The 59,587-nt window shown below is 43.8% G+C and overlaps 2 protein-coding genes across 10 annotated transcripts; both read left to right on the forward strand.

The window, feature by feature from the left end:
* Positions 1-1,771: 1,771 nt before the first annotated feature.
* LOC115120234 (membrane progestin receptor gamma-B-like) lies at positions 1,772-12,026 on the forward strand. Its single transcript, XM_065012341.1, has 8 exons — positions 1,772-1,890; positions 2,232-2,359; positions 5,498-5,703; positions 7,068-7,194; positions 8,019-8,063; positions 9,711-9,807; positions 10,509-10,653; positions 10,990-12,026. Exons 1-8 carry the CDS (start codon positions 1,837-1,839, stop codon positions 11,265-11,267), a joined length of 1,080 nt encoding a protein of 359 aa, XP_064868413.1. The 5' UTR covers positions 1,772-1,836; the 3' UTR covers positions 11,268-12,026.
* Positions 12,027-18,009: 5,983 nt separating this feature from the next.
* On the forward strand, positions 18,010-39,025 carry LOC115126389 (kinesin-like protein KIF23). 9 transcript variants are annotated; one of them, XM_065012342.1, is made up of 23 exons: positions 18,010-18,114; positions 21,519-21,585; positions 21,712-21,840; positions 22,394-22,499; positions 22,609-22,745; positions 23,038-23,156; positions 23,384-23,554; positions 26,405-26,517; positions 26,598-26,719; positions 27,280-27,382; positions 27,671-27,750; positions 27,860-27,979; positions 28,385-28,547; positions 28,735-28,896; positions 29,277-29,443; positions 29,631-29,804; positions 30,775-30,990; positions 31,432-31,707; positions 36,195-36,370; positions 37,681-37,769; positions 38,087-38,165; positions 38,278-38,330; positions 38,448-39,025. In XM_065012342.1, exons 1-23 carry the CDS (start codon positions 18,101-18,103, stop codon positions 38,570-38,572), a joined length of 2,961 nt encoding a protein of 986 aa, XP_064868414.1. In that variant the 5' UTR covers positions 18,010-18,100; the 3' UTR covers positions 38,573-39,025. The 9 variants fall into 9 exon arrangements, with proteins under 9 accessions (XP_064868414.1, XP_064868415.1, XP_064868416.1 ...); XM_065012343.1 differs by having other exon boundaries at positions 31,456-31,707; XM_065012344.1 differs by having other exon boundaries at positions 36,195-36,431; positions 38,448-38,550.
* The last annotated feature ends 20,562 nt before the right edge of the window (positions 39,026-59,587 follow it).

Genomic DNA, 59,587 nt, shown 5'->3' on the forward strand with positions numbered 1-59,587 from the left:
ACACTTAATGTTCAGACACTGTTTCCACTTACTACGTCTGTAGCAAAAGTGAAATATGTTTTCATCCTTTGTGTTCAGATTTTGAACAACATAACACGGAAGAATGTTGATTTAAGCTTTCAGTCATCTCTGGGTGTGATACTCGTTCTGTGGGCAGATGACATGTGTACATGCCTCTTTCTAACATGTAAGAAATGAGTGAAAGAGATGTTTCTTTCTACCACTTACACCCTTCATTCATTGGCAGCCTTTATCTGGTGTGACTGAAACTCAGTTTGCATATTTGGCAGAGTTCAGTATAGCCTGGTCCCAGATTTGTTTGTGCTGTTACCCAATGACCATACAGATCTTAATTTGATCTTTTTGTTGCTGAGAATTTTCCTGTCGAGCAGGAAATGCAAACTTGAAGTGTATTTAAGGTTTTAAAAGTATTCTAAAGTTTATAATTTCCACTTTAAAATGTCACTTGATTTGCTCTAACGAAAAACGTATCAACCCTTACAAAAATGTCCATTAATTATAATCCACATAATAATTCACATTTCCTGTTGCTACAGGACTATTTTCCTCCTTGTAGCAAACTGGCTCAAATTAAGATCCTACATCTGTGGGAGTTGGAAAGACAGCACAAACAGATCTGGGACCAGGCTAAATTCACTGCTAATCTCCAGACTTCTTCACTTAGGTGTCTCTTAATGGAAAATGGCCACCCATTCTAAAGTGATTCTTAAGACAATGAATGTCAGTAACTGCTGGTTCCTTGGAGACTGAGGTAGTGCTTGTTTTTGTCACTGTTACCTTGTCGTTGAACCAAGATTCCTCACTGCGAAACCTTGTTTATAAATGTATTGTCCAGGTAAAAAAAGATACAATTTTATTACAATGAATAGCTTAAATAATACCTGTTTTTATTTAGTATTTCTCCCCCATGACTTGCATACACTCGTGTACAGTATCAGAACAGGTACAACCATGTATACAATCAGACAAACAAAAACGACTTGTCTTGTGTCTTATTTCTTATTGACATGAATCTGATGTGGGACTGCCAGATATTTTGGAAATCATTTGGTCTGCCTTTGATGTTACAGTAGGACCTAAATCTTGTCCTCAAGGATGAAGCTAGATATTTCATTTAGCCACTGTGTTCAAGTAGGAGGATTGTAGATTTACAGAATAATGTTGTGCATTTCTTTGCTGCATACATAGACAGATCAATATATATTTTTCTGATACTTATTCCATGGATCTAGTTCACGAGTACCAAGCAGACACAAGCGAGGCGAGGCAGGGGTTAAAATCTCTAAACATCACTGTGAAAGCTGCTAAACTCGCTGTACTGCTGTGCTCTTTCCCCTTTGTGATTGTTAGGCTACCGTAATCAGTCATTAACTCATTGTTTTTACTTCAGAGAACAATAGGCCAACTGCTCTCAAAGACAAACTCTGTAACTCATAAACCATTTTTTTTTTTAAATATGAAAGCTTTTGGTAAGACTCCTGTTGCCCTTTTCAAAAGTGTTCTTCCTTGGCAGCTTTTTCGAAGAATGTGAATATTTTTGTGTGTCTGTGTGTGAACATGAACTCAGCTGCTCAACACCTTTTTGTCTTAGGGTGAAACTAGATGGGGTGTGCAGAGCCTGACGAGAGGGAGGGAGAGAGAGAGAGAGAGAGAGAGGAGGAGTGGAACAGGTGTACTGAATGTTCTGGATGGGTGGGGAGTGGGAGGGAGGGAGGAACCGACAGAACAACATAGCAACAACCTTATAAAGGAAAAGATGCTCTGGCTTCAGTTCAAACAGCAAGTGAAGTCAACACCACAGTCCTCTCAGACAACATGCTCAGCCTTATTAAACTGCCCAGAGTCTTCACCATCAACCAAGTCCCAAAAGTAAGTTACTTACTTCACTACGTTTTAGAATTATTTTCAGAGTCGAGGTTATATTTTATATTTAAGTCCAGTTAATTCAGAAGTTGAACATGTGGACATGGAATTTGAGTGGAACACTATTCTGAGTCTTGTGTTTATTCTTGACACTTAGAATGTCAAGAATGTATCATTGTGACTCCCCTCAAGAATCCCCTACTTTCACTGGGAAATATGTCAACATCATAACCATTGGGTTTATAGTAAACAGGTTCCTCTCCATATGTATCTAGATATAGCCTACTACTGTGTGGTGAATGAGTGTTGGCCAACTGTGCAGTAACCCTGGGTTTTGTTTTGTTTAGGTGTTCCATGAGGACAGCATCATCTCAGGCTACCGACACCCTCGCAGCTCGGCCACTGACTGCATCCTCAGCCTCTTCCAGCTGACCAATGAAACACTCAATATCTGGACACACTTCCTGCCCACATGGTATAGCCGAGCGACACCTGTTACACTTACGGGGTTCCTTGTGAACGCCACATAGGGGCACATGTTTTGGTCGCACTTTATTTGGATCGTCCCACACAAGATGCTCTGTAGATGGTCATACTATCAACAAACTATCTGTTTAGCAATTGCTTGCTAAATTTGGCTTAGGGTTAGGTTTATTATCATGGTTAGGGTTAGGGTTAGTGGATAGTTATTTCAATCAAACATATTTCTAAAGCCCTTCTTACATCAGCTGATGTCACAAAGTGCTGAACAGAAACATTGACATTTGTTTACAGTTCTTGAACATCTACAAACCATCTACTTGGGACTTTCTAAATAAAGTGTTACCCAGCACTAACACACCTAATTCAGGGTTGAATGGTTATTAGTTCATTAGTGGAATCAGATGTATACGTGCTGGGTAAGAACTAAAATGTCCTGTCACAGCAGTGTTATGTGTCCTTAAGACAGAGTTGTACTACATTCAAAACCTTAACATCCTTCGTAGATTAAAACAAATTGAGCTCTTTTCCTTAGATTCTTTATTCAAAAAATCTTCATCCCCCAAAAAGCAATGATCCGTATAGTTAAATGTGTGTCAGATAATCCTGTGAGTTTGAGTTAATAGGAGACTTCTCAAACTATTTAATAACCTATATAACATCTCTTTCTTAAATGTGTGTCAGATAATCCTGTGAGTTTGAGTTAATAGGAGACTTCTCAAACTATTTAATAACCTATATAACATCTCTTTGAGGATCATTGTAGTATTCAATGCAGACCGAGACGAGAGTAAACAGTTGACCTTTTCTCTCATGTTTAGTGTTATCTTTATCATTTGGATACGAACAATGAACATAACGTCTTTTAATGACAGAAAAGAAGCAACTGCATATTGAAACATGCTCTCACTCTCAATTCCCTGGAACAATGTTGCTTTGGATTTGGACTAAAGCAGAAAACATGATTAACAGGTTTTATTGAATAGCAGCTGAAGCATATTCCACAGGCTTGAGGCCTTCCACAGGAAGTAGTAGTTGATTAGCAGTGTAGCATATTCCACAGGCTTGAGGCCTTCCACAGGAAGTAGTAGTTGATTAGTAGTGTAGCATATTCCACAGGCTTGAGGCCTTCCACAGGAAGTAGTAGTTGATTAGTAGTGTAGCATATTCCACAGGCTTGAGGCCTTCCACAGGAAGTAGTAGTTGATTAGTAGTGTAGCATATTCCACAGGCTTGAGGCCTTCCACAGGAAGTAGTAGTTGATTAGTAGTGTAGCATATTCCACAGGCTTGAGGCCTTCCACAGGAAGTAGTAGTTGATTAGTAGTGTAGCATATTCCACAGGCTTGAGGCCTTCCACAGGAAGTAGTAGTTGATTAGTAGTGTAGCATATTCCACAGGCTTGAGGCCTTCCACAGGAAGTAGTAGTTGATTAGCAGTGTAGCATATTCCCAGGCTTGAGGCCTTCCACAGGAAGTAGTAGTTGATTAGTAGTGTAGCATATTCCACAGGCTTGAGGCCTTCCACAGGAAGTAGTAGTTGATTAGCAGCTGAAGCATATTCCACAGGCTTGAGGCCTTCCACAGGAAGTAGTAGTTGATTAGTAGTGTAGCATATTCCACAGGCTTGAGGCCTTCCACAGGAAGTAGTAGTTGATTAGTAGTGTAGCATATTCCACAGGCTTGAGGCCTTCCACAGGAAGTAGTAGTTGATTAGTAGTGTAGCATATTCCAGGCTTGAGGCCTTCCACAGGAAGTGATTGAGTAGTGTAGCATATTCCACAGGCTTGAGGCCTTCCACAGGAAGTAGTAGTTGTTGCATATTTAGGCTTGCTCCACAGGAAGTAGTAGTTGATTAGCAGCTGAAGCATATTCCACAGGCTTGAGGCCTTCCACAGGAAGTAGTAGTTGATTAGTAGTGTAGCATATTCCACAGGCTTGAGGCCTTCCACAGGAAGTAGTAGTTGATTAGCAGTGTAGCATGGTGTATGTGACTGTCTACCTGATGACAGTCGTTAAGACACTTGCCTCTGCACTGCAAGGATCAAGAACTCCCCTTTCTATTTCTCTCTCCCTCTCTCTGTCTCCCTCTTCTCTCTCCTCTCACAGCTCTCAAATGATTTGCCACAATTAGTGAGCAGCTCAGTGTAGCGATGGGGAAAACCACAAATAAGGTTTATTTGTTAATGAGGTGTGCAGAGACATGGAAACACAGCCCGCTGCCTCTGTAACTACTGTGTACAGGCCAGGGAAAACCTTGTGGTAGATACAGTAACTCACTGTGGTTGACTGAACTGGAGAATACAGTCATCTTACAAAAGACCAGGCTGGTTAAAAGGTATTTTTTTGTATTTTTTTAAAGCTATCATTGTGCTGTTTAGGCGAACAATCCAAAATAATGATTTCATTTTGAAGAATGATAATTAACTTGCATTCTGATTGAATGCTGAAACAAGTACCACAAAATTGGTAAAGGATTGCTCCCCCGATAAACAATTGGTCCTGAAGGAACGCGTCCTCCAGGGCCAAACTAACCCTCTGTGTGTCCTGACAGGTACTTCTTATGGAAGCTGCTGACGGTGGTCCTGAAGGAACGTGTCCTCCAGGGCCAAACTAACCCTCTGTGTGTCCTGACAGGTACTTCTTATGGAAGCTGCTGACGGTGGTCCTGAAGGAACGTGTCCTCCAGGGCCAAACTAACCCTCTGTGTGTCCTGACAGGTACTTCTTATGGAAGCTGCTGACGGTGGTCCTGAAGGAACGTGTCCTCCAGGGCCAAACTAACCCTCTGTGTGTCCTGACAGGTACTTCTTATGGAAGCTGCTGACGGTGGTCCTGAAGGAACGTGTCCTCCAGGGCCAAACTAACCCTCTGTGTGTCCTGACAGGTACTTCTTATGGAAGCTGCTGACGGTGGTCCTGAAGGACCGTGTCCTCCAGGGCCAAACTAACCCTCTGTGTGTCCTGACAGGTACTTCTTATGGAAGCTGCTGACGGTGGTCCTGAAGGAATGTGTCCTCCAGGGCCAAACTAACCCTCTGTGTGTCCTGACAGGTACTTCTTATGGAAGCTGCTGACGGTGGTCCTGAAGGAACGCGTCCTCCAGGGCCAAACTAACCCTCTGTGTGTCCTGACAGGTACTTCTTATGGAAGCTGCTGACGGTGGTCCTGATGGGGGACGTGTGGAGCGACTCGTTCACATGGCCCCTCCTGGTGTTCCTGATGTCGTGCTGTGTGTACCCGCTGGCCTCTAGCTGTGCCCACACCTTCAGCACCATGTCAACACGCGCACGACACATCTGCTTCTTCTTCGACTACGGCGCTCTGAGTCTCTACAGCCTGGGTGAGTAGACATGTCATAGAAATGGAATTCTATTCAAAAGAACATTGTTGCCCCTAGCGACATGACTACTATGTTATGCAGGTGTATTCCTAGAGGGAACGGCATTGTATGGATTCTATCTAGTCAATGTATAAAGTTTTGAACCTGCAGGTCTTTTAACTGAGAGTCCTTGTATGATACCCCGATGGAGTTAGAATGGGTAGGAAGCACAGGAGGTTGGTGGCACCTTTATAGGGGAGGATGGGCTCATGGTAATGGCTGGAACGGAATCCGTGGAATGGTAAACATCGTTTGATGCCATTCCATTTGCTCCATTCCAGACATTATTATGAGCTGTCCTCCCCTCAGCAGCCTCCACTGGTAGGAAGGGAATGTAGTCCCATTCAAATGGATGTTCTGTGGTGGGTACACTGGCCAGTCATACTTTTAATGTACAATTTGGAGTGTTGGATTGATCACATTAAACATCTATGCCTGTTTCATTTAATCTAATTCTGTGGTTTCCCCCAATCCCAAATTAACCCCTAGTCGCTTGTTAATGCCTCCTTACAGATCTGATGGAAGTGCATGTGTGTAAGATAAATGGCACCAACTGCCTGGCCTACCACAGGCTCTATGACCACATTTGGTCATCCAAATTTGCTCATCCATTCAATCCTTTTGGATTTAGGAGGGGCTTACAAAAGGTGTCTAGAGGTGGCAGTAGGGGATGATGTGGAAAAACTACTGCATAACATAGTAGTCATGTTCAATCCTTTTGGATTTAGGAGGGGCTTACAAAAGGTGTCTAGGGGTGGCAGTAGGGGATGATGTGGAAAAACGCATAATGGTTTGCATATATATAGCTCTGCACCCAGTTTTAAAAATCCCTTTGTGTGTAGCAGGTCTTGAACAGGACATCATGTACAGTCAGAGTAACTATACCCTCAAACCAACTCATGTGTAGCACCAACCTGTCATACAAAGGGCGTTATTAGTTATGGAAATGCATCCAGGAATGTGCTTAAGCACATGTACCATGGATACTGAGACCTGGACCAGCCAGTCCTCAGATTGGAACCTACACTTCTTCCAGCATGCTGAAGGGTGACAGTGTGTGTTTTGTATACACACGTATGAATGCCTTTCCCACATGAGTTCCCACATGGAGGATCTTCATTTGAGCCAGTTTGCAACAGTAGGAAAGATCTCCTGGAACAGGGTGATCAAATGAAGATCCTCCATCTGTATGTGTGTATATTATACACATCGATATAGTCTATGGTATATACACATAGTTTGCAGTACCTGTGTATGCACACACATGTTTATGTATTTGTGTCTATTCCTGCATATATGGTTATGAATATTTCATTCCCCTCCAGGCTCTGCCATAACATATTCTGCCTACGTGATTCCTGATAAGTGGGTGAACAGTTCGTTCCACCAGTACTATATCCCCATCGCTGTGGTAAACACTGTCATCTGTACCGCCTTAGCCTGCTACTCCAGGTAAGAGAGCTTTCTACTGGAAGGCCACTGTTGTTTTCAGGTTAGTGTTTTTTCTTGTTCTGGAGGCAGCTCTGCAGAGTGGTCACTAGTTGGCACAGCCACAAAGTCATCAAATCTGATTTTAAACCTTAACCCCAACCTTAACCACACTGCTAAACCTAACCTTAAATGAAAACCAAAAAGCAAATGTTTGTTTTCATGAATGTTTACAATATGGCCTATCTAAGGGGAAAATGCTCAGTTCTGGACAAGGACAAGACTCGTGACAATAAATGTCAACCTGCCTGTTGTTTAGCAACCACTCAATCGCAGGCATCTCATAGTGCTAATGAGGATATTGTATAATTAGCTCTGGGTTTTAGAGGAATGTGATTGTACAACTTGACCCCTAGCTTTGAATGTTGTGAATTAATAAGATTTACAAAATGACAATATTCCTCCAACCAGAAACAATCACATTTAGTCTAAATCCTACTGTGTGGACTCATATTTGACATGAAACATTTTAACGTACATTTCATGTAGATTTGATACACGCACTGCTGTTATGAATTAATTTGGGGGAATGAAACTGCTCCTTTCAGTTCCTTTCTGTCAAAATATCATGCATGATAGGAGGCAAATTGGACCTGTCTTTTACCTCAGCTTAGCTTCACTGTGTAGCAGCTATTGTGACTTCGCTTGTCATCCATCGTACACTAAGCCTACACATTGTTGTTAAAACGCACACTGACTGGTTTGCCTACATTTCTTCATAATTATTACTGAGTATTCTCTGCTTGATGGCAGTCTCACAATGCTTCTCCCTCCTCTTTTCTGCTAAGGCTTGGTTTACCATATATCCAATATAACCATCACATCATAAAAAGGTAAACATCATGTCGTCTCCGTTAGTCATGCGTTTTCTTTTGCTATCTGTCAACTGCTGTGCTACCGCTTTCATAACTCAGTGTGCTACTGCTAACCTAACTCAGTGTGCTACTGCTAACCTAACTCACTGTGCTACTGCTAAGATAACTCACTGTGCTACTGCTAACATAACTCACTGTGCTACTGCTAACATAACTCACTGTGCTACTGCTAAGATAACTCACTGTGCTACTGCTAAGATAACTCACTGTGCTACTGCTAACATAACTCACTGTGCTACTGCTAACAACTCACTGTGCTACTGCTAACTCACTGTCTATCACAGGAGGTTGGTGGCACCATAATTGGGGAGGATGGGCTCATGGTAGTGGCTGGAGCAGAATAGGTGGAATGGTATCAAATACATCAAACGCATGATTTCCATTTTCACATATGTAGACACTGGTTTGGTGCTGGAGATAATGAATATGAGGTTGAAAAGTGGCGGAGTTGCCCTTGAAATATTAGTGGCACTATGCACCTCCCTTTTCAATTATGTGGGTGTGAGCTAACAAAGAAACATGTAGGCCTCGTCACTCCATAGATAGACTATCAAGTGTGGTTTTATTTGGAAGAGGTAGTAAGGAGAGGGAAGACATGTACAGTAGTTAGCAACAGATTGTGTGTTCTTTATGTGAAGAGGGAGTTGGCTTCATTTACACTGGAATGTGTTTCAAAGCTACAAAAACAGAATCAATTTTGCTAATCTGATCTGACAATGACTCTGCAGTTATGATTGTGTGAAAGGTAAGGAGAGCAAGTGAGTGAATTTAATTAAAGCCGTGCATTCGGAAAGCATTCAGACCCCTTGACTTTTCCCACATTTGTTACATTACAGCCTTTTAAAAAAAAAACGTTTTTGCTATTAGACTAGAAATTGAGCTCATGTGCATCCTGTTTCCATTGATCCTCCTTGAGATGTTTCTACAACTTGATTGAAGACCGCCTGTGGCAAATTCAATTGATTGGATAAGATGTGGAAAAGCACATGTCTATTTAAGGTCCCACAGTTGACAGTGCAGGTCAGAGCAAAAATCGAGCCATGAGGTTGAAGGAGTAGAGCTCCGAGACAGGATGGTGTCGAGGCACAGATCTGGGGAAGGGTACCAAAACATATCTGCAGCATTGAAGGTCCCCAAGAACACAGTGGCCTCCATCATTCTTAAACGGAAGAAGTCCAGTGGTCTCAATACTCTCCAAATGCACTGTAAGTGATTTGTGACAGGAATATAAAACCAGGAAAATGTCCGGTGTAATATTTAAACAAGATGAGTTCATGCTAGATACAAAAATGCACTGAAAAAGTGTCTATTTGGGAGCAAGTTCATAAAGGCTACAGTTTATTCCCAAATTCAATAATGGGAATAATGGGAAATGGGTTTCTAATCATTTTAATAACCATGCAACAGTAATGCAATATGTTGATCCCTAGATGCTGTTAAGAGCATCTTCTATTCATCTATCCTTAATGCACAGAGATGGGGAACAAAGAGATGGCATACGTTGATGAATTAAAATCCATAATTATTTGCAGTGTATAACGAATGTGCATGGATTTGGCTCATTGTGATGGCTGATAAAACAACCATAACTTTTTTTTCCTTCAGATTCTCAGAGTGTAAGAGCCCAAAGTTTGGCAAATTTCTCCGCATTCTAGCTTTCGCATTACCCTACCTGTTCGACAACATTCCTCTCTTCTACAGGGTGAGTCATTACATTTCTCACCCCTCTGTGTGACAGACTCTCTTCTGTGCCTGAGGAAAAGTTAAAGTATAGAACAGTGTTTGTATTATTGAAGTGTACTGTGTCAATGTTTGATTCATGTGATGTTTTTATCGTTTTTTTGCCAGATCGTGGGAATAGGGATGAAAATGAGCTGAAGCTAGTATTGTCTGATTATTGTACGACTATATATTTTGAAACGTAGCAAGCTCTGTACACTTTGTTGTCTGGTTAATGGTATAATTATGGTCAAGTCAGTGGAATGCAGGTGTACATTTAAGTATTTATGAACAGTTCTGAAATTCTGTATGCACAGCTATTGGATCTTAATTTGACCAGTTTCTCACAGCAGTAAAATAATCCTGCAGCAACAGAAATGTTGATTATAATTATAGATTATAATTCATGGACATTTTTGTATGGGTTGATACGTTTTAAGTTGGGGCAAATCAAGTCTGAAATTATGAACTGTAAATTACCAATGTTAAAATATTTTTTAAAGATCAAATACACTACAAGTTGGTGTTTCCTGCTGTATAGGAAATGTCCTGCAACAACCGGGTGATCAAATGAATATCCTACACCTGTACCATGCTATCTTGGTTCAACAGCCATGTGGAGTATGACTGTGATGAAGCCTGTCACGTGACGTGAGGATAATACATTCTACGGTGTTTTGACAGCTCTTCCTCTGTGTGGGTGAGGGCTGCACTGACAACAACACCAACCCCCTCCACCACACCCACATCGCCCTGGCCTTCCTGACCGCATTCCTCTTCGCCACACACCTACCAGAGCGCCTGGCCCCCGGCAGCTTCGACTACATAGGTCAAAGTGCATGGTCTATCTGGAAAGGCTGCTTGTTTGATTCATTTCAGAATGATTTGTCACTGTATTGTGCAAGACTTGTGGTAATACAGTGGAGACTGATCAACACTGGCTTGACATTAGTGGTATGACATATGTAGCATTAAAACAACATAGTAGTCTTTATATCACTGCCTCTGGGTCTCACTGTGCCTTCATGTTTCCCCCTTATGCTGTGGAGGCCAGTTCCTCTGTTGCTGGCCAGTTACAGTTCTCCTCGTTGAGTTCTGCTTCGTACCTCTCCTGTACCACTACTACTGTAGGTATTTAACCACAGTCCTTTTGCACCCTCTGCAGGTCACAGCCACCAACTGTTCCACGTGTTCGGCATAATCGGCACTCATTTCCAGATGGAGGCCATTGAGCAGGACATGGTGACGCGACGCCCGTGGCTCCTCACGTACTCTCTGCCCATCACCTTCACCAACACACTGGGGGCGGCACTGCTGAGTGTCACCCTCAGCCTTGGCATCATCTTCCTCTTTAGTCTGCCTCTGCTCTGGTCAGCCACCCGGGAAGAACACACTGAGAAGACACTGTCACATCCAATAGCCAAGGGCTGCCAGTACCACTAGCACTAGCCATTAGCCACATGCTAATGACAATGTATACGGGATGTAGGAACTGGATGGTTCAGTTGGTGGAGCATGGTGCCTGTAATGCCAGGATTGTGGATTTGATTCACAGGGCCACCCACACGTAAAATGTATACAAGCATGAATGTAAGTCACTTTGGATAAGAGCGTCTGCTAAATGGCATATATTTGTATTATATTACTATGATTAAACTGGACACTGTGGTGGGGGTGGGCTTGGGAGAAGAGGTGAACAACTGAAGTGAACCACTATGGCTTCTTGGTGTTGGATAGAGGTGAAGTCCTGACAAGATACAATGCTGAAGGAGCAATGAACTGTTCTTCACATTGTCAACACGGATGAATAAACTGGTAGCTAAACAAGAGCTCCATATATACTACAATGAGGGACAGACAGAGTTAGTGGTACCTCTGGTAGTATTACATTGACTATAGGACAAGTACACAGTACTAAACACATAGGCCTTGCTTTTGTTTGCTTATTTACCAACGCTACTGAGGAGCAGGAAGAGACTGGAGCAGTTGGAAGTCACAAACTGTATATGAAGAATCAATCTACTGAGGATACAGGAAGAGACTGGAGCAGTTGGAAGTCACAAACTGTATATGAAGAATCAATCCACTGAGGATACAGGAAGAGACTGGAGGAGTTGGAAGTCAAACTGTATATGAAGAATCAATCCACTGAGGATACAGGAAGAGACTGAAGCAGTTGGAAGTCAAACTGTATATGAAGAATCAATCCACTGAGGATACAGGAAGAGACTGAAGCAGTTGGAAGTCACAAACTGTATATGAAGAATCAATCCACTGAGGATACAGGAAGAGACTGAAGCAGTTGGAAGTCTGAGGATACAGGAAAGACTGAAGCAGTTGGAAGTCACAAACTGTAAGAAGAATCAATCCACTGAGGATACAGGAAGAGACTGGAGCAGTTGGAAGTCACAAACTGTATATGAAGAATCAATCCACTGAGGATACAGGAAGAGACTGAAGCAGTTGGAAGTCAAACTGTATATGAAGAATCAATCCACTGAGGATACAGGAAGAGACTGAAGCAGTTGGAAGTCAACCTGTATATGAAGAATCAATCCCCTGAATGTTACATGAAGACGAATTTTCAATATTCCTTCAATTTAGTTTTTCTTTTTAAACACTTTATTTTTATACTAAATATATTTATCACTTGATCATTTTTATACACAAACAATGGATATGTACCACAAACACATCAACAATTTTAGGACTACAGTCTGTAGACTAAGGGCTGTTAAGTAGAGGGTTTTGGTAGTATATTGTAAACTAAAATCAGCACTGAAGGATACAATAACTTATTAATGAAGTGTACAGTATGTATGATGGGCAGCTACTAAAGTGAAGCTGCCTTTTAGAGATACAAGTGATACATGTCAGATCGCTTTCCTGTAAACTGTTAAGTACAGTATTATTTAAAGCATCACCAAGACATTATAGTTCTCCGTTACACATTAAACGTTTTCTTTGGCTCCTGTAAATCTTGTCTCATTTTAGTTAATATTTTAGTTAATATATTTTGAATTGTTATTTATTGTGAATTCTCATAAATAAAAGGTGTCTGTGTATTGCCTTGAAATAAACTAGGGAGCAAAAACATCCTGTGAATGCAACACATGAACTAGGCCTACAGCAAACTCCAAACACTGTTTTCTCATTGTAGTACATTTGAAGAAGAGCTCACTTTGTTTTTCTTATTTCATTAATCACATGTAGGCTAGAGGATCACTAGAGGATGTTTTGCCCGAGATGGCATAGCAGTTCAGACGTCTTTTGTCCTCGTCGTGTCGTGTATATATATATATTTACAACTTTTTTCACATACATTTTATTTTTATTTTCCATCAACTCATCTTCAATACACTCTCCTGCAACCTGCCTCACCAATTGATATGTATAAATACGTATTATTTACCTCAAATCTGCAATCCTCCAAGAAGCTAGCCAGAAACTCCAAGAAGCTAGCCAGAAGCTAGCCAGGAGCTAGCCAGAAGCTAATCAGAAGCTAGTTAGCTTCTTTACTGGCAACTCGTTAGTATTCAGCTAACCACGGTTTGTGGTCATCAGCTATCCTTTAACTCGAAAATCTATCGCCAGTTTGTACGGCGCAGCGCGGCTCGGAACGGAACATACCGGACCGATTTTTCTCTCCATGTCCCTGGATTTCAACTGCTCTCTGGACATTCACTCCCGGATCTCACAGCTAGCTGGCTGCTATCCGTGTGTCTATCTGCTTTCGTCGATTCCGGAGCAAACATCAATTACTCCGGAGCTAGCCAGCTCCGTCAATCACTCCTGGGCTGCAGTCACCTATCCGGACCCGTTTTACTGCCTACGCGGAGCCCCACCGGGCCTTCACAACTGGACTGCCGACGTTATCTACCCGAAGGAGATCCGGCTGGCTCCTCCGTCGCGACGTTACCTGAACGCCCATCTGCGGCCTCCTAACCGTTAGCTGTCTTACCGGCTGCTCTCAGAATAGACAATCGGACAATTTATTTATTTTATTATTATTATGTTTCTTCTTGGGCCTCTATAACTATATCTATTGTTTTTATTTTTTTGTTGTTGTGTGATTTGGACTAATCCCCTCTACAACACGGAACTCCACTAATCTACTGACGGAACGCAAGAGGTGGCTAACAACAGACCTCCATCCTATGCTAGCTTGCTACCGATGTCCTGGCTAGCTGTCTAAATCGCCGTGACCCCCAAACCAACCTCTCCACTCCCTGGACCCTTTTGATCACTCGACTAAGGATGCCTCTCCTTAATGTCAATATTGCTGTTCTGGTTAGTGTTTATTGGCTTATTTCACTGTAGAGCCTCTAGTCCTGCTCACTATACCTTATCCAACTTATTAGTTCCACCACCCACACATGCAATGACATCTCCTGGTTTCAATTATGTTTCTAGAGACAATATCTCTCCATCACTCAATACCTAGGTTTACCTCCACTGTATTCACATCCTACCATACCTTTGTCTGTACATTATACCTTGATGCTATTTTATCGCCCCCAGAAACCTCCTTTTACTCTCTGTTCCAGACGTTCTAGACGACCAATTCTTATTGCTTTTAGCCGTACCCTTATTCTTCTCCTCCAATGTTCCTCTGGCGATGTAGAGGTGAATCCAGGCCCTGCAGTGCCTAGCTCCACTCCTATTCCCCAGGCGCTCTCTTTTGATGACTTCTGTAACCGTAATAGCCTTGGTTTCATGCATGTTAACATTAGAAGCCTCCTCCCTAAGTTTGTTCTTTTCACTGCTTTAGCACACTCTGCCAACCCGGATGTTCTAGCTGTGTCTGAATCCTGGCTTAGGAAGACCACCAAAAATTCAGAAATGTTAATTCCAAACTACAACATTTTCAGACAAGATAGAACTGCCAAAGGGGGCGGTGTTGCAATCTACTGCAAAGATAGCCTGCAGAGTTCTGTCCTACTATCCAGGTCTGTACCCAAACAATTTGAACTACTTTTAAAAATCCACCTCTCTAAAAACAAGTCTCTCACCGTTGCCGCCTGCTATAGACCACCCTCTGCCCCCAGCTGTGCTCTGGACACCATATGTGAACTGATTGCCCCCCATCTATCTTCAGAGCTCGTGCTGCTAGGCGACCTAAACTGGAACATGCTTAACACCCCAGCCATCCTACAATCTAAACTTGATGCCCTCAATCTCACACAAATTATCAATGAACCTACCAGGTACCCCCCCAAAGCCTTAAACACGGGCACCCTCATAGATATCATCCTAACCAACTTCCCCTCTAAATACACCTCTGCTGTCTTCAACCAAGATCTCAGCGATCACTGCCTCATTGCCTGCATCCGTAATGGGTCAGCGGTCAAACGACCTCCACTCATCACTGTAAAACGCTCCCTGAAACACTTCAGCGAGCAGGCCTTTCTAATCGACCTGGCCGGGGTGTCCTGGAAGGATATTGATCTCATCCCGTCAGTAGAGGATTCCTGGATATTTTTTTTAAATGCCTTCCTAACAATCTTAAATAAACATGCCCCATTCAAGAAAATAAGAACCAGGAACAGATATAGCCCTTGGTTCTCCCCAGACCTGACTGCCCTTAACCAACACAAAAACATCCTATGGCGTTCTGCATTAGCATCGAACAGCCCCCGTGATATGCAGCTGTTCAGGGAAGCTAGAAACCGTTATACACAGGCAGTTAGAAAAGCCAAGGCTAGCTTTTTCAAGCAGAAATTTGCTTCCTGCAACACTAACTCTAAAAAGTTCTGGGACACTGTAAAGTCCATGGAGAATAAGAACACCTCCTCCCAGCTGCCCACTGCACTGAAGATAGGAAACACTGTCACCACTGATAAATCCACCATAATTGAGAATTTCAATAAGCATTTTTCTACGGCTGGCCATGCTTTCCACCTGGCAACTCCTACCCCGGTCAACAGCACTGCACCCCCAACAGCAACTCGCCCAAGCCTTCCCCATTTCTCCTTCTCCCAAATCCATTCAGCTGAAGTTCTGAAAGAGCTGAAAAATCTGGACCCCTACAAATCAGCCGGGCTAGACAATCTGGACCCTTTCTTTCTAAAATTATCTGCCGAAATTGTTGCCACCCCTATTACTAGTCTGTTCAACCTCTCTTTCGTGTCATCTGAGATTCCCAAAGATTGGAAAGCAGCTGCGGTCATCCCCCTCTTCAAAGGGGGACACTCTTGACCCAAACTGCTACAGACCTATATCTATCCTACCATGCCTTTCTAAGGTCTTCGAAAGCCAAGTCAACAAACAGATTACCGACCATTTCGAATCTCACCATACCTTCTCTGCTATGCAATCTGGTTTCAGAGCTGGTCATGGGTGCACCTCAGCCACGCTCAAGGTCCTAAAAGATATCTTAACCGCCATCGATAAGAAACATTACTGTGCAGCCGTATTCATTGATCTGGCCAAGGCTTTCGACTCTGTCAACCACCACATCCTCATCGGCAGACTCGACAGCCTTGGTTTCTCAAATGATTGCCTCGCCTGGTTCACCAACTACTTCTCTGATAGAGTTCGGTGTGTCAAATCGGAGGGTCTGCTGTCCGGACCTCTGGCAGTCTCTATGGGGGTGCCACAGGGTTCAATTCTTGGACCGACTCTCTTCTCTGTATACATCAATGAGGTCGCTCTTGCTGCTGGTGAGTCTCTGATCCACCTCTACGCAGACGACACCATTCTGTATACTTCCGGCCCTTCTTTGGACACTGTGTTAACAACCCTCCAGGCAAGCTTCAATGCCATACAACTCTCCTTCCGTGGCCTCCAATTGCTCTTAAATACAAGTAAAACTAAATGCATGCTCTTCAACCGATCGCTACCTGCACCTACCCGCCTGTCCAACATCACTACTCTGGACGGCTCTGACTTAGAATACGTGGACAACTACAAATACTTAGGTGTCTGGTTAGACTGTAAACTCTCCTTCCAGACTCATATCAAACATCTCCAATCCAAAGTTAAATCTAGAATTGGCTTCCTATTTCGCAACAAAGCATCCTTCACTCATGCTGCCAAACATACCCTTGTAAAATTGACCATTCTACCAATCCTCGACTTTGGCGATGTCATTTACAAAATAGCCTCCAATACCCTACTCAACAAATTGGATGCAGTCTATCACAGTGCAATCCGTTTTGTCACCAAAGCCCCATATACTACCCACCATTGCGACCTGTACGCTCTCGTTGGCTGGCCCTCGCTTCATACTCGTCGCCAAACCCACTGGCTCCATGTCATCTACAAGACCCTGCTAGGTAAAGTCCCCCTTATCTCAGCTCGCTGGTCACCATAGCATCTCCCACCTGTAGCACACGCTCCAGCAGGTATATCTCTCTAGTCACCCCCAAAACCAATTCTTTCTTTGGCCGCCTCTCCTTCCAGTTCTCTGCTGCCAATGACTGGAACGAACTACAAAAATCTCTTAAATTGGAAACACTTATCTCCCTCACTAGCTTTAAGCACCAACTGTCAGAGCATCTTACAGATTACTGCACCTGTACATAGCCCACCTATAATTTAGCCCAAACAACTACCTCTTTCCCAACTGTATTTTATTTATTTATTTATTTTGCTCCTTTGCACCCCATTATTTTTATTTCTACTTTGCACATTCTTCCATTGCAAAACTACCATTCCAGTGTTTTACTTGCTATATTGTATTTACTTTGCCACCATAGCCTTTTTTGCCTTTACCTCCCTTCTCACCTAATTTGCTCACATTGTATATAGACTTGTTTTTTTTACTGTATTATTGACTGTATGTTTGTTTTACTCCATGTGTAACTCTGTGTCGTTGTATGTGTCGAACTGCTTTGCTTTATCTTGGCCAGGTCGCAATTGTAAATGAGAACTTGTTCTCAACTTGCTTACCTGGTTAAATAAAGGTGAAATAAAATAAATAAATAAAAATCACTGGATTTTATCATAAGCACAATATTCTTGAAAAAGACATTGTACACATTGTTTTTTATTGAATGATTATTGAAGATATGGTTAGTTTTATTCCCAACATATAATGGAGAAGTGTGCAGCACACACTCAGCGGATCCTATATGTTCGGTCAGGGCAGATAAGAAGGTACTTTGGGGCGACAATGTGGGGGCGGGGCTTCCTTCGCATAATGATTAAGCTGTCTGCGTTTTTATTGGCGCAAAACCACCAACACTTACGTGACGTCACATGAGAGGGAATTTTCAAAAACTGAAGAAGCTCATCGAACTTAAGGGGAAAGATAAACAAAGGCAACATTAAAAATGCAAAGACCTGCGTAAGTACAATACTATTGTGTAACGTTTTCATTCGTAATGAGTTTAATAACGATAGCGAACAAGATAGCCAGCAGTTAGCATTTTAGCCTTCTAGCTAACTAAACCGGCAGATAACCTGCATTGATAACTAACTAGCCACAATGGCGTGATATCTAAGGATCATGTCGAATGTAATGTTCGCCAGTTTAGCAAGCTACTCCAACATAATGCATAGACGTTAGCCAACACAATAAATTGAGACGCCAGTTTGCGAGGTTGACTTGAACATGTATACTTTTCTGAAGGGTGGGCTGATTTTGTAGCCAGCAGATCCGACCCGCTTGCTTACAGCTGCACTAGGGTCTGACAGGCTAACTGTATAGCTTAATGCACTAGGAAACTGCAAGATATATCGGAAAGGTACCTCAATGCATGAATGAAGAAATACCTTGTACTCCGAATTGTCCCATTATCCCAATAGTTACACCGATAAGATTGAACAACGGTTAGTTTTAAGTAAACTGCCATCTGTCCTAATGCTAGCTAGTAGTAGCCACATCGGCCATTATGGCATGTCAAGTTGAACAAGAAAAGGAGTTGATTGGCTGACACTGCCAGTCCAAAATGACTGCTGTGGCTTCTGCTACCTAGCATGAAAACGAAATGGACAGTTTTCCGAGAAACATCTGGCACTGACTCTATGGTCAATCAATCAAATGTATTTATAAAGCCCCTTTTTACATCAGATTATGTCACAAAGTGCTGTACAGAAACCAGCCTAAAACCCCAAACAGCAAGCAATGCAGATGTAGAAGCAGTGGCTAGGAAAAACTCCCTAGAAAGGCCAAAACCTAATAAAGAAACCTAGAGAGGGAACCGGCTGTACCTGGTGGAGATTATAACAGAACGTGGCCAAGATGTTCAAATGTTCATAAATGACCATCCGGGTCAAATAATAATAATCACAGTGGTTGTAGAGGCTGCAACAGGTCAGCACCTCAGGAGTAAATGTCCGTTGGCTTTTCATAGCTGATCATTCAGAGTATCTATCACTCCAGTGTTTAATTTCTAAATTGTAATTACTTTGTCACTAGGGCCTATTTATTGTCTTCCCTCCCTAATCTTATCTCATTTCCACACACTGTATATAGACTTTTCTATTGTGTTGTTGGCTGTACGTTTGTTTATTCCATGTGTAACTCTGTTTTTTGTCGCACTGCTTTACAACTGCAGCCAGGTCGCAGTTGTAAACTTGTTCTCAACCGGCCTACCTGGTTAAAGGCTTAAAACAATATATATACAATAATCTGTACTGCTCCTGCTGTCTCTAGAGATTTGATAACAGCAGGTCTGGGAGCAGCAGCATGACCAGGTGGACTGGGGACAAATCAACGTTTATTTGTCACGTGCGCAGAATACAACCGGTGTAGACCTTACAGTGAAATGCTTACTTAGAGGCTCTAACCAATAGTGCAAAAAAATGTATTGAACAATAGGTAAGTAAAGAAATAAAACAACAGTAAAATGACAGGCTATATGCAGTAGCGAGGCTATATACAGTAGCGAGGCTACATACAGACACCAGTTGGTCAGGCTAATTGAGGTATTATGTAGATATGGTTAAAGTGACTATGCATATATGATGAACAGAGAGTAGCAGTATGTAAAAGAGAGGTTGGTGGGTGGCGGGACACAATGCAGATAGCCCGGTTAGCTAATGTGCGGGAGCACTGGTTGGTCGTCCCAATTGAGGTAGAATGTACATGAATGTATAGTTAACGTGACTATGCATATATGATAAACAGAGTAGCAGCAGCGTAAAAAGAGGGGTTGGGGGCAAACAATGCAAATAGTCCGGGTAGCCATTTGATTACCTGTTCAGGAGTCTTATGGCTTGGGGGTAAAAACTGTTGAGAAGCCTTTTTGTCCTAGAGAACAGTCTATGGCTGGGGTCTTTGACAATTCTTAGTGCCTTCCTCAGACAGCCTGGTGTAGAGGTCCTGGATGGCAGGCAGCTTAGCCCCAGTGATGTACTGGGCCATACACACTACCCTCTGTAGTGCCTTGCGGTCAGATGCCGAGCATTTGCCGTACCAGGCAGTGATGCAACCAGTCAGGATGCTCTCAATGTTGCAGCTGTAGAACCTTTTTGAGGATCTCAGGACCCATGCCAAATCTTTTTAGTTTCCTGATGGGTAATAGGCTTTGTCGTGCCCTCTTCACGACTGTCTTGGTGTGTTTGGACCATTCTAGTTTGTTGATGTCGACACCAAGGAACATGAAGCTCTCAACCTGCTCCACTACAGCCCCATCGATGAGAATGGGGACGTGCTTGGTCCTCCTTTTCCTGTAGTCTACAATAATCTCCTTAGTCTTGGTTACGTTGAGGGATAGGTTGTTATTCTGGCACCACCTGGCCAGGTCTCTGACAGCAAGGAGTCATCAGGCCAGGTAGTCCTGAGGCATGGTCCTAGGGCTCAGGTCCTCCGAGAGAGGATTAGAGAGAGCACACTTAAATTCAGACAGGATAGATACTCCAGATATAACAGACTGACCCTAGCTCCCCGACACAAACTATTGCAGCATAAATATGGGAGGCTGAGACCGGAGGGGTCGGGAGACACTGTGGCCCCGTCCGACGATACCCACGGGCTCGGCCAAACAGGCAGGATATAACCCCTCCCACTTTGACAAGGCACAGCCCCCACACCACTAAGGTTTGATGCAGAGAATCACCGTGGAGAGAGGGGAACCGAGAGGGGAACCGGCCAGACGGAGACAGCAAGTGCGATTCGTTGCTCCAGTGCTTTTCTGTTCACATTCGCTCCTGGGCCAGACTACACTCAGTCATAGGACCTATTGAAGAGGTGGGTCTTCAATAACCACTTAAAGGTTGAGACGGAGTCTGTGTCTCTCACAATGAATAGGTAGACCATTCCATAAAAATGGATCTCTATAGGAGAAAGCCCTGCCTCCAGCTGTTTGCTTAGATGTTCTAGGGACAGTAGGGAGGCCTGCGTCTTGTGACTGTGTGGCAGGACCAAATCGGAAAGATAGGTAGGAGCAAGCCCATGTACTGCTTTGTAGGTTAGCAGTAAAACCTTAATCAGCCCTAGCCTTAACAGGTCGCCAGTGTAGAGAGTCACTGGAGTAATATCACGTTTTTTGGTTCTAGTCAGGATTCTAGCAGCTGTGTTTAGCACTAACTGAAATGTTCATCTACACAGGAACCCTGTCTGTCCCTAGTGCAGCTGTAAGCAAGCGGGTCGGATCTGCTGTCTTCTGGATTTGTAGCTAACTGTGTTAGTTATGCTAGCCATGTCTTGTTGCAGTGTTGTTTTTTTCAGCCACTTTCTCCAAGTCCATCGATGTGTAAATGTACTGTAGCTACTCAACCTCTAAATGCCCCTCATTAATTTCACAGAAAGGGCAAAACTCCACGGAGGCCACCCCTGAAGAAAACATCCCACACACAAAAAGACCCAGTTGGTGTAAGTTGGTCACTGTCAGCTGTCACTTCAATTAATAGTTACTAAAGGCAAGTTGATAATGACTAAATAATGTATACGTAGCTAATGAATGACACGTCTTACAGTATGGTGATTTGCTGTGTGCAGGTGTACTGCCGTATCCGCCCTTTAGGAGCTACAGATGAGGAGTGTTGTATTGAAATGATCAGCAGCACCACCATTCAGCTGCATGCTCCTGATGGCATCAAAGCCAACCGCAATGGGGAATACAAAGAGGTACAGGTGTAACACAGACATTACATCTCTCTCTCTATGATGCATCTTCCTGTGTCATCTCATAATGAACGTGTTCTTTCATAGGCCGTCTCTCTATGATGTCATCTCATAATGAACGTGTTCTTTCATAGGCCGTCTCTCTATGATGTCATCTCATAATGAACGTGTTCTTTCATAGACCGTCTCTCTATGATGTCATCTCATAATGAACGTGTTCTTTCATAGGCCGTCTCTCTCTGACGTCATCTCATAATGAACGTGTTCTTTCATAGGCCGTCTCTCTATGATGTCATCTCATAATGAACGTGTTCTTTCATAGGCCGTCTCTCTCTGACGTCATCTCATAATGAACGTGTTCTTTCATAGGCCGTCTCTATGATGTCATCTCATAATGAACGTGTTCTTTCATAGGCCGTCTCTCTATGATGTCATCTCATAATGAACGTGTTCTTTCATAGGCCGTCTCTATGATGTCATCTCATAATGGTGTTTGCTTTCACAGACCGTCTCTCTCTATGACGTCATCTCATCATGAACGTGCTTTCTTTCACAGACTCAGTACTCCTTCAAAAAAGTGTTTGGAATTCAAACCTCCCAAATAGAGTTGTTTGAGGATGTTGCCAAACCACTTGTGGATGACCTCATTCACTGCAAGAATGGTAAGTGAGCGAAACTGCTCATTTATTTGTAATAATGCATACGTTTTTAAAGTATTCGGTTTCGACAGGGTGTTGAGCGGTGATTTTTGTTTTTCTTTGCTGTCCATAGGATTGCTTTTCACTTATGGCGTCACAGGCAGTGGAAAGACGTTTACCATGACAGGCTCTCCTGGAGAAGGTGGTCTCCTCCCCCGCTCTCTGGACATGCTATTCAACAGCATCGGTCCATTACAGGCCAAGAGATTTGTAAGACTTATTTTCTGTCATATCTCTGGGTGTCAACTCTGTTCCTACAGACCATCAATGTATGCTTTTGTCCTTGTATTTTCATCAGAGATGTATACATTGAACTGAATGTGTTGGTACACTAGCCAATCAAGTGCTTGTGAGAGACTTCACTTTGAGTTGGTCTTTTTATTCAACAGCAAATATGTGCAAAAAAGCCAATATTATTTTACTATTTGAATTTCAGGTTCTCCAAATGTTAAATTGAGCGCTAATCCCTATACGTCTAGCTTTCAAATGTTCAATCTTGCAGGTGTTTAGGACAGACGACAAGAATGGCATGGAGATCCAAGGTCAGGTGGACGCTCTTCTGGAGAGACAGAAGAGAGAATCAAATCAACAGTCCACCGTGCCCAAAACACCGTCCTCAAAGTATGCATGGGTTTTATAAGCCAAATATGTTTCCTGCACACATTTGTGATCACCCTCCAATGTGAATAGATGCTAGGTTATTGACATCTTTCGTGCATTGATTTTAGTGTTTCAGAGACTATTTGGATGACATCAAGACAACCTGTTGAAATTATACTGGAAATGGCACTTTCTTGATTATTGATGCTGGTTTGAGACTGAGGTTTTGTGTTGGTTCTGTCCTTCAGGCAAAAACCTGACCCAGAGTTCGCAGACATGATCAGTCCAGAGGAGGCTTGCAAATGTGAGGGAGTTGACGAGGACAGCTGCTACAGTGTCTTTGTATCCTACATAGAAATATACAATAACTACATCTACGATCTGCTGGAAGACACGCCAATAGACCCCATACGACCCAAGTAAGTCCAGGCTTTGTGTTACCAGTAGTTCTGTATTTTTGTGTAATTGAATGAAAAAGATATGTAAAGGGAGAGCAGTAAATCATTCTGCCAGAGTGGTCCTACCCCACGTCTTTCCTGTCATTTGTATCTTCTACAGTTAATTTTAGTGTTCAGAATGCACCACTCAATGTAAGATGTATTGTAGGTTGGAGATGTGAAATGTTTTGTGTTTGTTAGGCGACCTGGTGGAGGCACACCTCTACAGAACCCTGAGTTGATGTACGTGGTCAGTGTGAAACTAGCCTGGGACCACACTGATCAACTAGCTTTGTTTCACCTTTGAAACAGTTTCATATATCTGGTCCCAGGCTAAGTGTATACAGTTTAAAAGTAGAAAAACATGGCAGAATTATCTAGCCATCATCCCTCCACTACATCCCCTCCCAATGTAGGGACCCTGCATGTAATGTGTATGGTACCATCATCCCCTCCCAATGTAGGGACCCTGCATGTAATGTGTATGGTACCATCATCCCCTCCCAATGTAGGGACCCTGCATGTAATGTGTATGGTACCATCATCCCTCCACTACATCCCCTCCCAATGTAGGGACCCTGCATGTAATACGTATGGTACCATCATCCCCTCCCAATGTAGGGACCCTGCATATAATATGTATGGTACCATCATCCCCTCCCAATGTAGGGACCCTGCATGTAATGCGTATGGTACCATCATCCCCTCCCAATCTAGAACCCTGCATATAATACGTATGGTACCATCATCCCCTCCCAATGTAGGGACCCTGCATGTAATACGTATGGTACCATCATCCCCTCCCAATCTAGAACCCTGCATATAATACGTATGGTACCATCATCCCCTCCCAATGTAGGGACCCTGCATGTAATGCGTATGGTACCATCATCCCCTCCCAATGTAGGGACCCTGCATGTAATGCGTATGGTACCATCATCCCCTCCCAATGTAGGGACCCTGCATGTAATGCGTATGGTACCATCATCCCCTCCCAATCTAGAACCCTGCATGTAATGCGTATGGTACCATCATCCCCTCCCAATCTAGAACCCTGCATATAATACGTATGGTACCATCATCCCCTCCCAATGTAGGGACCCTGCATATAATGCGTATGGTACCATCATCCCCTCCCAATCTAGAACCCTGCATATAATACGTATGGTCCATCATCCCCTCCCAATCTAGAACCCTGCATATAATGCGTATGGTACCATCATCCCCTCCCAATGTAGGGACCCTGCATGTAATGCGTATGGTACCATCATCCCCTCCCAATCTAGAACCCTGCATGTAATACGTATGGTACCATCATCCCCTCCCAATCTAGAACCCTGCATGTAATACGTATGGTACCATCATCCCCTCCCAATCTAGAACCCTGCATGTAATACGTATGGTACCATCATCCCCTCCCAATCTAGAACCCTGCATATAATACGTATGGTACCATCATCCCCTCCCAATCTAGAACCCTGTCCATCATCCCCTCCCAATCTAGAACCCTGCATATAATACCATGGTACCATCATCCCCTCCCAATCTAGAACCCTGCATATAATGCGTATGGTACCATCATCCCCTCCCAATCTAGAACCCTGCATATAATCTAGAACCCTGCATATAATACGTATGGTCCATCATCCCCTCCCAATCTAGAACCCTGCATATAATGCGTATGGTACCATCATCCCCTCCCAATCTAGAACCCTGCATATAATGCGTATGGTACCATCATCCCCTCCCAATCTAGAACCCTGCATGTAATACGTATGGTACCATCATCCCCTCCCAATCTAGAACCCTGCATATAATACGTATGGTCCATCATCCCCTCCCAATCTAGAACCCTGCATATAATGCGTATGGTACCATCATCCCCTCCCAATCTAGAACCCTGCATATAATGCGTATGGTCCATCATCGTATGGTACCATCTCCCAATCTAGAACCCTGCATATAATGCGTATGGTACCATCATCCCCTCCCAATCTAGAACCCTGCATATAATGCGTATGGTCCATCATCCCCTCCCAATCTAGAACCCCATCATGGTACCATCATCCTCCCAATCTAGAACCCTGTCCATCATAATAGAACCCTGCATATAATGCGTATGGTACCATCATCCCCTCCCAATCTAGAACCCTGGTCCATCATCCCCTCCCAATGAACCCTGTAATGGTCAAATGGTACCATCATCCCCTCCCAATCTAGAACCCTGCATATAATGCGTATGGTACCATCATCCCCTCCCAATCTAGAACCCTGCATGTAATGCGTATGGTACCATCATCCCCTCCCAATCTAGAACCCTGCATATAATGCGTATGGTACCATCATCCCCTCCCAATCTAGAACCCTGCATATAATGCGTATGGTACCATCATCCCCTCCCAATCTAGAACCCTGCATATAATGCGTATGGTACCATCATCCCCTCCCAATCTAGAACCCTGCATATAATGCGTATGGTATGTGGTGTTATTATATAGTGTATACATTTCAACATGTCGTATTGCTTTTGTCCCTCTGTCTCTGGTTGCCTTTGTAGAGGTAGTGTTTTTAACCTGCTGATTATCATGAGGTTGGTGTTCACACGTCCCTGAATGGCGTTGGGGAAACTGATCTGTGCTGCGGCTGGGAAACAGATCTGTGCTGCTGCTGGGAAGCTTGACATAATGCATGTCTTTTCCCCTTGACTGTTTTGAACAGTCATAACCGTTGTTTTAACATTGTCATGTTGACTTTTTGCTTGTGGTTATAGTCTAGTTTATTTGTTGTAGGCTGTGTGGTGGTTAACCGTATTGTTGCTCTCTACGGTTGCAGACCGCCTCAATCAAAGATTTTACGTGAGGACCAGAACCACAACATGTATGTGTCGGGATGCACAGAGGTCGAGGTGAAGTCCACAGTGGAAGCCTTCGAAGTGTTTTGGCGGGGTGAGTGGGATTTTAGTCATTTCTTTTGAAGGAAAACTCTTTTCTTCCCTCTGTATTAGTCAGTATTTACTTCTGTCCAGGCCAAAAGAAAAGGAGGATTGCTGATACTCAGCTGAACCGCGAGTCCAGTCGCTCTCACAGTGTGTTCATTGTCAAACTGGCACAAGCTCCGCTGGACGCAGATGGAGACCACATTCTGCAGGTGACTTGAACCTTGCATCTTTATATCTCGCCGATACAGTTCTTCATATAGAAGTGAAGACAAAATCCACTACCTTGACCCAGGGAGGGAACAAGGATTTTGGGCACTGGCCAGCCAGGCTAGTACACCACATTTATTTAGTAGCCTGGGTTTAATATCTGTGCCATGCGATATCTGAAAATACAAAATGTCTCTAACCTGGAGGCTAGTTGGGAAAATGTTCTACCAGCCTGGTGTGACCAGTACTAGCCTGGGCTCAGTGGCTTTGGTGTACACTCCATCCCTGACTTGACCTAACCTTAAGATAACAAACACAAACATCCTTTAATTACTATGTGAACTAGCACAATATATATCTGTTGCTCCGTCACTAGTAGACGCTGTGTTAGCTTATGTATGTTTCACTAGAAGACCCAATGCAGAGCAGGCATGCTAACAGCTATCACTGGACCACATGGACTTCAACCAGTGCTAGCTCTGATGGCCTAGCCTCTGATAGCCTAGCCTCTGATAGCCTAGCCTCTGATAGCCTAGCCTCTGATAGCCTGGCTGTGTTACAGGACAAGAACCAGGTGACTGTTAGCCAGCTGTGTCTGGTGGACCTGGCAGGGAGTGAACGCACCAGCAGGACTAAAGCAGAGGGCAGCCGCCTCCGGGAAGCAGGTGAGCTGACAACGTAGGACCCATAGAAAAATCCTTTACTTTTCTGTTTGTCTAACAGCATCACTGACCTAGCCTGGGGACCAGTCTGTTTAGCTCACATTCTGTTTGTCTAACAGCATCACTGACCTAGCCTGGGGACCAGTCTGTTTGTGCTCTGTGTCATATGCCACATGTTTAGCATGACAGGAGTGGAATCATGGCTAAACAGACTGGTACCCAGACTAGTACTGACCTACTGACTTCACAACATGCACCAATCTTTACCTGGCATCTCCACTCTTTCCCCAGGCAACATCAACCAGTCCCTGATGACCTTACGCACCTGTATAGAAGTCCTCCGAGAGAACCAGATGTGTGGAACAAACCGGGTTGGTCATTTTGAATGAATCTCTTGTGTACTTGATAAAACTGTAGACCAGATGAGTCGAGCACTGATATGTCATAAAGTAACACAATGATACTGTGTGTTTGTTTCAGATGGTTCCTTACAGAGACTCTAAAGTCACTCATCTGTTCAAGAACTATTTTGACGGTGAAGGGAAAGTCCGCATGGTTGTGTGTGTCAACCCTAAAGCTGACGACTATGAAGAAACCATGGTAACTAATCTGAGTTAGATCCCAATAACAGTCCTAAGAAACCATGGTAACTGATCTGAGTTAGATCCCAATAACAGCCCCAAGAAACCATGGTAACTGATCTGAGTTAGATCCCAATAACAGCCCCAAGAAACCATGGTAACTGATCTGAGTTAGATCCCAATAACAGCCCCAAGAAACCATGGTAACTGATCTGAGTTAGATCCCAATAACAGCCCCAAGAAACCATGGTAACTGATCTGAGTTAGATCCCAATAACAGCCCCAAGAAACCATGGTAACTGATCTGAGTTAGATCCCAATAACAGCCCCAAGAAACCATGGTAACTGATCTGAGTTAGATCCCAATAACAGCCCCAAGAAATGGAAATATCAACCAGATGTAACCGTGTGTGTGTTCCTTCAGTTGGTCATGCGCTTTGCGGAGTTGACCCAGGAGGTTGAGGTGGCGCGGCCGGTGGACAGGCCCATTTGCAGCCTGGCGGCGGGGCGGAGACACCGGAACCAGGCCTTCAGAGACGAGTTGTCACGACGCCAGGAGGAGCGCCCTGGGGGATCCAACAACACCGGTATGTACACACACATAATCACACAGAGAGAGAGATATATCTAGCTAGCTACAAAGCAGGAGGGCTTTCACATCTCATTTAAAGCATCTGATTGTACATGGGTCATGTTAGAACCGTCCAATGTGACCACCACCTCCGCCAGCACTAATGTTAAGTCAAGTTAATCTGTTCTTCACTGATCTTCCAGAGGATGGCTCGGTGCTGAACCAGCTCCTGGACAGCCTGCCGGCCCTGCCTGCCTGTGAGTTGGTGGACCCCACCGATGAGCAGATCCTGCCCCGCCTCATAGAGGTGCTGGAGAGGAGGCACCGCATCCGCCAGATGATCACTGAGCAGTACACCAAAACTGGTACGGACCAGGCCACTATAGACCTAATTAAGGGTATTTTGTCAGTACAGGACCTGTATTTATTTGACATGTATGTACTGTAGTTGTCTGTTAATGTTCTGTATTATGTCATGTTCTGCTTCAGCAACGTCTGAAGGGGATCCTAATAAAATACTACGGGCTTTAGAGCTGCACATTTAGTCTCCTATCGTTTGAAATGTCATAGACGTCCTCTATTTAAATTCAGCATTGTCTTTTGATGTTTATCTGGCTTTTCTTGGGGCATGTTTTGCTATATGTAAATGTTTAGTTAGTGTAAACATATTGTCTACGTTTAGTGGACAAGATTCAAGTTAAATTTGTACCAATGGATTCATTCCTTTTCCCCCCTTTACCAACAGCCAACACACTGAAATCGATGCTCCAGGAGTTTGATGGCCATCTGATGGCCAAGGAGAACTTTATCCATGAACAGCGGGGTAAACTAGGGGAGAAGGACAAGATCATGTTCAACCAGAAGAATGAGATGGATCGGCTGGAGAAGAAATCCAAAATGCTGGAATACAAGGTGAAGTCTCAGTCCTCCATCTCTCTTCTCCCCTCCCCCTGCCTTGTTCTCTCCTCCCCCCCTGCCTCTCCTCAGCTACATTTTTATATCACTGAAACCCATACATTCGTACATCCTAATTGAACTCATTTCAAAATGATCCTGAACTTTTTACATACCATTATTGCCTTATGCCCACCCCTCTCAGATTGACATTCTTCAGAAGACCACCAATATCTATGAGGGGGACAAGCGGTCGCTGCAGCAGGAGCTGGAGAGCCGTGAGCAGAGGCTGCAGCGGGAGCTGTCGGAGAGGAAGCGCATGGAGGCACGCATGCAGGGCATGGTGTCTGACACCAAACACCAGTGGGAGAAGGAGTGTGTAAGTGGAGTGTTACCCTCAGCCCTCCTTCCACTCACTCAGCCCTCCCTCCACTCTTTCAATAGATCTGGTCACTAAGCTGCTAACTAACCCCAGACTGTGAGGGTGTCCCTCAGCTGCTAACTAAGCCCAGACTGTAAGGGGGTCACTCAGCTGCTAACTAAGCCCAGACTGTAAGGGGGTCACTCAGCTGCTAACTAAGCCCAGACTGTAAGGGGGTCACTCAGCTGCTAACTAAGCCCAGACTGTAAGGGGGTCACTCAGCTGCTAACTAAGCCCAGACTGTAAGGGGGTCACTCAGCTGCTAACTAAGCCCAGACTGTAAGGGGGTCACTCAGCTGCTAACTAACCCCAGACTGTGAGGGTGTCCCTCAGCTGCTAACTAACCCCAGACTGTGAGGGGTCACTAAGCTGCTAACTAACCCCAGACTGTGGGGGGTCCCTCAGCTGCTAACTAACCCCAGACTGTGAGGGTGTCCCTCAGCTGCTAATTAACCCCAGACTGTGAGGGTGTCCCTCAGCTGCTAACTAACCCCAGACCTCAGCTGCTAACCCCAGACTGGGGGTCCCTCAGCTGCTAACTAACCCCAGACTGTAAAGGGGTCCCTCAGCTGCTAACTAACCCCAGACTGTAAGGGGTCCCTCAGCTGCTAACTAACCCCAGACTGTAAAGGGGTCCCTCAGCTGCTAACTAACCCCAGACTGACTAACCCCAGACTGTGGGGGGGTCCCTCAGCTGCTAACTAACCCCCAGACGGTGAGGGGTCCCTCAGCTGCTAACTAACCCCCAGACGGTGAGGGGGTCACTAACCTGCTAACTAACCCCCAGACTGTGAGGGGGTCACTAACCCCCCCCCAGACTGTGGGTCATAAACATAGTTGACGGTAGGTGTGGTGGTTATTGTAGTTCTACTTACGTTTAGTTGAAGTTGTGTACTAGTTAACATTGGTCTTCCTCTTGCGACCTCAGGAGCGTCGTGTGAACGCCAAGCAGCTGGAGATGCAGAACAAGCTGTGGGTGAAGGATGAGAAGCTGAAGCAGCTGAAGGCCATCGTATCAGAGAGCAACAACAGCACCACCTCAGAGCAGCAGCGTCCCCCACCACCCCCAGACAAGCCCCAGAGGAACTCCCGGGAGAAGGACCAGCCTCGCGCCCCTGAGAAGAGATCTCGCTCGCCACTGCCCGTGAGTTGTTACACCCTGTCACTGCCTCTCTTTCTCGCATCTCTCCGTCTCCCCCTCGCTCTGTCATTCTCTCTCCATCTATAAATGATTGATTTGACGTTATTGTAATGGATATTGACTGTGGAACTATTCTAATGTTGATGGACTGTTGTGTTGCATGGTGGGTTGAAGATGTATGAGTCTGTCTACTAAGCAGGTGCTGTGTCATCAGACAACATGTACTATTACTCTGTTGTCTCACTGTTACTGGCCACCTGCATGTGTTGTCCTCTGTTTCACCCTGCTGACATTTGTGACATTACAGTGTTCAGATAGAAACTTGTTTACTGTAGAACAGATATGATTTGTCTGTCATGTAGAATAGGGCATCGTGTTGGTTCTATTTGTTACAATGTTATCTACACTGTTGGAGATGCTACAGCCTTCATATAATACTCCCAGACTCCCTCCTGCTACCACCCCCAGGTCAGCACAGCTCAGTGCCACCCCCTCCCACCCTCCTCCTCTGGTAGCCTCTCAGTAGCCTCCGTCATCTCTGAGTGGGAGCAGAGGTTCCCCATAGGTAGGGAACCCCCCGGGACACCCGGCGCGTACGGAACAACGACCCCATACGGAAGCAGCAGTGTGGGCCGCAGGAGAGGCCAGCGATGGGCCCCTGAGACAGAGGCTCCGGGCCCCAGCCACACACATGGGCTAGACCTAGAGTCAAGCTCAAGGGTTAGTGTGTGTTAGAATTTCGCTCTAAGGGACTGGTTTCCCAGACAAAGATGAAGCAATAGTCCTGCTTTTGGCTTGATCTGTGTCTTGGAAATCAGGAAGTGAACTTTAAGTAGCTGGATCTGCCGTGCTTGTAAACCCGGATAGAACTGTAGCTGCTTGGTTTGTATACTTACCTACTGTACATGTGCTAGCTATTAGGACCAGGCTGATACCAGTATCAATACTCCTTAGTGTCATGGCAAGAAAACAAAACACAATATTACCATATAGCAGAGTTTGGTCTGTTTCGTGTTTTAATTTTTGCCATGGAAACAAAAAATTGCGACCCTGGTATCATCACAGTAGTTAGATCTGCTATGCTTGTAGTCCTGTAGGCTTTAGTCTGTGTTTAGATGTACTGTAGCGTTCTATGTGTGATGTACCTGCTAGCTTGTAGTCCTCTGCTTTAATCTGTGTGTATGCTTGTAGTCCTGTAGGCTTTAATCTGTGTGTAGATGTACCGTAGCTAGTTCTGCTATGCTTGTAGTCCTGTAGGCTTTAATCTGTGTGTAGATGTACCGTAGCTAGTTCTGCTATGCTTGTAGTCCTGTAGGCTTTAATCTGTGTGTAGATGTACCGTAGCTAGTTCTGCTATGCTTGTAGTCCTGTAGGCTTTAGGCTTTAATCTGTGTGTAGATGTACCGTAGCTAGTTCTGCTATGCTTGTAGTCCTGTAGGCTTTAATCTGTGTGTTTGTATGTGTGTAGATGTACCGTAGCTAGTTCTGCTATGCTTGTAGTCCTGTAGGCTTTAGTCTGTGTGTAGATGTACCGTAGCTAGTTCTGCTATGCTTGTAGTCCTGTAGGCTTTAGTCTGTGTTTGTATGTGTGTAGATGTACCGTAGCTAGTTCTGCTATGCTTGTAGTCCTGTAGGCTTTAATCTGTGTGTAGATGTACCGTAGCTAGTTCTGCTATGCTTGTAGTCCTGTAGGCTTTAATCTGTGTGTTTGTATGTGTGTAGATGTACCGTAGCTAGTTCTGCTATGCTTGTAGTCCTGTAGGCTTTAATCTGTGTGTTTGTATGTGTGTAGATGTACTGTAGCTAGTTCTGCTATGCTTGTAGTCCTGTAGGCTTTAATCTGTGTGTTTGTATGTGTGTAGATGTACTGTAGCTAGTTCTGCTATGCTTGTAGTCCTGTAGGCTTTAATCTGTGTGTAGATGTACCGTAGCTAGTTCTGCAATGCTTGTAGTCCTGTAGGCTTTAGTCTGTGTGTAGATGTACCGTAGCTAGTTCTGCTATGCTTGTAGTCCTGTAGGCTTTAATCTGTGTGTTTGTATGTGTGTAGATGTAGTTCTGCTATGCTTGTAGTCCTGTAGGCTTTATCTGTGTGTTTGTATGTGTGTAGATGCGTAGCTAGTTCTCTGCTATGCTTGTAGTCCTGTAGGCTTTAATCTGTGTGTTTGTATGTGTGTAGATGTAGTCCTGTAGGTAGCTAGTTCTGCTATGCTTGTAGTCCTGTAGGCTTTAATCTGTCTGTGTTTGTATGTGTGTAGATGTACTGTGTGTTTGTATGTGTGTAGATGCTTGTAGTCCTGTAGCTAGTTCTGCTATGCTTGTAGTCCTGTAGGCTTTAATCTGCTTTAGTTCTGCTATGCTTGTAGTCCTGTAGGCTTTAATCTGTGTGTTTGTATGTGTGTAGATGTACTGTAGCTAGTTCTGCTATGCTTGTAGTCCTGTAGGCTTTAGTCTGTGTGTAGATGTACCGTAGCTAGTTCTGCAATGCTTGTAGTCCTGTAGGCTTTAGTTCTGTAGCTATGCTTGTAGTCCTGTAGGCTTTAATCTGTGTTTGTATGTGTGTAGATGTACCGTAGCTAGTTCTGCTATGCTTGTAGTCCTGTAGGCTTTAATCTGTGTGTTTGTATGTGTGTAGATGTACTGTAGCTAGTTCTGCTATGCTTGTAGTCCTGTAGGCTTTAATCTGTGTGTAGATGTACCGTAGCTAGATCTGCTATGCTTGTAGTCCTGTAGGCTTTAATCTGTGTGTTTGTATGTGTGTAGATGTACTGTAGCTAGTTCTGCTATGCTTGTAGTCCTGTAGGCTTTAATCTGTGTGTTTGTATGTGTGTAGATGTACTGTAGCTAGTTCTGCTATGCTTGTAGTCCTGTAGGCTTTAATCTGTGTGTAGATGTACTGTAGCTAGTTCTGCTATGCTTGTAGATCCTTAAACAATCACCCTGCAGAATTGCATCAATAGCTGCTTGGTGTGTTTGGTTGTCTGTAATGGCCACCACAGGACTGATAACCAGGGTGTCCTCTCATCACATTTATCATCACCATTATCCTCCCATGTTATGTTACCATGTCCCCTAGTGCAGGCTGTATTATCTACAGTAGGTAACATTTTTCAGCACTTTCACATATACAATATTCACACACCTCCTCAGACTATTTGTGTACCCCAGGAGAGTAGCTGGGAGGGGATCCTAATCAACTACCAAGTACTGATAATACTCTTATGAAACAATCCATTCATAATGCTGTAGATTGCTGCTGTAAAACTCATATCTAACCTGGTTTCAATCATAATGTTGGCAGCTAATGTGTATATACAGTGGCAAGAGAAAGTATGTGAAATACCTGGATTTCTGCATAAATTGATCATATCTGCTTAAACTAACACAAACAATTATACTTTTCATTGAACACACTGTAAACATTCACAGTGCAGGGTGGGAAAAGTATGTGAACCCTTTAATAACAGGTTGACCCTCCTTTGACAGCAATAACCTCAACCAAATGTTTTCTGTTGTTGTGGATCAGACCTGCACAACGGTCAGGAGGAATTTTGAAACATTCCTCTTTACAAAACAGTTTCAGATCAGAAATATTCTTGTGATGTCTGGTGTGAACTGCTCTCGAGGTCATACCACTGCATCTCAATCAGGTTGAGGTTTGGACTCTGACTGGGCCACACCAGAAGGTGTATTTTCTTCTGTTGAAGTCATTCTGTTGTTGATTTACTTCTGTGTTTTGGGTCGTTGTCCTGTTGCATCACCCAACTTTTGTTGAGCTTCAATTGGCGGACAGACAGCCTTACATTCTCCTGCAACAAGTCTTAATAACTTGAGTTAATTGTTCTGTCTGATAGCAAGCTGTCCAGGCCCTGAGGCAGCAAAGCAGCCCCAAACCATGAGGCTCCCTCCACCATACTTTACAGTTGGGATGAGGTTTTCATGTTGCTGTGCATATTTCTTTCTCCACACATAGTGTTGTGTGTTCCTTCCAAACAACTTTAGTTCCATCTGTCCACAGAATATTTTGCCAGTAGCGCTGTGGAACATCCAGGTACTCTCTTGGACTCGTCAGATGTTAGCATGTTCCAGAGATCTCTGGAAGTCTTTAGCTGACACACTAGGATTCTTCTTAACCACATTGAGCATTCTGCTCTGTCCTCTTGCAGTCATCTTTGCAGGACTGCCACTCCTAGGGAGAGTAGCAACAGTACTGAATTTTCTCAATTTATAGACATTTTGTCTTACCGTGGACTAATGAACATCAAGGCTTTTAGAGATACTTTTGTAACCCTTTCCAAATTTATGCAGGTCAACAATTCTTAATCTTAGGTCTTCTGAAATCTCTTTTGTTCGAGGCATGGTTCACATCAGGCAATGCTTCTGAATAGCACACTCGGCTCTAACCAACGTCTCATTGATTGGACTCCAGGTTAGCTGACTCCAATTTAGCTTTTGGAGAAGTCATTAGCCTTGGGGTTCACATACTTTTTCCAAACTACACTGAATGTTTAAATGATGTATTCAATATAGACAAAAAAAACAATAGTTATTAGTTTAAGCACAGTGTCTATTGTTGTGACTTAGATGAAGATCAGGTCCAATTTGAAAACCAATTAATGCAGAAATCCAGGTCATTCCAAAGGGTTCACCTACTTGCCACTGTATATTGACTTACAGTATACTTGTCATTGGTCTTCTATTAGCCAAGCTTACAGGAAGGGTTTTTAGAAAAAAAATCTGTTTTATTTGAACCTCTACAGCATAGAGGATTGTCCAATTATACCTGTTAACCAAACCACCTCAAACTATATACTGTGTATAAACCATGGGCTTTATGTTCTGCCAGCCCACTTTACCCACACTAACGCCTGTGTTCTGCCAGCCCACTCTACCCACACTAACGCCTGTGTTCTGCCAGCCCACTCTAATGCCTGTGTTCTGCCAGCCCACTCTAATGCCTGTGTTCTGCCAGCCCACTCTACCCACACTAATGCCTGTGTTCTGCCAGCCCACTCTACCCACACTAACGCCTGTGTTCTGCCAGCCCACTCTAATGCCTGTGTTCTGCCAGCCCACTCTACCCACACTAACGCCTGCCGCCGGTCCGCCATAGACTCTGCTACTACTAACCCGATGGCCCTTAACACCACAACTGTCAATAATTCCCTGATTTTGTCTTTTCCTCCCTGTTTTAAATGGGACCCACCAGACCACGGGGACACCGATTGGCCCGCACCACAGACGCTCACACTCAGCGGGTGGGCAGCGATGGGTAGATCACAAACCACTCTCTAATTTGGATTTAGACACGGTCATGCAGCCAATCATACCCAATGCAATCAAAGTGTCAGCGGCCAGCGAGAAAGCTCTGTCTAAATGCCACAAGTATGTTCTCACGCATCAGGAGCTTGCCTCCGATGGGGAGATTCAGACCAAACTGATCAAGGTAAAAAAAGAAGAAAAAAATCTATTTCCTCAATTGGTGTCTCTTTTTTGTTTCTGTCTCATATTTGAGACTTTTTCACCTTCTTGGTTTGAATCTTTCCGACTACTATTGAATGATCTTGCTACCTGAGCAATGAGTTGTAGTAATAATGTTTCAAACAGAAATAGAGATTTGTACTGCTACAACCATGTACAGTGCATTCGGAAAGTGTTCAGACCCCTTGACTTTTTCCACATTTTGTTCCGTTACAACCTTATTCAAAAATAGATTCAATTGTTTTTTCCCCTCATCAATCTAGACACGATACCCCATAATGACAAAGCAAAAACAGGTTTCTGCAGATGTTTAAAAAATTTTTTTTTACGGATACATTTTACATAAGTATTCAGACCCTTTACTCAGTACTTTGCACCTTTTTGGAAGCGATTACACCCTCGTCTTCTTGGGTATGACGCTACAAACATCCCCACAACATGATGCTGCCACCAACATGCTTCACCGTAGGGAGGGTGCCAGGTTTCCTCCATATCTGACTCTTGGCATTCAGGCCAAATAGTTCCATCTTGATTTCATAAGAGCAGAGAATCTTGTTTCTCATGGTCAGAGTCCTTTAGGTGCCTTTTGGCAAACTCCAAGCGGGCTGTCTTATGCCTTCTACTTAGGAGTGGCTTCCGTCTGGCCACTCTACCATAAAGGTCTGATTGGTGGAGTGCTGCAGAGGTGGTTGTCCTTCTGGAAGGTTCTCCCATCTCCTCAGAGGAACTCTGGAGCTCTTTCAGAGTGACTATCAGGTTCTTTGTCACCTCCTTGACATAGGCTCTTCTCCCCCGATTGCTCAGTTTGGAGTCTTAGTGGTTCCAAACTTCACAGGTGTGTGTGCGCCTTTCCAAATCATGTCCAATCAATTGAATTTACTACAGGTGGACTCCAAGTTTTAGAAACTTCTCAAGGATGATCAATGGAAACAAGATGCACCTGAGCTCAATTTTGAGTCTCATAGCAAAGGGTCTGAATAATTATTAAAAATTTAATAAACTGTTTTTTGTCATTATGGGGTATTGTGTATAGATGTAGTTTAAAACTTTTTTTTAAATCCATTTTAGAATAAGGCTAACAAAATGTGGATAAAGTTGAGGTCTGAATACTTACCGAATGCACTGTACCTGATTTACCTGTAGAGGAAAATGCATTTGTATCCCTCACTTTGAGTCTTTGAATCTCTTAATCTGATAGTTGTCTACCTCTTCAGGGAGACGTGTTCAGAACGAGAGGTGGAGGACAAGCCGTGCAGTTCACAGACATCGAAACACTTCGACAGGAATGCCCAACTGTTTCAAGGTATGCCCATTGGCCAACCCATCAGTTATTATGCAGACACTTTGACAGATTGTGTGTAGCGTTGCAAAATTCTGGTAACTTTCCCAACATTTCTAGGTTTCCAGAAATTCTGTTTGCATGATTCTGTATTTTGTGCTTATTTCCAGGAATATTCCAAGTGGTATTTCTGGAAAACTTTTGCAACCCTATCAGAAATCATCTTCTGTTGAGATGAGGACATGTTACCTCACGGTCTCCTCTTCTTGAAATAATAGTTGTGTGTGTTTTTAGTGTAGGTCATTCAGAGTCCTGATGTGAATATTTTGTGTTCCATGAAGTCGTAAGAGGAGGTCATCGGGAGACGGGCCAGGACAACATGATGGGAACAAGATGGACTGGAACGACAGAGAGAACAGGGTAAGCTGTCCCACTACTGTCCATCACTCATTCACCTCGGCTGGAGTAAAACCGCTATTAGATTTTGTAATGATACCTGCTCATAAAGGTATACAATGTTTTCTCCCAACAGGCACCAGTGGCAAGCACAAGCTCAGCTCTTGGTCTCCAGAATGGCTATCAGAAGTGAGAATTTATATCACATTCCAGTAGGGATTTTGACTGACAACATTGCATGTTTTCATAGTATTGACTAATCAACTGCTGATGACAAATTACACTTCTTTTCTCCATCCCTTTCAGACGCAGGAAGTAGGAACTGGACAGATCCTCTTTTTCTATGCTGGAATTGTCTTGTGCATTGGACTAGTGAACTTACCATCACTTTAAACTATGCATCTTGTTTTTTAAAGTCAAGCTTTTTATAGAACTGTTTTTCTAGACAAGTGATGATCAAGACCTGAGTTGTATTTAATCATGACTGTAGCTTAAAAGGGACATTTTCAATTAGATTTGTATTAGATGATTTAGGGAACTTGTTCTCTTATCACATTGAATAGAGTGTCATTGTATAGCTTACCACCTTCACCTATGAAACTTTCCTTCACTGTTTTTTCACACCCAAAGACTATTTGGATGACAACATGTAACTTTTTCTTTTTTTTCCTTCTCAGTTTCAAGGTACTTGTTGTATAGACCTATATTCACACACATAATCTGCAGAAAATCAATGGTAGAAGGCTACTAGTGCAACAACCCCAATTGTATACTTTGCTAAAGCCTGCCGGTCAGTCTCTGACTGCAAATACATGTATTTTTGAAGCAATGTACTATTTAAAAACTGGAAAAAAAATAAATCAAGAAATGAGAATGATCTTTAACCACCTTGTTTATATTACTGTATAACCATGTGAATGGCAGGTCTTGCTTTGGAGGTAGATGCTGCAGGCCCCAAACATAATCAATTGAAACCAGTTGGCATCCAAAAAGATTTGGTGTGACGACATGAGTACCAATCTATCAAATGCATTTTATTAAGGTCTTCTTTTTTTAAAGTCAGAAGTTATGTTAGGGGAAACAGTGTTACACTCCACCTAATGTCCTAACCCAACCTTCCCCATCTTAACAGCACCACTGCCAGACTCCTGTCTGAATAACTGCTGACCTTGTAGTTCACATCCACTTATATTTGCCCCAGCCAGGCAGCCACAGGCACCAGCCTTTTTTAAATGGAATGGAGCGCTTTAAGCACGCAGTATGCTGTGCTAACAAACTGACATTTTTATGTGGCTGGCACTGTTTGCTTGACATTCTTCGGTCTGTTGACCGTTGATGAGAAATGCCAAACAGAAGCGCTCACTAGCAAGTCTGTATAGTTTGTGGGGCCCCTGCAGACGCTCTGCTAGTCTGTATAGTTTGTGGGGCCCCTGCAGACGCTCTGCTAGTCTGTATAGTTTGTGGGGCCCCTGCAGACGCTCTGCTAGTCTATAGTTTGTGGGGCCCCTGCAGACGCTCTGCTAGTCTGTATAGTTTGTGGGGCCCCTGCAGACGCTCTGCTAGTCTGTATAGTTTGTGGGGCCCCTGCAGACGCTCTGCTAGTCTGTATAGTTTGTGGGGCCCCTGCAGACGCTCTGCTAGTCTCCTGGTCAGGTTCCATTCCACCAGCATGTTGCAAATGGTCCTGGGCATATTTACTATATCTGGCTGCTTTTGGACTGTCAATGGGTTGAAGCATCTTTCTTGTGGGAAGAACATATGCAATGATTGGTTTTGTGTACAATTGCCATCCAGCGTGCAGTATGAATGTTGGAGAGATGAAAGGCAGACAGTTTTGTTGTTGTTGCCTGATTTCACTTCTCTGTATGCTGAGTCATTTCACTAAGCCTCAGGAAGTATTTGTAAACCTGGCCCATCAGACGTTCCATGTAGGCTAGCTGATATGTGTGTATAATGTTGGATGTGTGTGTATAATTGGAGCTACAAGGTCAAATTCAATCACACAATTAGAACCCATTTTAATGTCCATTCATATTTTAAGATACATTTTATACATGTATCTTTCATATATAATGTTGCATGACTTACTTTAGCCGTATAATGTAATGACTCAAACGCATTACTCTTTGCGGCACCCCGAGGAGCGCTTTACAGGGAATTCCTGTAATAACCATTACTAACAGCGGGTGGCAGCAGATACGGTACATTTTACAACGGTCCTTTTTATACTGGCACTTATTTTGTGACTGGCCATATGGGACCACAGGTTATTCTGACTTGGAGAGTTGTCTGATGGTAGCCATGGTAACCACGGTCAGGCTGGACAGCTGTGGTTCTGGACAGTGTAGATTGGTTGGTGTTGACGCAAAGGTTTGATCCAGTAGTTCCTCACAGACTGCATCCTTACCAGACACATTGGACATGACTAGTATACATGTGTTTCCATGCCAACAAACGGTCATGTGAGTATGTAATAATTACCACATGCCCTAACTGAGCATACTAGTGCTCCATTTCCTCTCTTGTTATATTTTAACTGAGCATACTAGTGCTCCATTTCCTCTCTTGTTATATTTTAACTGAGCATACTAGTGCTCCATTTCCTCTCTTGTTATATTTTAACTGAGCATACTAGTGCTCCATTTCCTCTCTTGTTATATTTTAACTGAGCATACTAGTGCTCCATTTCCTCTCTTGTTATATTTTAACTGAGCATACTAGTGCTCCATTTCCTCTCTTGTTATATTTTAACTGAGCATACTAGTGCTCCATTTCCTCTCTTGTTATATTTTAACTGTGCATACTAGTGCTCCATTTCCTCTGTCTTGTTATATTTTTTGAGCATACTAGTGCTCCATTTCATTTCTTGTTATATTTTAACTGAGCATACTTGTTATATTTTAACTGAGCATACTAGTGCTCCATTTCCTCTCTCTTGTTATATTTTAACTGAGCATACTAGTGCTCCATTTCCTCTCTCTTGTTATATTTTAACTGTGCATAGTAGTGCTCCATTTCCTCTCTCTTGTTATATTTTAACTGTGCATACTAGTGCTCCATTTCCTCTGTCTTGTTATATTTAGGAGCCTTTCAGATCTCATTGCCTGTGAGTGACTCATTGTGCTGCTGAGAATATGGATGACAGTCTTGACACATTTGACAAGTTGGACTGTGAGTCCATGCCGTCAGCCACGGCCGTTGACTTTGGACAGCTCCAGATATCCTCGGCTCCTCTGCTTCACTGGGCTCGTTTCATAGTGAACGCTTGGTCGGAGGCGAGATCCTTGCACACTGCACTGCTGAATTGCTCTTCTGCTTGGATGAGGCCCGTCGTCTTTCGCCAAAACCGCTGCGTTATCACTTCATCGTAAACGAAGCGCGAGGAAATGTAAGTTAATAGGCAATGTGCACTTAGCTAATCCACTCCGGAGGATGATTTCTTGCTGGAGTGACGGGGGACTGAGTTTATCAAGTTCACTCTCCCCAGCCACTTACCTTATTCACAGTTTACATTTCTATTTTATTTTACCTTTATTTTTAAGCAGGGAGTCACCATTGAGACCAGGGTCTCTTTCACAAGATAATCCTGCATATACAATTTCATAAGACAAATCAAACGCTATATAAAATACAGCACAACACATAAAATAAACAATTACTTTCCTAAGTAAGAAGGTCCCCAATCAATGTGTTTTTATTACCAGAGCATTCAATTGTAATGTGTGTTGTAGTTGGTTCCAGCAATGAGGCGCTTTTAAGCTAAAAGCCATTTAACCTGGTTCGACAGGAAAGTTCACTGTACAATCTGCTTCCTGCTATCTAGGGAGAGGCAAGATGTATTTTTTAAAAGCCCAAATCTTCGCTTTTTTTTAACTAGCTCACCCATGTTTTTTTTTATCAAGTTTTGTCAATCCAAATGCCTAGATATTTAAAGGCGAGAACCCGATCGGCAAGAACCATCCAATGTGGTCCATCTGAAACATTTTTGTGATCATTAGAGAACATATATTTAGTCTTGCCTGCAAGAGTAGGCAGCATAAACGTAACGTATGGATTTGTATTAGTACACACATCAAAAGTCCCAATGCAAAGTTACATGATTTAGCCAGTTGCTTTCAAATGCATAACGTTATCAAAGAACTGCAGATAGCGAAGATTATCTTAGCCCGCTTGTCTGCCAGCTAAAGTTAGCTATTTAGCCAACTAGCTGTTAGGGTCGGAAATCTAGAGCCCAACTACTGGAGACCAGCTAGAACACAACTCAAACATAACCGCAGATCAACAGCAAAGAGAGAACAGAGACTTACAGATTAATGGCTGGTGCCCAGCCGAATGTGTAACATTTTAAGAGTGCAGGCTGAGTTAGCTACCAAAGCGAGGGGAAGGCTGGTGCTTCACCGGGCCGAGGAAGAGTCGGGGAAATCCAATAACTAAACTCAGCAACAACAACAAAGAAACAGCCCCTTTTCAGGACCTTGTCTTTCAAAGATCATTTGTAAAAATCCAAATAACTTCACAGATCTTCACTGTAAAGGGTTTAAACATTGTTTTCCATGCTTGTTCAATGAACCATAAACAACAAACATGCACCTGTGTTATAGTCCTTAAGATGCTAACGGCTTACAGAGATGGTAGGCAATTAAGGTCACAGTTGTGAAAACTTATGTTATGAAGGACAGTAAAAGAGGCCTTTCTACTGACTCTGAAAAACACAAAGAAAGATGCCCAGGGTCCCTGCTCATCTGTGTGAACATGCCTTCGGCATGCTGCAAAGGAGGCATGAGGACTGCAGATGTGGCCAGGGTAATAAATTGCAATGTCCTTACTGCGAGAAGCCTAAGACAGCGCTACAGGGAGACAGGACGGACAGCTGATCATCCTCGCAGTGGAAGACCACGTGCACCTGCACAGGATCGGTACATCCGAACATCACACCTGCGGGACAGGTACAGGATGGCAACAAAAACTGCCCAAGTTACACAGGAACACACAATCCCTCCATCAGTGCTCCGACTGTCCGCAATAGGTTGAGAGAGGCTGGACTGAGGGCTTGTAGGCCTGTTGGAAGGAAGGTCCTCACCAGCATCAACGTCGCCTATGGGTACACACCCACCATTGCTGGACCAGACAGGACTGGCAAAAAGTGCTCTTCACTGACAAGTCGCGGCTTTGTCTCACCAGGGGTGATGGTCGGATTTGTGTTTTTCGTTGAAGGAATGAGCGTTACACTGAGGCCTGTATTCTGGAGTGGGATCGATTTTGGAGGTGGAGGCTCGGTCATGGTCTGGAGCGGTGTGTCACAGCATAATCAGACTGAGCTTGTTATCATTGCAGGCAATCTCAAAGCTGTGCGTTACAGGGACGACATCCTCTTCCCTCATGTGGTACCCTTCCTGCGGGCTCATCCTGACATGACCCTCCAGCATGACAATGCCACCAGCCATACTGCTCGTTCTGTGCGTGATTTCCTGCAAGACAGGAATGTCAGTGTCTTGCCATATCCAGTGAAGAGCCTGGAAGAGCCACCCCCCCCCATAAATGTCTGAGAACTTGCAGGTGCCTTGATGGAAGAGTGGGGTAACATCTCACAGCAAGAACTGGCAAATCTGGTGCAGTCCATGAGGAGGAGATGCACTGCAGTACTTAGTATCTGGTGTGGCCACCAGCTGCATTGACTGTTACTTTTGATCCCCCCCCCTCAGGGACACATTATTCCATTTCTGTTAGTCACATGTCTGTGGAACTTGTTCAGTTTGTCTCAGTTGTTGAATCTCATGTTCATACAAATATTTACACGTTAAGTTTTCCGAAAATTAACGCAAGAAGGCACCAGAGCGTGCCGTGCTGATGGGATCCCACTAAATAGCCACAAAGTCTGTGAAGAGCATGCGGTGTGACTAACATTAGCCAGCTTGAGCTAGCGACCGAGCTAGCATATGAACTCGGTAGCACATAGAGGAACTTTGCAGAAGTTTGCTGCATTCCCATCATTCTCAGCTACACAGCTCAAGAAGTTTGACATTGCTTTTCTTACCAGAGAGGCATCCATTTCTCAAATGGCTGATGGACTGCCAGTCAGATGTAGTATCAGTCAATCTAGCCTTAGCCCAAGCTAAAAATGTTTCCTGGCATTTTTAAGAAAGGTCACTTGAATTCATGAATGAACCAAGTTACCTATCTTTTACTTTTTAAAATATTTTTTATATGGAGAATGCTTATCTGCGACAGTGTTAAACAGAGAAGTAAAACTATTTAGGGCCTGATCTGAGTCAGAGATACATGACACAATCCCCCAGTCACACAACCTCCGATCAGACATGAAATGTTGATCATTAAAATTCCTAAAATGTGGGCTGGATCTAGGTATTTTAGCATCTTATACAGGCAGTGGGACAATGGTCACTGAGCTCATTAGCTAAGATTCAATTGGCAGTGTATAAGGGGCATTTGTTAGAATATCAAAAACAAATGAGATTTTTCAGGGTTTTTAAAGTTGGAGTTGGTTTAGTTATCAGCTGTGTTAGAATTAGCTCAGTACAAATATCTTTCAGACCATCTGATACTGGCATCAACCAATCTAGATTAAAATCACCCAATATTAATTATTCACATTTAGAATGATCAGACAGTAATTCAGACAATATGCTTAGAGCACAAGGTAGAGCTGAGGGAGGGGGATAAATTCCCACTAGTTTCAGTTGGGCATTATTACCAGGGCCCACATTTGGGATTAGACATTCAAATTGCTTAGGGACAGAGGTGGAAAGGGGCACATAAACATTTTAAGTTGCTCTTTAAGAATATGGCGACACCTCCACTTCTGCCAACTCTGTTAGATCTATACATTATAACCAGCCAGAGATCTATATATTATAACCAGCCAGAGATCTATACATTATAACCAGCCAGATATCTATACATTATAACCAGCCAGAGATCTATATATTATAACCAGCCAGAGATCTATACATTATAACCAGCCAGAGATCTATACATTATAACCAGCCAGATATCTATACATTATAACCAGCCAGAGATCTATATATTATAACCAGCCAGAGATCTATATATTATAACCAGCCAGAGATCTATATATTATAACCAGCCAGAGATCTATACATTATAACCAGCCAGAGATCTATATATTATCTATATCTATATATTATAACCAGCCAGAGATCTATACATTATAACCAGCCAGAGATCTATACATTATAACCAGCCAGAGATCTATATATTATAACCAGCCAGAGATCTATATATTATAACCAGCCAGAGATCTATATATTATAACCAGCCAGAGATCTATGTATTATAACCAGCCAGAGATCTATGTATTATAACCAGCCAGAGATCTATATATTATAACCAGCCAGAGATCTATATATTATAACCAGCCAGAGACCTATATATTATAACCAGCCAGAGACCTATATATTATAACCAGCCAGAGATCTATATATTATAACCAGCCAGAGACCTATATATTATAACCAGCCAGAGACATCAGAATTCAGCATGGACTTCTCTAACCAAGATTTTGTAATAAAAAGAATGTCTGCGTTTAATTTGAGAAGCCAGAGTAAAAATCAAATCTATTTTCAAAATCAAATTTCTGGCATTTTATATGAATCAGTCGAAGGGCGGCAGGCAGCCTGATGGTTAGAGTGTTGGGCCAGTAACCGAAAGGTTGCTGGATCGAATCCCTAAACTGACTAGGTCAAAATCTGTCATTCCGCCCCTGAACAAGGCAGTTAACCCACTGTTCTTTACCATTTAGGTATCGAACGAGGATGTGACAATAGTCAATGAGGGTTACCTGTTGAAATTACATTTAAAACGATTACAATAACAATACAGACAATGAGCAGTGAGCACATGCAGAGCAACCTAGGACAAGCAACATGCAGTCAGAGCAACAGGACAAGCAACACTCAGACGGAGAAACACGCAGACAGAGAAACAGGACAAGCAACACGCAGACGGAGAAACACGCAGACAGAGAAACAGGACAAGTAACACGCAGACAGAGCAACACGCAGACAGAGAAACAGGACAAGTAACACGCAGACAGCAACAGGACAAGCAACACGCAGACAGAGCAACAGGACAAGCAACACACAGACAGAGCAACAGGACAAGCAACACGCAGACAGAGAAACAGGACAAGCAACACGCAGACAGAGCAACAGGACAAGCAACACGCAGACAGAGCAACAGGACAAGCAACACGCAGACAGAGCAACAGGACAAGCAACACGCAGACAGAGCAACAGGACAAGCAACACGCAGACAGAGCAACAGGACAAGCAACACGCAGACAGAGCAACAGGACAAGCAACACGCAGACAGAGAAACAGGACAAGCAACACCCAGACAGAGCAACAGGACAAGCAACACAGAGACGGAGCAACAGGACAAGCAACACGCAGTCAGAGCAACACAGGACAAGCAACACCCAGACAGAGCAACAGGACAAGCAACACAGAGACAGAGCAACAGGACAAGCAACACGCAGTCAGAGCAACACAGGACAAGCAACACGCAGTCAGAACAACAGGACAAGTAACACGCAGACAGAGCAACAGGACAAGCAACACGCAGACAGAGCAACACGCAGTCAGAGCAGCACAGGACAAGCAACATGCAGTCAGAGCAACAGGACAAGCAACACGCAGACAGAGCAACAGGACAAGCAACACGCAGACAGAGAAACAGGACAAGCAACACTCAGACGGAGCAACAAGCAGACAGCAATAGGACAAGCAGCACGCAGACAGAGCAACAGGACAAGCAACACACAGACCGAGCAACACAGGACAAGTAGCACGCAGACAGAGCAACGCAGGACAAGTAGCACGCAGACAGAGAAACACAGGACAAGCAACACGCAGTCAGAGCAACCCAGGACAAGTAGCACACAGACAGAGCAACACAGGACAAGTAGCACGCAGTCAGAGCAACACAGGACAAGTAGCACACAGACAGAGCAACACAGGACAAGTAGCACGCAGTCAGAGCAACACAGGACAAGTAGCACACAGACAGAGCAACACAGGACAAGTAGCACGCAGACAGAGCAACACAGGACAAGTAGCACGCAGACAGAGCAACACAGGACAATTAGCACACAGACAGAGCAACACAGGACAAGTAGCACACAGACAGAGCAACACAGGACAAGTAGCACACAGACAGAGCAACACAGGACAAGTAGCACACAGACAGAGCAACACAGGACAAGTAGCACACAGACAGAGCAACACAGGACAAGTAGCACACAGACAGAGCAACACAGGACAAGTAGCACGCAGTCAGAGCAACACAGGACAAGTAGCACGCAGACAGAGATACACAGGACAAGTAGCACACAGACAGAGCAACAGGACAAAAAGCAACACAACTAAATCCATAAAAGCAGCAGTGCTTCCACACATCACAAGCTACAGACAACATGGAAAGCGGCAATACACTGCTAGGGATTATGTTCACAAATCTGATTGACCTTTAGCCATGTCTTCATGTTTTTTGTGAAAGTGTGATAGGTGATGATATGTGTGTGTCTGATGACCGTGTATTCCAGACATGGGAAGCTCTCGCAGAGAAAGCAGATTGACCAAAGGTGATTTTCCTCAGGGGAACTATAGTCACGTCTCCGTGGCAGACCTTGTGCATCTGCTGCCATGGCTTTAGGTTTTCTGTTTGACAAAGGTATTACGTGGAGGGGGAGGAGCCAGGCCATTTAGAATCTTTGAATACAAGACATGCTTGTAGATTTCCCCAACTCAGGAGCTTATGCTTTCTGAGGATGTAGCAGTGATGATGGCTATTGAGCTTTCTATCAAGCACTTTGAGAGCCTGTTTGTAGACAGACTGAATGGGTTTTAATGTTGTACAGCAAGCTTGGGCCACACTTGTCAAGCATTATGTTAAGTGGGGGAGTATCATAGTATTGAAGTACAGTTTTGCCACCTCTGTAGTCAAACAATTCTGTATGAATCAGAAATTAGCTAGCTTCAATTTGGTTATTCAAGTTACCTTTTTCACCTGCTTTAAAAAAGAGATTTTGGAATCAAGTATAATGCCAAGATACTTATTCATGACTTTCTATAGTGCTGGTGGTTTATATACATGACTTTCTATAGTGTCTGGTGGTTTATATACATGACTTTCTATAGTGCTGGTGGTTTATATACATGACTTTCTATAGTGTCTGGTGGTTTATATACATGACTTTCTATAGTGTGCTGGTGGTTTATATACATGACTTTCTATAGTGTCTGGTGGTTTATATACATGACTTTCTATAGTGTCTGGTGGTTTATATACATGACTTTCTATAGTGGCTGGTGGTTTATATACATGACTTTCTATAGTGCTGGTGGTTTATATACATGACTTTCTATAGTGGCTGGTGGTTTATATACATGACTTTCTATAGTGTCTGGTGGTTTATATACATGACTTTCTATAGTGGCTGGTGGTTTATATACATGACTTTCTATAGTGTCTGGTGGTTTATATACATGACTTTCTATAGTGTCTGGTGGTTTATATACATGACTTTCTATAGTGGCTGGTGGTTTATATACATGACTTTCTATAGTGTCTGGTGGTTTATATACATTACTTTCTATAGTGCTGTTGGTTTTCGCCCCCCTTTATTTGAGAGGGCCATGCTGACATGTCTGGTCTGACCGTTGTCCAGTCCAACGTCCTCTCCTGCCCAGTTTGAACAGCGAGTGGCAGCCCGGGCGGGAAACATCTGTCGGTTGTCTCTCACTTCCAGCGGTCCTGTGTCTCCCAGCCTGCCTGTGAAAATATTGACCTTCCCCGCTGCCTGTTTAACCAGGCAGCCTTTAAGCACTGTTTGAGCAAATATCACATGGCCCTGCCGCTTTTCTAAATGACTCCTTTTACTCAAACATTCACTAATGGATGCTTAAATACCCCCTCTTATCCACTGTGTACCTTGTGTTTGCCTTGGAACATTGTATTGAATTGGTCACCTTTTCATGTCCTGAGGCTCTGGAGTAGAAAGTCTGAGAGATTAGCTACCTATTTGTGCTGTTTGTTCCCTTTTATGCCGGGCCTTTCCTTTATGTGGCCGTGTAGCTCAAATATAGATACAGAACAATTATGAGTAGTACAAGGTACACACACCAGGCAAGTCACACGGCTACCTGCTAGCTACTACTGTTAATCTGACTGGTCTCGTTCTCATGACCCTGCTAGCTACTACTGTTAATCTGACTGGTCTCCTTCTCATGACCCTGCTAGCTACTACTGTTAATCTGACTGGTCTTGTTCTCATGACCCTGCTAGCTACTACTGTTAATCTGACTGGTCTCCTTCTCATGACCCTGCTAGCTACTACTGTTCATCTGACTGGTCTCGTTCTCATGACCCTGCTAGCTACTACTGTTAATCTGACTGGTCTCCTTCTCATGACCCTGCTAGCTACTACTGTTAATCTGACTGGTCTTGTTCTCATGACCCTGCTAGCTACTACTGTTAATCTGACTGGTCTCGTTCTCATGACCCTGCTAGCTACTACTGTTAATCTGACTGGTCTCGTTCTCATGACCCTGCTAGCTACTACTGTTAATCTGACTGGTCTCCTTCTCATGACCCTGCTAGCTACTACTGTTCATCTGACTGGTCTCATTCTCATGACCCTGCTAGCTACTACTGTTAATCTGACTGGTCTTGTTCTCATGACCCTGCTAGCTACTACTGTTAATCTGACTGGTCTCCTTCTCATGACCCTGCTAGCTACTACTGTTCATCTGACTGGTCTCGTTCTCATGACCCTGCTAGCTACTACTGTTAATCTGACTGGTCTCCTTCTCATGACCCTGCTAGCTACTACTGTTAATCTGACTGGTCTTGTTCTCATGACCCTGCTAGCTACTACTGTTAATCTGACTGGTCTCGTTCTCATGACCCTGCTAGCTACTACTGTTCATCTGACTGGTCTCGTTCTCATGACCCTGCTAGCTACTACTGTTAATCTGACTGGTCTCCTTCTCATGACCCTGCTAGCTACTACTGTTCATCTGACTGGTCTCCTTCTCATGACCCTGCTAGCTACTACTGTTAATCTGACTGGTCTCGTTCTCATGACCCTGCTAGCTACTACTGTTAATCTGACTGGTCTTGTTCTCATGACCCTGCTAGCTACTACTGCTAATGTGACTGGTCTTGTTTTCAACTCCTATACATTTTCATTCAGTTAGGGCTTGGAGAGTACGTGTTTGTGTTTGTGTGTGTGTGTGTGTGTGTGTGTGTGGACGGTTTGAAGCAGCCAAAGAATACCTGAGCCTTTCACTAACAGAGCAGCATCATGTCACAAAGTACAAGTAGGTCAACTCTATTTCAATTTTAGTGTAAAATGAATGACCCACACGATACATATCTTACTGCTATCTACACCTGTTTTACAGTCTAAAGGTACAGTCAAATTCCATGATGTTTGTTTACGTTGTTATTTACTTAATTAATGTCAAACGTTGTTTGACTGATGACCACTCTGGGAGGAGATCATCATTGTTGGAACTGCAGAATTGTGTGTGTGTGTCACTGTGTGTGTGTGTGTCACTGTGTGTGTCACTGTGTGTGTGTGTCACTGTGTGTGTGTGTGTCACTGTGTGTGTGTGTGTCACTGTGTGTGTGTGTGTCACTGTGTGTGTGTGTCACTGTGTGTGTGTGTCACTGTGTGTGTTCTTTAGTGTGACTTGTCCCCTTAGCAACGCTCTATTTCTCCTTCCTCTATTGTCTTCGGTAAATAATGGCTTCTCTCTAACAAATGGACTTCTCTCTCTCTCTCTCTCTGTCCTTCTTTTGTTCCCTAGGTCTCTCCCTCCTTGTCGACGCTGTGTAAACTTCCCTAACAATGCTCAACTACACACAAAGGCACACACTGATTGCCCCTAACCTGTCTGAAAAGCCTCTCTACAATGCTACGCCCATAGATGAATCATACTCCTGCAAAACTAACTGCATCCCTTTGTAGTTCTCACTAGTATTGTTGTGGTAGCGCATTATGAAATCATTAATAAGCATTTTTTGAGTGTGTCTCTTACAAAGCACCATGAGTCATTATTTATTGATACTTGTATTTGACACTGGAATACCCTATACATGCATTACAATACACACAGGTGGATCATAAAGTCTAATCAGTGTTGTTTCACAGCACAGAATTTTACAGACCTTATAAAATATGAGATAATCTATATGGATAAAAGAGTCGCTCGATAGTCGTCGTAAACGGCAGGTAACTACTGGAAGGGCAGCTATATCAAAGGCCGTACTTGCCTTGGGACATATTTCAGTTGCAAAGAGCAAGTGCCATGTCATGTAAACAGAGTCCATATGGGGAAAACGTTAGGTAACATTGGGCCGTATTCATTTGGGGCGCACCGTCGCGTTTTGCTGCAATGGAAAATTTAGTGTTTCTTATTGGACAAGTTCAGGTAGTTCCTCCCTGTTTCAGTCTTTTCTTCCGTTTGGTGCCTAATGAATACGACCCTGCTATAGCCGATGGCCCTCAAGGTCAATGTTCACTTGCAGGCCGACAGCATGTCGGGTCCTAATGCTAGGCATCAACAGCCAATCCTGTAGGCACTTCCTTATAATCTCCATGATTCCTGTAAATTGCGCATCCCTTATATAACACACAGTTACATTTCACAGGTCACTATTGCACGTTCTGACTAGGTGGGTCGGTTGATAGCTACTGTATCATATATTACGGATTCCACATATCAATTAGTGATGGGGGAAAACATCTGTACAGTTACATGTCACAATATTATTTTGGACTATATTATATTGATACTTTAACTCCAAGTGTCTTGTTTTTTGTTGTTGCTAGGTAGCTTTAGCAAGCGCCAGACAGCTGTACCAGCGGCAAAACTCTGGTATTTTTCATCCTATAGCTTGTTCTCCATCTTCTTTTTAAATAGTGAGCCAACATGTTCAACACACTTATTCCCTTGACTGATCAAAACAAATGTTCTCTTTTGTGGAATTTAAAAAATAAACATTTTAGTAATTTACCTGGTGCTTATTCAGAGCGACTTACAGGAGCAATTAGGGTTAAGTGCTTTGCTCAATGGCACATCGACAGATTTTTAGTCTGCTCGAGGATTGGAAACGGCAACCTTTCGGTTACTGGCCCAATGCTCTTAACCACTATGCTACCTGCAGGAGACCTATACTGAGCAATATGTTTTGGAATTGCAACAGAGGATATCATATCGTGAGGTCCCTGGGAATTTCTGTTCCTTTATTGCTGTTTTAGTGTTTTGCATGTAGGGGCGGCAGGGTAGCCTAGTGGTTAGAGTGTTGGACTAGTAACAGAAAGGTTGCAAGTTCAAATCCCCGAGCTGACAAGGTACAAATCTGTCGTTCTGCCCCTGAACAAGGCAGTTAACCCACTGTTCCTAGGCCGTCATTGAAAATAAGAATTTGTTCTTAACTAACTTGCCTCATTAAATAAAGGTCAAATAAAAAATAAAATAAAAAATGTAGATAGTGTGGGTGTGAGTGAGACCGGGTGAGTGTGTCTGTGTGTTTACACCTAGGTGTTAATGTTTCTAAATACTGGTGTGTTAGCCTACGATGACAGACAACTGGAGGGTCACAACTAACTCTGTTTACTTTCTTAACCCTTTTTCTAACACACTGAGACACCACTGTCCTGTAAAATACAAGATGGCCTACTTCCCTCAGTCTATCCCTCCTCCCCACCTCCCCCTGATTCAACACAGTGTGTTTGTACAGCCGTCAGTGTGTGGCCACTGCATACAATGGGGGTTTGACGGCGTGTCGGGTCGCCTCGTTTCCTCATCTTCAGGTTGCATTAAACTGTCAGAACCCAGGGTTCCTTCCAGGGCCAAGTGATGACGGTCCTCATCTTCAGGTTGCATTAAACTGTCAGAACCCAGGGTTCCTTCCAGGGCCAAGTGATGACGGTCCTCATCTTCAGGTTGCATTAAACTGTCAGAACCCAGGGTTCCTTCCAGGGCCAAGTGATGACGGTCCTCATCTTCAGGTTGCATTAAACTGTCAGAACCCAGGGTTCCTTCCAGGGCCAAGTGATGACGGTCCTCATCTTCAGGTTGCATTAAACTGTCAGAACCCAGGGTTCCTTCCAGGGCCAAGTGATGACGGTCCTCATCTTCAGGTTGCATTAAACTGTCAGAACCCAGGGTTCCTTCCAGGGCCAAGTGATGACGGTCCTCATCTTCAGGTTGCATTAAACTGTCAGAACCCAGGGTTCCTTCCAGGGCCAAGTGATGACGGTCCTCATCTTCAGGTTGCATTAAACTGTCAGAACCCAGGGTTCCTTCCAGGGCCAAGTGATGACGGTCCTCATCTTCAGGTTGCATTAAACTGTCAGAATCCAGTTCCTTCCAGGGCCAAGTGATGACGGTCCTCATCTTCAGGTTGCATTAAACTGTCAGAACCCAGGGTTCCTTCCAGGGCCAAGTGATGACGGTCCTCATCTTCAGGTTGCATTAAACTGTCAGAATCCAGTTCCTTCCAGGGCCAAGTGATGACGGTCCTCATCTTCAGGTTGCATTAAACTGTCAGAATCCAGTTCCTTCCAGGGCCAAGTGATGACGGTCCTCATCTTCAGGTTGCATTAAACTGTCAGAATCCAGTTCCTTCCAGGGCCAAGTGATGACGGTCCTCATCTCTCTTTTTAGGCCTGTTCTCTCGCTGCTTGACTCGTTGCAGTTTCAACGTATTTTAGTAGTGATGACGCTGCGTCAATGTAACTGGCTGGTTTGAAAATTGTGAAACATTATTAATAAATTCACATTGGTTGACGACTCAATTAGATATCAACCAGAATGAGATGCTGATGTGTCTTGTTTTCCTGGTGGGTTCAACAGAGAAGCGCAGTAGACTTCCAGAAAGATCTTCATTAACTTCTAGATTTGGGTGTTCAGAAACATTCACATAGCCGGGGATGTGTTCTGAATCCCTTGTGGTCCTCTGTAGCTCAGTTATTAGAGCATAGTGCTTGCAACGCCAGTATAGTGGGTTACATTCCTGGGACCAACCGTACCTAAAATGTATTCACGCATGACTCTAAATCACTTTGGATAAAAGTGATAATTGCAAATATTGTTATTTTCCAAAAAAGCTGTCACATAAAAACCACAATGTGAGGTTGGAGTGGGGGAATCTGTCAGGATTTGCTTATTTAATGCAGTAGGTAAAGAACACACTAAATCCAGCTTAGCATCACTCCAATGCGGTTGGAGCTTTTGGCTCTTCCTACATTCAGAACTGACTGCTGTGTGTTGGATAGGAGCGTTTTGAGTGACTGCATGCATGATTAAGAATGTGTGTGTGTCTCTCACAGGCTGTTATCATGGTAAAACACATGGGCCTAAACATCCATGAGTTCAGTTTGGTCGTTGGCTACACTTACTGCCACTGTCTCTACCAGATCAATCCAGAGCTGGAATAGGTGAGACCCCAGAGGGAAAACAGGAAGACACACACACTTTAGTGGAACACGTTTCTGTGTGAACTGAACATTGTCACATCTCTCTCACTCACTCTCTCACACTCACAAACTCTATCTCACACACACACACAGAGGCTTGTTGTCACAGTGACCCTGCTGTGTGTCTCTGTCTGTGTATATATGTGTCTGTGTGTGTGCATGGGTGTGAGACGAGGCTCTGTGTGACCTGTGAAAGCCCACCACTATTTGACCCCTGCAATCACCCTTTTCAATGCTGGAGGGTTAAGGAGGGAGATAAATGCTGTGGCTTGTGTGCCAAAGCTGTAACATCCTACACATGAGACTTGCTCTGTTTTACTAGTGCCGTCTACTGTTGATCTAGCTGAAGGTGTTGGCTAACTTCCCTCTGAGACACACACACACACACACAACGTCTCTGTTTGTGTTGACCCTATTTAAACCTACATTAATAAAGGCTTTTACATCTCACCGAATAATCTGGCCTTGGGTCACTAGTCAAACAAATCTTTAGTCACACCCGTTCACAACACCTGTCCTCTAGCTCTGAGGGAAAAACTCCCACAAGGACAAAGCTGGGACTGTTCCACCTCAGACATGGAAGTAGCTCAACCATTACAATGCATAACATTACTATGTCTTTACATTGCATCTCTGAAACTGTAAAGCCATCAAACTTCAAAAATGTTCACAAGTCATTTGAAAAAGCGCGTATCCTTTGTACATGGTTGTTTCTCCCCAAGTTAACAGCAAGATTGGATATTTTAGTTCGTTCGACTGGGTGGCGTTGGGGAAAGCTCTTTTTCTTCATTTTCATATGTGGCAGGCCAGCTTGGAGGCGGTGATGTGGAGTGAGACCCATGCTGTACGCAGTGTCTCACTGTACGCAGTGTCTCGCTGTACGCAGTGTCTCGCTGTACGCAGTGTCTCACTGTACGCAGCGTCTCACTGTACGCAGCGTCTCACTGTACGCAGCATCTCACTGTACGCAGGGTCTCACTGTACGCAGGGTCTCACTGTACGCAGCGTCTCACTGTACGCAGGGTCTCACTGTACGCAGCGTCTCACTGTACGCAGCGTCTCACTGTACGCAGGGTCTCACTGTACGCAGCGTTTCACTGTACGCAGCGTCTCACTGTACGCAGCATCTCGCTGTACGCAGCGTCTCACTGTACGCAGCATCTCGCTGTACGCAGCGTTTCACTGTACGCAGGGTCTCACTGTACGCAGCATCTCGCTGAACGCAGCGTCTCACTGTACGCAGCATCTCGCTGTACGCAGCATTTCACTGTACGCAGGGTCTCGCTGTACGCAGCGTTTCACTGTACGCAGGGTCTCACTGTACGCGGCATCTCGCTGTACGCAGCGTTTCACTGTACGCAGCGTCTCACTGTACGCGGCATCTCGCTGTACGCAGCGTTTCACTGTACGCAGGGTCTCGCTGTACGCAGCGTTTCACTGTACGCAGCGTCTCACTGTACGCGGCATCTCGCTGTACGCAGCGTTTCACTGTACACAGGGTCTCGCTGTACGCAGGGTCTCACTGTACGCAGCATCTCGCTGTACGCAGGGTCTCACTGTACGCAGCATCTCGCTGTACGCAGGGTCTCACTGTACGCAGCATCTCGCTGAACGCAGGGTCTCACTGTACGCAGCATCTCGCTGTACGCAGGGTCTCACTGTACGCAGCATCTCGCTGTACGCAGGGTCTCACTGTACGCAGCGTCTCACTGTACGCAGCATCTCGCTGTACGCAGGGTCTCACTGTACGCAGCATCTCGCTGTACGCAGGGTCTCACTGTACGCAGCATCTCGCTGTACGCAGGGTCTCACTGTACGCAGCGTCTCACTGTACGCAGCATCTCGCTGTACGCAGCGTTTCACTGTACGCAGGGTCTCGCTGTACGCAGCGTCTCACTGTACGCAGCATCTCGCTGTACGCAGGGTCTCACTGTACGCAGCATCTCGCTGTACGCAGGGTCTCACTGTACGCAGCATCTCGCTGTACGCAGGGTCTCACTGTACGCAGCGTCTCACTGTACGCAGCATCTCGCTGAATGCAGCGTTTCACTGTACGCAGGGTCTCGCTGTACGCGGCATCTCGCTGTACGCAGCGTTTCACTGTACACAGGGTCTCGCTGTATGCTCTCTGTGCCTGAGAGGGAAAGAGGGTGAGGAAGGCAGATTTGCATCAGAAGTCTTCACTGGTCCAAAAAGTTGGACCCGTTCTGAAATGGACCTGGGACTTTCTCATTTGGACCCGATATGCATAAATATATATATTTTTAAGATCGAGGCCTGTTCTGAACGGACCCGAGGACAACTAGAGCCGTCCCATATAGACCTGGTTGAAATCACACCCAGCTTGATCCCGGTGAGGGAAAAAAAGTCTCTTTTTAAGCTACTTTATTAACCGTAGCTGATAAAACGATAGAGGCTGTAGCAGGCGGGGGAGGGACTGTACTGTGAGTGACACAGGGAGCAGCTCTCCCTGTACCTCTTTCTCTCTCTCGCTCCCTAATTCTCTTATACGCTCTCTCTCTCTCATGGATTTGTTGCCTCTCATTTCTACTTCTGTCGTCATTGTGTATGTTTGTCTTTGTTTTTACAGATAAACTGAGAAAATAATTTAAAAAACACAAGTCAATCTGTATAATTCACAAAACTATCTGTGTACAAAGGGAACAAGTAAAATAGTATGTCTTTCTGAGGCTGTTCTCCTGATCCCTACAGGCCTCCTTGGGGCAACTTGAACCCGATCAAACATCTCTGCACCTGGAAATAGCTGTGCAGGATGAACCTGGAAATAGCTGTGCAGGGTGCACCTGGAAATAGCTGTGCAGGATGCACCTGGAAATAGCTGTGCAGGATGAACCTGGAAATAGCTGTGCAGGATGAACCTGGAAATAGCTGTGCAGGGTGCACCTGGAAATAGCTGTGCAGGGTGCACCTGGAAATAGCTGTGCAGGATGAACCTGGAAATAGCGGTGCAGGATGAACCTGGAAATAGCGGTGCAGGATGAACCTGGAAATAGCTGTGCAGGATGAACCTGGAAATAGCTGTGCAGGGTGCACCTGGAAATAGCTAAGCAGGATGAACCTGGAAATAGCTGTGCAGGATGAACCTGGAAATAGCTGTGCAGGGTGCACCTGGAAATAGCTGTGCAGGGTGCACCTGGAAATAGCTAAGCAGGATGAACCTGGAAATAGCTGTGCAGGATGAACCTGGAAATAGCTGTGCAGGATGCACCTGGAAATAGCTAAGCAGGATGAACCTGGAAATAGCTGTGCAGGATGAACCTGGAAATAGCTGTGCAGGGTGCACCTGAGCTCAACAGTCAAGACAACGCAGAAGTGGCTTTGGGACAACTTGAACCCGATCAAACAGCTGTGCAGCGACACTCTCCTTCCAACCTAACAGAGCTTGAGAGGATCTGCAGAGAAGAATGGGAGAAACTCCCCAATACAAGTGTGCCTAGCTTGTAGCGTCATACCCAAGAAGACTTGAGGCTGTAGTCGCTGCTAAAGATGCTTTTAACAAAGTACTGAGTAAAGGTTCTGAATAATTATGTAAATGTGCTATTTCAGTTTTTTTCTTGTTACATTTGCATAAATGTATAAAAAACGTTGTCATTATGGGGTATTGTGTGTAAATTGATGGGGGGAACTACAATTTGAATCCATTTTAGAATAAGGCTGTAATGTAACAAAATGTGGAAAAAGTCAAGGGGTCTGAATACTTTCTGAATGCAGTGTGTGTGTGTGTATAGAGAAAGAAAGAGTAGACATTTTAATAAATAGAAAAATAATCAAACAAGGAATAAATACACAAAGTAAAGATTGCTTGGCTATATACATGTGTTGCCGAGTCGATGTGCTGGGGTACGAGGTAATTGACTTGGCAGCAGGATAGATAGTAAACAGTAACAGCATCATGTGTTGAGTCAAAAGATATTTAAATATAGGTAAAGGTATAGTGACTAGGCAGCAGGATAGATAATAAACAGTAACAGCATCATGTGATGATTCAAAAGATATTTAAATATAGGTAAAGGTATAGTGACTAGGCAGCAGGATAGATAATAAACAGTAACAGTATCATGTGATGAGTCAAAAGATATTTAAATATAGGTAAAGGTATAGTGACTAGGCAGCAGGATAGATAATACACAGTAACAGCATCATGTGATGAGTCAAAAGATATTTAAATATAGGTAAAGGTATAGTGACTAGGCAGCAGGATAGATAATAAACAGTAACAGCATCATGTGATGAGTCAAAAGATATTTAAATATAGGTAAAGGTATAGTGACTAGGCAGCAGGATAGATAATAAACAGTAACAGCATCATGTGATGAGTCAAAAGATATTTAAATATAGGTAAAGGTATAGTGACTAGGCAGCAGGATAGATAATACACAGTAACAGCATCATGTGTTGATTCAAAAGAGGTAGTGCAAAAAGTGTAAATGCAGATATTCTGGTTAGCTATTGGTTAACTATTTAACTAAACAGATATTCTGGGGTAACTATTGGTTAACTATTTAACTAAACAGATATTCTAGGTAGCTATTGGTTAACTATTTAACTAAACAGATATTCTGGGTAGCTATTGGTTTAACTATTTAACTAAACAGATATTCTGGGTAGCTATTGGTTAACTATTTAACTAAACAGATATTCTGGGGTAGCTATTGGTTAACTATTTAACTAAACAGATATTCTGGGTAGCTATTGGTTAACTATTTAACTAAACAGATATTCTGGGTAGCTATTGGTTAACTATTTAACTAAATATATATTCTGGGTAGCTATTGGTTAACTATTTAACTAAACAGATATTCTGGGTAGCTATTGGTTAACTATTTAACTAAACAGATATTCTGGGTAGCTATTGGTTAACTATTTAACTAAACAGATATTCTGGGTAGCTATT

Source organism: Oncorhynchus nerka, linkage group LG27 (assembly GCF_034236695.1).
Source record: "Oncorhynchus nerka isolate Pitt River linkage group LG27, Oner_Uvic_2.0, whole genome shotgun sequence".
Lineage (NCBI taxonomy): Eukaryota > Metazoa > Chordata > Actinopteri > Salmoniformes > Salmonidae > Oncorhynchus > Oncorhynchus nerka.

Excerpts from the sequence above, each read along its gene's own strand:
- LOC115120234 (XM_065012341.1), top strand. The coding sequence starts at position 1,837 with ATGCTCAGCCTTATTAAACTGCCCAGAGTCTTCACCATCAACCAAGTC. Across the intron at positions 2,360-5,497 it reads ACACACTTCCTGCCCACATG|GTACTTCTTATGGAAGCTGC; the intron begins GTATAGCCGAGC and ends GTGTCCTGACAG. Across the intron at positions 7,195-8,018 it reads GCCTTAGCCTGCTACTCCAG|GCTTGGTTTACCATATATCC; the intron begins GTAAGAGAGCTT and ends TTTTCTGCTAAG.
- LOC115126389 (XM_065012342.1), top strand. Across the intron at positions 27,383-27,670 it reads CAGCCGCCTCCGGGAAGCAG|GCAACATCAACCAGTCCCTG; the intron begins GTGAGCTGACAA and ends CTCTTTCCCCAG. Across the intron at positions 28,897-29,276 it reads TGAGCAGTACACCAAAACTG|CCAACACACTGAAATCGATG; the intron begins GTACGGACCAGG and ends CTTTACCAACAG.